The sequence below is a fragment of the Lepisma saccharinum genome, chromosome 28, assembly GCF_977018435.1.
Source record: "Lepisma saccharinum chromosome 28, izLepSacc3.1, whole genome shotgun sequence".
NCBI lineage: Eukaryota > Metazoa > Arthropoda > Insecta > Zygentoma > Lepismatidae > Lepisma > Lepisma saccharinum.
In genome coordinates this window covers 25,559,532-25,628,530 of record NC_139256.1, presented here as the reverse complement: position 1 = coordinate 25,628,530, position 68,999 = coordinate 25,559,532, and the positions used below count along the sequence as shown (strand labels likewise).

General features: G+C 39.2%; 4 protein-coding genes across 4 annotated transcripts; 3 read left to right on the top strand and 1 right to left on the bottom strand.

Moving 5' to 3' along the window:
• Window positions 1-28,275: 28,275 nt before the first annotated feature.
• LOC145980812 (uncharacterized) lies at window positions 28,276-44,346 on the top strand. Its single transcript, XM_083113904.1, has 3 exons — window positions 28,276-28,415; window positions 29,439-29,616; window positions 43,984-44,346. The coding sequence occupies exons 1-3, from the start codon at window positions 28,326-28,328 to the stop codon at window positions 44,190-44,192; spliced, it is 477 nt and encodes a 158-aa protein (XP_082970030.1). The 5' UTR covers window positions 28,276-28,325; the 3' UTR covers window positions 44,193-44,346.
• A 1,830-nt stretch (window positions 44,347-46,176) lies between these two features.
• Window positions 46,177-51,808, top strand: LOC145980967 (uncharacterized). Its single transcript, XM_083114058.1, has 3 exons — window positions 46,177-46,498; window positions 48,084-48,261; window positions 51,541-51,808. Exons 1-3 carry the CDS (start codon window positions 46,229-46,231, stop codon window positions 51,744-51,746), a joined length of 654 nt encoding a protein of 217 aa, XP_082970184.1. The 5' UTR covers window positions 46,177-46,228; the 3' UTR covers window positions 51,747-51,808.
• A 7,663-nt stretch (window positions 51,809-59,471) lies between these two features.
• On the bottom strand, window positions 59,472-60,329 carry LOC145980865 (uncharacterized protein C21orf140 homolog). Its single transcript, XM_083113948.1, has one exon. The coding sequence runs from the start codon at window positions 60,327-60,329 to the stop codon at window positions 59,472-59,474; it is 858 nt and encodes a 285-aa protein (XP_082970074.1).
• A 1,306-nt stretch (window positions 60,330-61,635) lies between these two features.
• Window positions 61,636-65,922, top strand: LOC145980722 (uncharacterized). Its single transcript, XM_083113785.1, has 3 exons — window positions 61,636-61,977; window positions 63,193-63,370; window positions 65,592-65,922. Exons 1-3 carry the CDS (start codon window positions 61,708-61,710, stop codon window positions 65,795-65,797), a joined length of 654 nt encoding a protein of 217 aa, XP_082969911.1. The 5' UTR covers window positions 61,636-61,707; the 3' UTR covers window positions 65,798-65,922.
• The last annotated feature ends 3,077 nt before the right edge of the window (window positions 65,923-68,999 follow it).

The following is a 68,999-nucleotide window of genomic DNA, read 5'->3' as shown; positions in this document are numbered from 1 at the left end:
TCTCTCTTCTCTATTGTCTTTCTCTTCTTCTCTCCTTTTCTTGCTTCCTCTCTCTCTCTCTCTCTTTCCTCTAATGTTCTTTATCTTTTTCTCTCTTCTTCTTGTTTTATTTTGCCCTTCCTTTCTTCTCTATTTTCTCTTTGTCATCCCCTCTCCTATTCTTGCTTCCTCTCTCTCTCTCTCTTATATTCTTTCTTTATCTTTATTCTCTTTCCTTGTTTTCCTTCTCTTTTCCTTTATCTGTTTCTTTCTCTCTTCTATTTTATGTATCTTCTACTCTTCTTTTCTTGCTTCCTTTCTCTCTCATCTATATTTCTTTATTTTCTCTCTCTCCTTCTTGTTTTCTTTCTCCCTTCCTCTCTGTTTCATTCTCTCTTCTCTATTTTATCTTTCTCATCTCCTCTCCTATTCTTGCTTCCTCTCTCTCTCTCTCTTCTATTTTTCTTTATCTTTATTCTCTCTATTTCTTTCTCTCCTCTCTATTTTATTTATCTTCTCCTCTCCTTTTCTTGCTTCCTCTCTCTCTCCTCTACTTTTCCTTATTTTTCTCTCTTTTTCTTGCTTTCTTTCTTTCTCTCTTCCTCTCTCTCTGTTTCATTCTCTCTTCTCTCCTTTTCTTGCTTCCTCTCTCTCTCTCTCTCTCTCTCTTTTTCCTCTAATGTTCTTTATCTTTTTCTCTCTTCTTCTTGTTTTATTTTGCCCTTCCTTTCTTCTCTATTTTCTCTTTGTCATCTCCTCTCCTATTCTTGCTTCCTCTCTCTCTCTCTCTCTCTCTCTTATATTCTTTCTTTATCTTTATTCTCTTTTCCTTGTTTTCCTTCTCTTTTCCTTTATCTGTTTCTTTCTCTCTTCTATTTTATTTATCTTCTACTCTCCTTTTCTTGCTTCCTCTCTCTCTCATCTATTTTTCTTTATTTTCTCTCTCTCCTTCTTGTTTTCTTTCTCCTTTCCTCTCTGTTTCATTTTCTCTTCTCTATTTTATCTTTCTCATCTCCTCTCCTATTCTTGCTTCCTCTCTCTCTCTTCTATTCTTTCTTTATCTTTATTCTCTCTATTTCTTTCTCTCCTCTCTATTTTATTTTTCCTCTCTTCTTCTTGTGTTTCTTTTTTCTCTCTTCCTCTCTCTCTCTTTGTTTCATTCTCTCTTCTCTCTATTTCTTGCTTCCTCTCTCTCCTCTATTTTCTCTTTTTTCTTTCTCTCTCTCTCTCTGTATCTTTCTCTCTTCTCTATGTTCCCTCTCTCTTCTTTTATCCTTTTCTTGCTTGCTTGCTCTTCTCTCTCTCTTTCCTTCTTGCTTTCTTTGTTTATCTTTTCCTCTCTCTTCTTATTGCTTTCTTTGTTTCTCTTTCTCTCTGTTTCTTTCTCTCTTCTCTATTTTATATCTTCTCCTCTCCTTTTCTTGCTTCCTCTCTCTCCTCTCTATTCTTTCTCTATCTTTCTCTCTTCTCTATTCTTTCTCTCTTCTTCTTGCTTTCTTTCTTTCTCTCTTCTTCATGCTAACTTTATTTATCTCTTCCTCTCTCTGTTTCTTTTCCTCTTCTCTATTTTCTTTCTCTTCTTCCCTCCTTTTCTTGTTTCCACTCTCTCTCTCTCTCTCCTATGTTTTCTTTATCTTTTCCTCTCTTCTTCTTGCTTTCTTTCTCTCTCCCTCTCTTTGTATGTAGAGTGCTCGAAATGGAAATTCACAGCCCGTGGGAAAGGTTCTTTGTCCAGTTTGCAGATGCCTGCATGTACAGTCACGGACACTTCTGCGTTGTAGCGCGATTCTATTGAAAGTAAATCACGCAGTTAGAACCCAGAAGTGTCTGTGACTGTATGAACATGGATAAAATGTAGTGGAATGCCATCCTAGTGAGGGGATGCTTCATGAGAATTTTCTTAACTGTGGGAGGATAGGGGATAGCATTTCTCCACTTTGAACACTTCTACCGCCCCCCCCCCTTCCCTTGCGGGTGGTCTTGTCTCTCCGGAATGTAAATTCCGTTCAAAATGGTAGTCGCAAATGTTAAGCAGTGACTACCAGTGGCGGCGATTGGGTTCCAAAAAGGGGGAAGGTGCCAAAACTGGGGGGGGGGGTCAAAGACAGTATATTTCTCTTAGTAGATAAGGTTTAGCATAGTATGGGGGCAATTGTCCCCCTCGCTCCCTTAATCGCCGGTACTGATGACTACTATTGCTATTTGGTAACAATTAGATTACAACATAAATACTAGCAGTGCAGATATCCCACAATGATACAGGGAACAGTTGAATGAAACTTCTTGTGCACGAAGTAGGTGAACATGCTTTCATTATCCCGTGTTGCCGAGTTTCAATTTCAATGGTCTATATTCTTGGGCTATGTTCAGCAAATTCTGATCTACCACCTAACCCGACAAAGAATGATGTAGCAGATTATCTAGGTACATTATTATACATGAAGATTATAAGGCACTACATAAATAAAATAACATAAAAGAAACTATAAAAAACTACTACGACATAAAGAAAACCACAAAAGGAAAACAGATGACGAAATACCTATATACAGTGCGTGTGTGCAAAAAAATGAAAAAAATAATAATATACATGTATTTTACTTAGTTTCTGTCCAGTGTTTCTTCAATAATTCTCAGGAAACAGTTTTTAACCATATGTGGTTTTACTTCGCTTCTGATCATCAATTAGTGAATCACATACTGCCCTACGAAAGTGTTTGTAGTTCAGAAGTTTTATTACATTCGGGATTGCATTCCAGTTACTGATTGATTTCCAGAGCTGCATTCAGTGATGTCGACAGAAAAATTTCTGCACGAGATTCCCCACAGCAGGTATCGAATCCTGATCATCCGTGATTAGGGTAACTGAAAAATATAGAAGTGTACATTTTCCAACAGTAATTTTTGATACAGTGAGTTCCAATAATACAATCAGGTAAAGCGATTTCTTTGCAAATATGTAGAAGTAGGAACACAAATACGCTTGATTTTATGTATTCTGAAAGTATACATCATCAGAAGGAAGCGAGAAAGCGTTTAATGACGATGTCTCAAAGGACAATATTCAGGTCATGTTTTAACATTCCCGGTTGTTTAAGGTCCAGGGACCCATAAATTCTAATGGTTTCTATTTGGTTCCGCTGCAGCACCGGAACTTTCTTTCTGGCGCAATTTAAATTCGGTCGAAGTTGCCTATTGGTTCATTGAAAAGAAGATTCCTGGACAGTATTTAAATTGATCCGGAAAAATAAGTTCCTGGACAGTATTTAAATTGATCCGGAAAAGAGGTTTCTGGACCTAACTGAAATTAATGAAAAGAAGGTGTTTTACGGTCCAGAACTCATTTACGCTTGAATTGAATTTATTAAAAAAATCCGGACCTTTAACAACATTAGAAATATCGCGCATTGGCATCGTCCTTGTAATCAAGGGGTCCCGGTGTAGGAACATACTTGTTTGGATCCCACTTTAAACTTTAAACCGATTTGCCTTACTGTGCATAAAGTGGACTTAAAACACCAACTCAATGAACAATAAACATTAGAAATGTCGCTTATATATATATCTCGGTAGCCAGAGAAATTATTTAGTTAGTTCGAATACCATGCTCCATGATGCTACTAGGATGCACCAATAAATAAGAAAGCAAGGCTTGTAACAACTGCAATGGTAAATGATAGCAACGTCAACGTTTGTGTTTTAAGTCCACTTTATGCACAGTAAGGCTAATTGGTACTGGACCTACAGTTTAAAGTGGGATTCGAAAGGCTATGTGTCTCCACCGGTGACAAGGTGACGATGTTACCACCATCGAGGAGGCATGAAAACCACGTTTATATTCTATGGTGATTCAGGTCTACTACTTCGAGAGGCCGATAGAGTCCAGCACCGTACATATTTTCTGTGGCTGACTGTTATTCTAGTATGTAAAAGTTAATAAATATTTTCTTCACATAACATTGCACCAATGGTTCATTTTAATTGAAAGTTTGGGAAAAATTCAGTCGTTCTTCGCCAAGATAAAAGGTTTAATGAATTTACAACAATTGTCGCATCCGTTATATGTAATTATTAGGGCTAGGATTTTGATGACCTAAAAATTCGTAAAAAATGCCCTTAAAAAGATGCATTTATGACCTAAAAATTGCCAAAAAATGACTTTAAAAATGACCTAAAAACCGTTAAAAATTCCAAAGTAAAATTTTATTTGCACTTCAAATTACAGCAACTCTAGTATGCAACTTTTGACAAATTATGAGAGGTTACTGTTCAGTTTTGAGTTGCAGTGTGTAACGAATATTTTCTGTAAATTTTCAAAAAGAAATGAATGACGATTGTCAGCTAGCACACTTTTATACATAGAAATGCTCCTTTCAACATCAACAGAGGTAATAGGGGCATATTTAAAACATACAATGCCACTTGGTTCTAATTCGGTTTCAGAGTCTGGCAATGAAAACGTTTTCCCACACAATACGTCACGAATAGAACATATTATTGTGTATCCTGCATTTTTCCCTAGCACTTTCTGCATCTTTTCTCTCACTTGTATTCCAACAGTACCTGGAACTGCTTCCAAATTATCCTGAACTTTGTTAAGGACATTAACTTGATCAACCAATGTAGATCCAGATGTCTCGAGTGAAGTTATGGCAGAAGGTAGGAAGCCGAAGTTGGACTTTATATAGCATAATTTTCCCTCCATTTCGGGATCAGCCAAGAGTTCCTATGCTTGTCTTATACACAATGCTTCACTGCTGTCGAACGAGGTTACAACTTCTTTCACAACTTTATAATTTTCACAATAGTAACCACAAGCCTCTAACCATGTACCCCATCTAGTAAGAATAGGAGCTGGTGGCAAAGGCACATCAGGTAGATGAGACCTAAAAGCTAACACTCGTGATGGGGACTTGAGGAAAATCTTCTTAATGTTTGCAATCAGTTGGTCTACATCAGGAAAGTGACTTCGCAGTTCTTCAGCAATACGGTGACACGCATGTGCAAGACATGTTACATGTACCATTTTCGAGTACAGACCTTTCAGAGAATTCCCTGCTTTAACCATGTACGGTGCGGCATCTGTTACGAAAAGCAACACCTTGTCATATTGAATGCCGTCGGGCCACAATAACTGCATCGCGTTATTGAAAACTTTGCTGATCGTTGAATAATTCACTTTTTCTAGACATTCACAATTTATTAGAAACACTTGAGTAGACTAGGATTCCTGCATCGTACCAATCACTACATTTGCAATGTACCGTCCGAGTGAGTCGGTACTTCCGTCAATTGACACCCATATTTTTTTTACCATGAATTTTCTGCCGAATTTGATCCATTGTTTGGTTGTAGCATTTCTTGACATAATTTTTCCTTAGCGTGGAAGAATCTGGTATCGATTTCCCAGTATGTTTTTCCAAAAATGCTCGAAGTTTAGGATTATTTAGTTTACTTAGAGGAATGTCAGCAGAAATAAAAGCGTCGCACAGTTCTTCAGAAATAACAGAGGATTTGGAGGAACACTCACCCATTAACAATTGCACCGTCCTCTTCTGATCTTGAATTTGCTTCAGAGCTGCCTTGTGTTTCTCGCGGTTGACATGTTGCTCCACCGTGAATTTCTTTTCCGCAGCAACTCTTACACCACAAAGCTGACAGAATAATACTGATCCGTCCGTACTGAACGTATTTTCACCATACTGGGACACAAACTGTTTTAATTTGTACTGTGTACTTTGCCGCGGTGGCTCAGTCGGTAACGCGTCTGACTACCATGCTAAAGGTCCGGGTTCGATCCCCGGCCGGTTCAAATCCGGGAACTTTTCTAACGATGGAAGCGGCCCCGGCGCCCACCCAGCGTCGAATAACATGGGTACCTGGGGGAAACCCTGGGGGGTAAAGGCGGTCAGGGGCGTGATGCTGATCACATCACCCCCACTCACGACCGGATCAAGAAAGTGTGGGGCGTTACCCCCACACCCCCTATACGCCTTCATGGCGTGGTGCTATGCACAGGGGAGCACTTTACCTTTTTTTTTTTTACCTGTGTACTTTGCTTGGTTTTTGGCATCTTGTCCAATGCTTCGAAAACCTGCTCTACTGAACACTGCACCAAATTAAATTCTCGCAATAAACAGGAACTTCGACAATGGCCAGATCACACGTTCCATCCATTCACTTTCAAGGAACACAACAATTGGTCTGAGCAGATTAGAAGATAAGATTAGGCAGGGCAACGACTTTCTTCTCCTGGGGCAAAATTGCGAGCTGTTTTGAACTTCTAACAATTGAATTTCATTGTAAGGAAATCGTTATATTCGTGTTGCTTATTTTCTTCTTCCAGACGTCACATCATGTAGCACTTATTGTCTATGCAATTCTCCAACTGTCTTCGATCCCATTTCAACACTATGTATTACATGTATGTACTACATGTTAATTGGTAATAGACTAACAATTTTTAAAGCTGAGATCACACTTGAAATCGTACCCCGAACCGCTTCAGGGTTAACAACTACACCACAGATTAATAAGATCGCTTACTTCCTATCTCTCCTTTGTAATCTGTGCGTATACCAAACCGGACATGTGGAGCCACCCTACGGCTGTTTCGAAACGTAAAGCGTTGTCATAGCAACCTCTCCGCCAATCATATCTTACTCTTGGCAGTGACAGTTGAATGCGTCTCAGCGCAATGATCCGCTCACCCCACCCTTCCATTCCTGCTTTTATTTCCTGCTAATAATTCGGGACATATCTCGTAAGGTCGAATTAAATATTTTATTTAAGTGCATAAAAATGTTCTACAAGGATAAATACCATTGTTCAGTAATGTATATTATGTATGAATGATTTCTACATCTAAGTTACGAGATATACAGAATTAGTAGCCCAGAAGCACAACATAGGAAAATAATTTCAAGTTCCTGAAATTCCAACACGTAAATCATTCCGTTGTGCATGAAAAATGGTCCGTGTATTATCTATGGTAATAAGTATTTTTATTTGGTATTCTCCCTATTTCGCGATTTTATCTACGGCATTACTTTATTCGTAGATCAATGCGTTTTACCCCTCCCTCGTCGTTGTTTATTTAGCGTCGCATTTTTTTCAATTTTAGGCTAATCGCGACGATGCTATGAAAAATTGATGACACAAAGAAAGCTCTAACAGGGATTCGAACCCAGGACCCCTGCATTAACTGAACAATGGTATTTATCCTCATGGACGTCCGCAAGATTTTTTCCAGGGAGGGGCAAGGAAGGTATTTTTTTCAAGGGGGGGCAACATGGCATATTTTCTCCAATAATAGTGTTCATACCTCAAAAAAACATTGCTTAAATGTGAATTTATCATGTTCATGCAATAATTAACACACACTATTGTGGCTGAAATTAAAATATATGTGTGAAATATGTAATTTTTGGTTGACTTTCATTTTCCAGGGGGGGGCCACGGCCCCCCCTTGCCCCTCCCCTTCCGGACGCCCATGTTTATCCTTGTAGAACATTTATATGCACTTAAATAAAATAAATGCTACGACCTTACGAGATATGTCCGAATTATTAGCAGAAAATAAAAGCAGGAATGGAAGGGTGGGGTGAGTGGATCATTGCGCTACCAAAAGTGTTCTAAAGGGCGCTCGAGCCATGTTGCAACATTTCCCAAATTGTCTCTTTCTCTTCATAACAATTGCTGCACAGTTTAACGTGGGTGACAATCTGCAGGATACAGCACACTTAATATCAGCAACTGTTTCTGGTGCCGTCACTGTAATTTTCTCTCTTGTGTAGGCCTACCATATTCAATCGCAAGATGTAGACACTTCTCATTTACCAACGTAGAAAATTCCATTCATCTGTCTATGGCCTCATAAAACGAAAGACGAATGCATCCACTTTCTCTGCAATTGATATCAGTGGAGTACCCTGAGAGGGGGGAGATTTGATACTGAAAATGCCAGGGATACAAAAGTCAGGATTCGAAGGTTTTGTCTCAGGAAATAAGAAAAAAATCATAAAACGTATATTAAAACTACTGATGGAACATTAGCGCTATTCATCTAACGAAACCATTACAAATCGGCTGGCGGCTTGTAGGTATGAAATACTGGAATAAAATATATATACATATAGTCAGTACTTGTTTTCCAAACTTAACCACCATCCTAAGAAAATTGGGGACCTACAAGTGAATAGCGTAACCCAGTCTGGGAAATCTCCTATAACAGCTGAGGGTTCGCTGTGCTGACCCCACGTCACCCCATTACTGGTTGACGATCTCCACACCTCTAGGTAGGGTTGTGGGAGGCAGACTGGCAGTCAGTTGATAGGCCAAGGCCCTTCCAGGGCTGTAGAGCAGTGGATCTCAACCTTTTTCAGTCGGGGACCCACCTTGAAGGATATTACACTTCATGGGACCATAAGATGGGAACCAGCGGAATTACTTTGTAGGGGTGTGCACCTAGTCTATAATCATATATTTGCTCTTTTACAACAACACGGGCTGAATTTAAATTGTTAAAACAATATATCTAAGTAATTTAAGGTAATAGGTTTTTAAGACCCAGTTAACAAAGTTTCGAGCCCAACTTCCCGACCCACCAAATGTCCCCTCAGGACCCAGGAGTGGGTCGCACCCTATATGTTGAGAAACTATTCCGTAGAACCATGGGTTATGTTATGCTGTAGATGAAAGTAAATATTTTACACTACAGTTAATTTCTATCACAACTTACATTCAGTGTTCTGTAGATGAAATAATATTTTGGAAAATACAACATAGAAACTAGTTCAGTGCCATCTACCATGAGAGAATAGAATAAAATAATAGCTATGAGTGACACAGCTCATTGGGGAAGTTACCAAACAGAATAATTTCTGGAATAAAATTGTAATTGTTTTAATTCTATCAGTCTATTTCTCTGTAAAAACTACTATGATGATGATAATGAATAGTTATGGGAATATAGAGTAAGAACAGGTCACACCTTACACAAGTTAACCTAGAATGCCTATATAGCAACCACCTCATCTCGAAGTTGTACCTATATCGAGACGCATAGTGGTTCGGATCCCACTTTAAACTGTAGGTCCAGTCCCAATTGGCCTTACTGTGAATAAAGTTGACATAAGAAACCAAATCAATCAATCAATCGAAATTGTATGAAATTTCACTTTTCTGGTTTGCATGAGAGTAATATCAACCCATTTCTAAAAACCTGTGGCTGTTTGTAAGATATATTATTAACTAATCACTGCATGCTTATTCATTTTAGTATTTGTCAAACATCCCTAATTTTTAATCTAGAATGGGAGTAGGAATATGTCATACAAGCGAGTTTTGTTCGAAGTTACTTACTGGAACCACTCTACATATTGACTACAATTTCATCATATGGCATTACATATTTCATAGTTACACAAAAAACTGGACTCGAAATATGAATGTCTTAGAATACAAAAGAAAGCAGTCATGGAGTATGTACGATCAAGCTAGATAAGCACACTCCCAGCCCCCCACTCCTAAACACACACACAATGGAATTATAAATACACCACTGAAAGATCTTATCCTGCACAGATATGTATTTTATATATTCATATACTTAATACAGTACTGAAGATAATACAATCCATGCATTCAGAATAAATATTCCACATGAATTTTAAAGTTAATTAAAAAACAAAGAAATGTGCAAATTTCCAGCTGATGACAAAGAAACCAACAGTATTTTTTGCAATTTAGAGAGATTTCACACCAAAGTCACATGTGACATATGTCACTTGGAAATGAACCAATGAACAGCAACGTTTCACCCATAGTGGATGCCATATTGACAAAATCCCTGCTACTCATTATCAGCTTCTAAATAATGTCACACATGTTTCTAGTCAGTCTAAATGAAAGTGAACTTAAAGAATTAATAAATAATCATTCTTTCAAGCTTCACACTATCAGGTCGATCATTGGTGCATTTCTCATACCATCCCTTCCATCAAGAAGTAAATTTAACTTGACTTCGTATCGAACATAGGTGTCTCACTCATGATGATTTGCTGCAAGGGCTAGACCATCCAATGCGTCATGTCTAAATGTTAAGTGATTGGCTTATTCCTACCTAATGTGTAGATTATTCTTTCCTCAAACTTTTGATCTTACCAATTATTGACCAGGTTGGGAGATAATGAAAGCAGTTTAAGAAATGTCATTACCTTTTAGAGAAGAGCTGGGCTCTTATACTGTCTCTGAGGAAGTTCGTAGTTTTGTGTATATCCTTTGCAAGTCTTTATAACATTTCACTTTCAACATTTCTCAAGGGGCTCTTCACACCCATTTTTTAACTCAGGTATGGGTTCGATACCTAGTGGAGACCCATAGTGTTTCGGATCCCCCTTTAAACTGTAGGCTCAACCCAATTAGCCTTTCTGGGCATAAAGTAGGCCTAAAAGAACAGTTCCAATTCAAGTAAGGATATTAGATAAGATGATTCTTCCTCACATACATTGAATGGCCCAGTATGGTCATTATGGCTACAAGTCCCGAAATCTATTTCAAGCATCTTACTTCCAAGTACATATATAAATTATATTGTTAGCATTAAACATATGGAATATAGAGTAAAAGACTATAAGAAATCCTTAAAACCCTACATCAATTAATTTCCACTGTATTGAATATTATCATAATATTGTTAATGAAATTCCATTAGACAAACCATTGATAGTCATACTGATAGGTTTCTTGGTCGGACAATCACTATGGTGACATGTTATACTTCACCAAGAATGAATTTACATGTTGAAATACTCCAGAAGAAGAGAACAGTTTCAGAGTAAGTACATTACTCTTAATGATTTACTACTCATATTGTGGAAATGTAAAACATTATATTCTATTGCTAATAACAAATGTAAGGGAAAATAAACACATTTTTATTCAGGTATATATATTTATTGAATCAATAGTAAGTAATATATTTTGCATAAGGTATGATAATCTCTTTGAGGTCCTACAGACTTTCACTGGAATAAAAGTTACTGAAATTATTAAAGCATCATTAACACACTTAACAAACATTTCCATAGTATAGGTTCACATATGTACAGTATGAGCTAATAATTCTTATGGCACCATACAGTATGTGGCAATGCAAATAAAAAAAATATTATAGATATTGCACTAAACTTCCTAACATATGAAGCAAAGTTTTACCACATTATCTTTTAGAAAGAGTCCCTGAAGCTTACTGCCTAACCTACAACTGGCTAACAACGCAATTTTTCTCATTGAATGTATCATGGAATCTACTCCTGGGAGTGCTTTCAAGAAAAATGTTATGACACAACATATTTCTGAAGAAGATACCAGGACAGGAAATATGTCAACAAATCAAAATCACCCATACCATCTACTAGATCAAAGCCCATGACCAGCAACAGGAGCTATTACAGCAATAATATTAACTACAGGGTATAATTAGATGATTCCATCAACATAATATATTATTATATTATTATTAATAATAGGAGTAACATCCATAATTCTGTAGGGTTGGATTAAAGCACATAGATTAAAATGTGATTTGAAACACAAAATCTTCCTCCCGTGGCACCAGTGAGAATGGATTGTTTTTACAGTAACACATGTGTAAATGTTTGTAAAATATTTTGCATATATTGCACATGTAGGTTAGGTACACTCATTTCGTTTCCAAAACTAGTGATTACTTATGATTTGGTTCAATGTACGCTTTCGTAGTTAGGTTAGGCAGGCCAGGTTTGGTTCTCTTAGCATTATAAATAAACTCCCTAAATTCATTTTACTAAGGTTCGAATTTACTTCTACATTAATTCCCACTAGTCTACGATACTTACAGTCCCTTGTCAATGGAAAATACATTGTCCTTGGGAAGCGTGCAAGCTTGCGTAAAGTAATTTTTAAGTTGTTTTTTCAACATAAATATTTTTTTAAAAAAAATCCCAAGAGTGCTAATTACTTTAAGAAAGGTTCAAATTTCGTGTGACAATGATTGCTAAAATTCTACGATAATTAGTCTTCCCGCTAAGAGAATTTTTTAAAAAATCATAGAACGATAGGAACCTTAGGTTTCATCGCTTTAATATTTACATGCTATTTTTCGTCTCCTGTACATGTTGACAAAGTTTTAAATGCTAGAAGAAATAAACTTCGTGCAGAATAGGAGCGCGATAACTTGCAACTTTCTGCATTATAACATGCACAAATTAGCTTTTCTGAACTTCAAACACACTTCAAGTCATTCCTACTAATCTCGTTGGCTTCCTATCCTCCTGTGTAACTTATAAATAGCATTAAGTTACAAAATCGAACCTTTACCCTTTCAGACATTTTTTTTAACACATGGCCTTTTACTTAAATGAAGGAAAATACAGAATACGAAGACATGCTAGGAATTATTCTCCGTGGAAACTAACTTTATAGAAATTATTTTTACATAAAGAGCGAACAGAATTCATAAATAACTAACCTTTCAGGATACGACGGAACACGAAAAAAGGACAGCTCTGGATTCTTCTTCTGACAGTTTTTACAATAAAAAATCTGCACAATAAGCCATTGTTTTTATTTTTTGTTCTTCTACATCCTTATTAAAATAGTTAGTGTTCGTCCATGACAGATCATATGGAACGATGTTACGTCATGTAGAAGTATTGACTTTAAAAATACGATTTTTCTTATACATGTTTAAGAAGGGAAAGGCATTTAATAAAATACAAAATCACGTACAAGTGATCATCATTGATTAATAGATACATAAACTAAATTTTTAATGAGAAAATTAGGATTTAACATCGATGGTGGTGCCGACTGGTAGCTGGTTAATTCATGCACGAACAAACGAATTCCGAAATTAACCTTGTTCGGATTTTTGCACCAGTGCGGGAGGCCTGACTACACTGTCATGTCGAGGAATAATTTACAACTTGTGTCTCACATTTAACACTGATTGTAAAAATGTAAAATTTCAATATTTATTGTCGATATCAAAGGTTCAGATTTAAATAATTTTAATTAACAACATTGGTGCCACTAGTTAAGCAATGTGGACGAGCGGCTGGGGACAGAATTAGCACCTTTGAAAATACATGTTAACAACACCAAACCTGGCCTGCCTAACATATCCACGTGGGCATATGATTGCATAAATAAGCATGTAAATAGGATTGGCAAGTTATGTTTTGTTTATTTAAGCTTTTATATGCATACGTGGAAATCCTAGGCAGGCCAGGTTCATTGCCAAACTTTTCCGCCAGAGGCGCCACCCCTGTTATGTCCCTAAAGAATTTCGTTCGTCATCTGGTTACCCGAAGCTTTACATTGGAGCGCGATAGGATGGCTATTCAAACGTAATTTTAAAAGAAGGTAAGAATTTCTCTTGTAAATCGATAACAAAAATGTGTTTAGCAAGCCTATAAGATTATGTAGCAAGTCAAAAGTTTCACAAAATTACTTTCTCCTGAACCTAAGAATTAATATATTAAAGCGCAACAACAGGGTAGATCAGACAGGCTAAATATAGTATGTTTATGCACAAAGAGCACTAAACTTGACGTCATGTAGATCGTTCATAGCTGCCATTGCTCGATAATAAAAAAAATAGATTTTGATACTACGATTTATGTTATTTCTGGTTGCGAGTAAGTGTAATTCAACGGTGGGAGTAGGAATCGAATAAACTACCCAAATTATAAAGGAAAAAATGTACTAAGTGCGTAAGCGCATGATATTTATTATTATACACTACAACACTATTCGATAACTTAATATTAACGTATGTTTTCTTTGTATTAAGCAGACATTTTCCCCTTGTATTGTTTTCCTTTTTTCTGCTTTACAGCTATTTAAAAATTACAATTCCTGTAAATAAGAAAGCCCTAGATGTTGCGATACATGAAACGGAAGATAAAATATTTCTTGTAATAACTATTCTTCTCGAAATGCGTGTATGTGAAACAGAGGACCATATTAGCCACGTGTAAAAGTATGATGTCGTGCAAAAATAAAGATTCGGTGATAATTTTATGGCTATTTTGCCGATATATTTTATGTTGTTAAGGATCATCTTAGTTTTACAGCACTGATTATTCATCTATCATGTTCAGACATAATTTCTGAGGTTAAGATTAAATTAAACTTGCAATTTAATTTAATAGCAGCACGTTCAGCATCAAATTCCCAATGTATTTAAATGGGAGAACAATTGCCCATCAAAAGCATGGGGACACAATAGGGGTGCTAGTTTGCTTTGGCCAGGCACATTGGCAGGACAACTTCGATAAACTACTCAAGCGATAATATAATTTCCATCTGCTGGCTATGATAAGTAAACATCACATTGTTTGATTGACATTATCATGCTCACTTCCGGTAACTCAAGAAGGGAAATGGAAGATAAAGCATCCACTGCAATCAATATGCTATCCAATTGGTGTGATCATGCTAAACTCAAAATAGCTTCGGAAAAGACTCATTATATTATCCTTAAGGGGAAGTTACAAAGAAACCCTCAAATCAAACTCAGAGAAAGAAATTTAAAAAGAGTAAGAGAAGCTAAATACCTTGGCGTTACTCTTCAAGAGAAGATGTTTTTTAACAGACACATAGCCCTGGCAACAACCCAGGCCGAAACAACTATAAACAGTCTAGCCACATTGAGTTCAGCAAACTACAACCTTCCACTATCACACATAAAAACATATCTCATTACCATATATAATTCTATTATTTCCTATGGCTCGCCCCTGTGGGCCATGGAAACCAGTAAACAGTACATTAAAAACAGATTGAGATCTTCACAACGCAAAGTGATACTTCGCCTAACGGGTGCATTCAGAACAACCTCAACGCTGGCTCTTCTCATGATTGCGGGCCTACAGCCTATTGAAATCGTTATTAAAACTAGAGCATCAAAGTATTACTTTAGAAATGGACAAGAGGACGAAATCTATAAACTAATTGGAATACGCCCTGCCACGGTACCAGAAATTTACAACCACTTGTTTAGCGTCTGGCAACAGGAATGGACACAAGCTACGCAAGGAAGGAGACTTCACAGCTTCCTTCCAAACATAAAAGAACGACTTTCGATGGACCATTTCCATCCCACGAGAGGTCTCATACATTTCCTAACGGGACACGGTCCCTACGGTCAACACCTAAATAAGCACAACCTCAGACAGACTGATAAATGCCTGAAATGTAAAACCGAGACGGACACACCGGAACATAAAGCCTTCTTTTGCCAGACATCAAACAAACAAATCGAAGATTTAAGACAAAAGCTACCAAACTTCAACACGTACCAGTTAATAAGAAATCCCGAGCACTTTACGTCACTAAACGACTTAACAAACCTGGTGTCGAAAGAGGAACATTCCCTCTTCAAATCCGGCATCACTCACCTCCCCATTCAACCCCTACCTCCGGAATGTAATATACCCCCCAGAAGATCACAAAGAATCCACCTTCGACAAACTCAACAACAGGACATCCCTCCTTAGGACTAAGATCACCAAGAGGATAATGAAGCAGAACCTCCCACAGGAACATCAAGAAGGAGACACTAATACAGAAGACAGTGATACGCCAAAACGAAAAAAGGTTACGTCTCCCCGGAGAAAGGCAAAGGATAACACTGCAAGGACTCGACCTAGGAACCAACCGAATTTAACCAAGATTCTTCTTTTTCGTTTCTTTCTTAAATTGTAATCTTACACCCCCTTCTTTATTCTCGTTACTAAACACACTGCAAACTTCTCTCACTGATTCTTGACAATTCTCTATATTTCCACAACCGAACGTACTAATGTACCCGATACTTCCCAGGAAATCCCTCCCTACTTCTTCCCTTCCTGATGATGTCCCGGGTACCAACCGTCGTACCGATGTTCATCCCAGTCCGACCAACTCTTGCTGGTCTCCCGCAAGTCTCCTTGCATCAGGTACCACTCGTTCTTTCATGTCTCTTCCTACTATTAATACGTACATCTCAAAGCCAATAATACTCTCACTATCTCATAAATAACATACTAGAACATAGACCCTGCTTAACATTCATAGAATCGTGTTAATGTCCATTCCTCATCTCATCCATCAACACTAATGCACACGACACACAATAAAACTTATCCTAAGAAAACATTACCCACCCAATTACACACTTATGTAATTTCGTATCTGTGATCATAAATAATATTAATGTTAAACACTAACACTTATTTACTTCCTACTATTTCTAACCTTTATCTTAATCTTCTTACCTTGTAGAATGATGTGAAACCAACTTTGTTCAGGAAAACCGAACAAATTTGGTTCTTCACACTGGGACATTCTTGCCAATGTCACAGTGAATTATTGTAATTAAAAAATAATGGAAATCAAGGATGAATCAAAGAAAAGCGGGGGAATCCGTAAAAAATTCACGGAACTGACGCCCTGGGTTAATTTTCAGGTACCAGGGCATAAGCACATACCTCCGAAAGTAGCTTGACTACTTTTATCCGTATACATAAAAAAAAAAAAATAATAATCGTTCTATGTAACCATATCTTGTATACTGTTTAGGAAATAAAATTCTTTGTAGTTTTCAAAAAAAAAAAAAATTGTTTGATTGATTCAACGCACGTGCTGGTGTGTTCATTCTTGCTAACACTAAGTATTAGAGACATTTTGATTGGTGTTCTTCATATATAAAGATCATGATTGGCTGTAAATCAATTGTAATATTATATGCAGCAGTCGCAAGTGTATTTGGAGAAAGAGGTGATGCAATGTCATCATTGCACGATATTTTTCAAGAAGAGCATGCGCCCCTTCGTGCTCGTAAAGAGAGATTATTATTATCCAGGAACGTGAGGGATATTGATGAAGAAGAAGTGGATGAAGGAAGAAGTGATTCAAACATTGACCAGTTTCAGTTCTGTCCAAACTTCACATCGCATTCTTTCAGTATGGAAGAGGTTTGTAGATTGAGTTCGTATATTTTATCCTTAGCTTTTCTGCCACTTTTGGCTTGAAGATGAGGATGAGTGATGATATGATGAAATTGATAAAGGGCCAGTCAGCCATGACCAGGCCGGGACTTGAACCCGGGACCCATGGCGTCGCAGTGTGGTGTGCTAATCACTCGGTCCCAAGGAGGTTGGTTACAAACTATTATAATTTAAATGGGAACTGATCACGTTAAATAATATACTCCCTGTGTTCATCTGAATTTTACTTAACTTTAATATAGCAAAAATATATAATATGTATACCTAATATATAAATATATAATTCAAGTTGTTGCATTTACACTGCTTTTACAATTAATGTTTGAATATATATCAAACATGTAGCTATTTGTTCTTATATTGATTCATTGAGTTAGTGTTTTAAGTCCACTTTATGCACAGTAAGGCTAATCGGGGCTGCGGCGGCGCTACAACTACGCCAGCGGGAAGGCCCTACTTGTTTCTATATGTTTATATGTGACTGTTATAAACATAACTCCAATAAGATTGTGCTGTAAGAGAAGGTTATTTCTAAAGAAAATTAAATTGATTGTACTAAATATTTTATCATAAAATGCAATTAAAAATTTGCACAATTTAATAAATAAACACCACATTACTTTTCATTGACAAAGCAAAACTTCATATTTTCATTAATTCTTGTGATTCTGTAAGAAATTTATCTAAATATGTTGTTCTTTTGCTGACAGGTAATTGGAGATTGGGAGTTCCATTCCACCATTTCCTTGTCTCAGCGTGACTATTGAAAATGTTACTTCTACAAGAATACTGGTCACGTTTTCGGAAGTTTTGGCGCAAGGGTTCACTTTAATATGTGACGAGCTCCAAGATGGCGAATATTCTTGTCTCAGTAAGTTTCATTATTTCTATTTTTATTTGAATTTCGAACCATGATAAGTGTACAAAATTGGAATCAGTTTTTGCTTTGAAAATATCAAAAAAGCATGAGGATTTGGATGGTAACGAAAGCGAACGCACACGTTAAAGGCGACTTCTATTAAAACACTGATATTACACGTTACAAATAATTATTGATGCTATTTTTATGACATGGCAATTTTCGAGCCTCTTCCCAACCACGAAGTTAATCCCCAGTTTTGATTCCACCCCCTCAAAATTAGGCTCCGTTTACTTCTGCCCCCTTAAAATTAGGCTCCAAGACTAATTCTGCCCCCTCAAAATTAGCCTCCAAGTCTAATTCTGCCCCTCAAAATTAGGATCCAAGTCTAATTATACCCCCTGAAAATTAGGCTGCAAGTCTAATTCTGTCCCCTCAAAATTAGGCTGCAAGTCTAATTCCGCCCCTCAAAATTAGGCTCTAAGTCAAATTCTGCCTCCTCAAAATTAGGCCACAAGTCTACTTCTGTCCCCTCAAAATTTGGCTGCAAGTCTAATTCCGCCCCTCAAAATTAGGCTCTAAGTCAAATTCTGCCTCCTCAAAATTAGGCCACAAGTCTAATTCTGTCCCCTCAAAATTAGGCAACAAGTCTAATTCTGTCACCTCAAAATTAGGCTCTAAGTCTAATTCTGCCTTCTCAAAATTATGATCCAAGTCAACTTATGCCTCCCCAAAATTAGGCTATAAGTCTAATTCTGCCCCTGAAAATTAAGCTCCAAGTCAAAATCTGCGTCCTCAAAATTAGGCAACAAGACTAATTCTGTCCCCTCAAAATTAGGCTCTAAGTCTAATTCCGCCTCCTCAAAATTAGGCTCCAGGTCTAATTCTGTCCCCTGAAAATTAGGCTCCAAGTCTAATTCTGCTTCCTCAAAATTAGGCAACAAATCTAATTCTGTCCCCTCAAAATTAGGCTCCAAGTCTAATTCTGTCTCCTCAAAATTAGGCTCCAAGTGTAATTCTGCCCCCTCAAAATTAGGCTCCGTCTAATTATGCCCCCTCAAAATTAAACTCCAAGTCAAATTCTGCCCCCTCAAAGTTAGCCTCCAAGTCTAATTCTGCCCCCTCAAAATTAGGCTCAAAGTCATATTCTGCTTCCTCGAAATTAGGCAACAAGTCTAATTCTGTCCCCTTAATATTAGGCTCCAAGTCTAATTCTGCCTCCTCAAAATTAGGCTCCAAGTCTAATTCTGCCCCCTGAAAATTAGGCTCCAAGTCAAATTCTGCTTCCTCAAAATTAGGCAACAAGTCTAATTCTGCCCCCTCAAAATTAGGCTCCAAGTGTAATTCTGCCTCCTCACAATTAGGCGCCAAGTCTAATTCTGCCCAATCAAAATTAGGCTCCAAGTCTAATTCTGCCACCTCAAAATTAGGCTCCAAGTCTAGTTCTGTATCCTCAAAATTAGGAAGCCTAATTATGCTTCGTCAAATTAGGCTCTAAGTCTAATTCTGTCCCCTCAAAATTAGGCTCCAAGTCTAATTCTGCTTCCTCAAAATTAGGCAACAAATCTAATTCTGTCCTCTCAAAATTAGGCTCCAAGTTAATTCTGCCTCCTCAAAATTAGGCTCCAAGTGTAATTCTGCCCCCTCAAAATTAGGCTCCAAGACTAATTCTGCCCCCTCAAAATTAGCCTCCAAGTCTAATTCTGCCCCCTCAAAATTAGGCTCCAAGTCAAATTCTGCTTCCTCAAAATTAGGCAACAAGTCTAATTCTGTCCCCTCAAAATTAGGTTCCAAGCCTAATTCCGCCTCCTCAAAATTAGGCTCCAAGTCTAATTCTGTCCCCTGAAAATTAGGCTCCAAGTCTTATTCTGCTTCCTCAAAATTAGGCAACAAATCTAATTCTGTCCCCTCAAAATTAGGCTCCAAGTCTAATTCTGTCTCCTCAAAATTAGGCTCCAAGTGTAATTCTGCCCCCTCAAAATTAGGCTCCGTCTAATTCTGCCCCCTTAAAATTAGGCTCCGTCTAATTCTGCCCCCTTAAAATTAGGCTCCAAGACTAATTCTGCCCCCTCAAAATTAGCCTCCAAGTCTAATTCTGCCCCCTCAAAATTAGCCTCCAAGTCAAATTCTGCTTCCTCAAAATTAGGCAACAAGTCTAATTCTGTCCCCTCAAAATTACGCTAAAAGTCTAATTCTGCCTCCTCAAAATTAGGCTCCAAGTCTAATTATACCCCCTGAAAATTAGGCTACAAGTCAAATTCTGCTTCCTCAAAATTAGGCAACAAGTCTAATTCTGCCCCCTCAAAATTAGGCTCCAAGTCTAATTCTGCCTTCTCACAATTAGGCTCCAACTCTAATTCTGCCCAATCAAAATTAGGCTCCAAGTCTAATTCTGCCACCTCAAAATTAGGCTCCAAATCTAATTCTGTATTCTCAAAATTAGGCTCCAAGCCTAATTCTGCTTCGTCAAATTAGGCTCCAAGTCTAATTCTCCCCCCTGAAAATTAGGCTTCAAGTCTAATTCTGCCCCCTGAAAATTAGGCTCCAAGTCTAATTCTGCCCCCTTAAAATTAGGCTCCAAATCTAATTCAGCCCTCTGAAAATTAGGCTCCGTCTAATTCTGACCACTCAAAATTAGGCTCCAAGTCTTATTCTGCTCCCTCATAATTAAGCTCCAAGTCTAATTCTGCCCCTTCAAAATTAGGCTCCGTCTTATTCTGCCCCCTCAAAATTAGGCTCCAAGTCTAATTCTGCTCCCTCATAATTAAGCTCCAAGTCTTATTCTGACCCCTCAAAATTAGGCTCCAAGTCTAATTCTGTCCCCTCAAAATTAGGCGACGTCTAATTCTGTCCCCTCAAAATTAGGCTGCATGTCTAATTCTGCTTCGTCAAATTAGGCTCCAAGTCTAATTCTGCCCCCTCAAAATTAGGCTCCAAGTCTTATTCTGCCCCCTCAAAATTAGGCTCCAAATCTAATTTTGCCCCATCAAAATTAGGATCCGTTTAATTCTGCACCCTCAAAATTAGGCTCCAAGTCTAATTCTGACCACTTAAAATTAGGCTCCAAATCTAATTCAGCCCTCTCAAAATTAGGCTCCAAGTCTTATTCTGCCCTCTCAAAATGAGGCTCCAAGTTTAATTCTGCCCCCTCAAAATTAGGCTCCAAATCTAATTCGGACCACTTAAAATTAGGCTCCAAGTCTAATTCTGACCACTTAAAATTAGGTTCCAAGTTACGCCCATCGAGGAAACATGTTGTGGGAGAGAGTCAACATCCAACTTCAATTTTATAAGTCGAATTGTGATCATGTGAACTATCAAAATTCACGAGAAACACGGTGTATTGTTTTGGGACAATCGTTCTCTAGTAATTCGCTATTTTGTGTGAGGAACCACCCCTATGAAATACAAAATGGCTGACAAACTCCAATCATATGTTGCGAAACATGATGTATAGGATGGAAAGTCCTTTTATGCCCTGCTACCAAGATGGCCTCAATTCAACATCAGTTTCTTAAATGTTTCACGTCACATTCACATGAATCTCTCTCTGTATGGTTTGCTCTCGTTGTTGTATCGATATTAGCAATAGCTTATTAGTAGAGACCGGATGTTTAGGCACTAAAAACATATAAAATAGGCAGGCTAATAAGCACTTATAATTTTCAAAATAGGCAGTAAAATAGGCATTAAAATACAAATAGGCAATGAAAGGCAATGAAATTAAACTCAAAATAATGAAGATAGACACACAAAAAGAAATAGGTGTTTAAATAATATAGAAACATACCTGTACATTCTTTATAGTTGCTTAAAAAAACCAGGAGCTCATCATTAGAGACAGGAGTCCAATATTGTACTTAATAAATCACTGCAAACAGGAGTCACGTCAGCCCAAAATTTTCCATTGTATAATGGCTACACACAATAGTCTGACAAAAGAAATTGTTGGCTACTTCCAACCAGCACGCAAATTATTCAAATATACACTTCATCACTGCACACAGGGTTATTTCAGTTAAAAAAATTACACTATATATTCGAGACAGCAGTTCGAACTAAGAAACTGTTTAAATGCATTTCAAGTTTGTACTGTACGGTTTGGCAGTCTCTGAATAAGAAGCACTAATTGCGGTTGCACATCACAACAAGGTATTTCTTCAGGTGAACAACCGACAAGTTATGTCTGCAATCGGAGAACACATTTTTTAAAATTGAAAAACATATCTCAACCTCCACAGATGTTACCGGAGCATACTTAAAGCACGCGAGAACATATGGATCTAACTCAGTTTGTATATTTTCACCTTTCAGAACTTGTTGAATTGAACTTAATTTGTCCAAGTCCTTATTAGCTGCAATAACTCGCTAATTGTTATTTTTAAATTTCTTGGAAGCATCGGAAACTAATCCTGGGAACAGGAAATTGTATGCACAGAGTTCAGTCATGTCCCAATTTTAAAGAAAATGCCTAAAATAGGCAATATCTGGCATTTATGAAATAATATAGGCAACATCGTATGAAATAGGCAAAATTAAATTGCCTTTAAATGAAGCTAATCCCTCCCCTCTGGCCTTCGCAACATTCGTTTTCATCATATATCTAACAGGAAAGAATAGGAATTTTGCCTAACATCCGGTCTCTACTTATTAGGCTTGCGTAAGCACTTTACTATTACTAATATCTACGTATACTGAACGCAACTCGAACTGGCGGTTGACCTTGATGGCTATTTCTGGCGCTTTCTTTCCCCCAATCATTTTCGAGAGCGTGTGGTTCGATGGGTGTCAACAAACTCAGTTGAGAAGTAAAAGCAAGGGGTCGCATCGCTCTCCCGAAGCAACGTTGCCAAGTGTAGTGTACTTCTGTTTTTGCCACTTGTCTTTATTTGCGTGTGTGTAGAGTGTTTGGGTGTGCAACATCCTCGTGTAGGACCACGTGTGCAGTTGTACCATCAACACCCCACTGATTTCTGGTGTTGATAATATCGTTGCCCAAGAAACTCTCTCGCGCTTTGCAGTACGTTTGGCAACATGCGGTGGACCCAACGCTCATTTGTTTCTTTACGCGAACGACGTTCGCTACCTTCTCCTTGTGAGTCGAGAATGCCCGATTTCAGTCGAAGAAAATTCAACTGATCGCTGATTCACTGATTCCCAGCCGCCAGTTGGAGTTGAGTTCAGTATAGACAACAGCGAGACTAAACTATGTGAAAAGTCTCGTGAATGCTCCAGAATTAATTCTAATAACCCGTTAGGGCCAGCACTGCCGGCCGCCTCACTCCAACATGCCTCAGCAAAGGTGGAAGATAATCCAACCAGTTACGGGGTGACGTCTGGTCAGCACGACGAACCCACAGTTGTTGTTGTAGGTTTCCATGACCGGGTTACGTCACGTATTCGTAGCTCCCCAATTTCCTCATAAGGTTGGGTGGTTACCGGTCCCATACACAGGACGAAATCTTATGATGCAAGACGGCACCACCAATGAACACGTGAGAGGGGACGGGATTGCCTGGAGGGGGAAAATCGACTCCAGTATAGATGACGCGTTTACTTGGTTAACGTCCAAGAGCTGCCGCCAGGAACGTGAGCGGGGATAAACAGCGGGCGAGTTGTTATCATCCAACACACTCAACCTTCAGCCAATGGGCGCAGCTGTCATTCTGCTCGTCTACTCCACGTGGAGTCTCAGTCACATGACTGTGGATATGCTGTTGCCGTACTTTGCAACTTCAATGTGAAAAGCGTGGGAAGGCGGACGGACAAGGTGGCGTAGAGTAGATATGTTGCAACACTGTGCGTTGAATGTGATTGTTGCAGCTGGTGGGCGCGCTCCGTGGACTTCAAAGCCAGCCGGTCGTTAACGTAGCTAGCGCGTCGACTATACCAGCCTTCGCAGCAGTATCTAGTGCTACGCTCTGCCCATCCCTTCCCGCTAAAGCCCGCTTCAGACGAAAGCATTTTCCTTAGCATTTTTCTTAACATTTGTGCCATGACCAAAAAGCTATCGTGTAAAGTGAGAAATCTTATGGCATTTCAGATGCCATGGCATATTTCATAGCATTTCTCAAGGATTGGCTCGGTCCGTAGCATTTTTCGTAGCGTAACCAATCAGAAGCGAGCTCTAGGTCACGAGCGTAGTTGTAATGGCGGCCGCGTGAGACGTGAACAATCTATCACTTCACACTTTCAAACGTCGATAACTATTCAACCGAGAGGAATAACGTTTCGTGTAAAACGTTATTAGGTACAAAAGCAATGGCACTGCTTAAATACATACTTTACAACGTTTACTGTACACGTATGGAAGAATATTTTAGTATTTTCAATTGTAAACATAAGCCATATATGGTGTAACTCGATGTACCTATCGTGCTGTATGTATCATACAATGTAATCTCAACAGCTAACCGAATTGTTCCATAAAATTCTTTCGTGTAAAGTGCTATCTGCTATAACATTTGTGGAAACATTTACATAGCATTTATGCTAGCAAAAGTGTTAAAGGAAATGCTTTGTAATATTGCGGTTTTTTGAAAGGTAAGGAAATTCAGAGAACAGTTTCGCTGGCGCCATAAAATTAATTCTTTTGCTGATATAACTACTGACATCCATCCTTTCTCACAGATGTCACTCTTAATCCTTTCAGGTACTGAAAAACTGGTATTCGCTGAAATAGAACCAGATGGCTGCATTCTGGGGGCTCTTTGCGTTGGACAACAAGATACCGACGGTATACTACACGAAGACGCCGTGATTTTCGTTCTGTCACGTGACGATTACATGGTAACTTCTGAAGACTTGATCACTGCTGGCAATATCCTTAGAGACTCAGGCACCAAAAGAGCTCAAACAATCAACAATTGCTTTAACAGAAATATATTTAATTAGATATTGATGGCATTGTTGGTAATATCATATGTGTGCATGGAAAGATCTTGATGTTACAGCAGGCAAAGTTTCAATAAACTCGCTCATATTAAATCACTGATATGCTGTCATTTATTTAAGGTTATGTAAACATTGAACCCAGTTTCGATCGAACTTTTACTCTGCCGTGTATTTCCGAGCTCGAGTAGAATAGAATAGAATGGTATTTATTTAAGCAGGCGTGTTTCGGCCTCGTGGGCCGTTCTTACAACCAACCCTTGTCAAAGATACAATAAATGAATAAAAACAAAAAGAAAGAAAAAAACACATAATGATCATGATAATACAATAAAGATAATATAAAGATTATACAATGATAAAATAATATATTGAATAGATTAGTATATATACTGTAGAGTAAAGATAAGTAATAAGTCTTCGGTAGATCAATGTGAATGCGGGGGGGGGGAGGGTAGGTTAGGTATGCATTATATGATGTATAAGTGCAGGTGCAATTGTTAACATATGAAGGTTAATGAAGTTGTTGGACAATAGTAAGTTCTTCAGATTTTTCTTAAAACTTTGATGGCAAATAATGTGAGTCAATGGTGCAGGCAGTTTGTTCCATTCCCTGATCCCTGTAACAATGAAGGACTTGTTATATGTGGCGGTTTTATGTTTGGGGATTTTTAGGTTGTGCTTCTTGCAGATATTATGTTCGGCTGATGTTCTACGAGAACAGATCTTATCGGATAAGTATTTTGGGGAGCCACTCTTAAGTATTTTGTGCATCAAGGTGAGTGTTAAGTATTTTCTTCTATTGTTAATGTTTAGCCAAGAAAGTTTCTTTAAATAGGGGGATACATGTTCCTTTCTGTTTAGGTTAAATATGAAACGTATACAACAATTCTCAATTTTTTGAAGTTTATAGTTTAGGCCCTGGGATATATTATTGTACACTGGAGCGCAATAGTCTAATGTGGATAGAACGAGTGCTTGCATAAGACGATCTTTAACATTAGCGTCCAGAGTATGTTTTAAATGATACAAAGATTTAAGTTTCCCCATACAGTTTTCACAATAAATTCGACTTGTGGCTCCCAATTTAAGTGTCTATCGAACACAATCCCCAAGTTTTTGCTTGTATCCACTTCGCATAGCGGTATACTGCCAAGAGTTGGAGGAGAAGGTGCGTTTTTGTGAAGTTTCTTAAGGGTACCATGAGTTCCTATGGTCATGAAGCAAGATTTTGATGGATTTAATTGAAGAGAGTTTCTCCGTGACCAATTTGTTATAGCATCAAGGTCGAATTGAAGTTTGGTCATCGCATTATCGTAGTTTTCTGTATTACACTGAATATAGATTTGCGAATCGTCAGCATACTGATGCTAGTGGCAAAATTGGACAGCGCGGTCGAAATCAGCTACGTAAATCATGTATAGTAGTGGACCCAATATACTTCCTTGAGGGACGCCTTGTTGAACAACTAACCATTTAGAGTATGTGACTTCCGGTTCCCGATATTTCACACGTTGCTTCCTGTTGCCGAGATATGATCGAAACCAATTTAACGCGTTTCCGGTAACGCCATAGTGATACAGTTTGGCCAATAACAATTCATGGTTGATCGAGTCGAACGCTCTTGAATAGTCCAACAAGACTAAAAGTGTAACTTCATTTTCATCTATTTCTGTACTTACATTGTCTACGATATCTATCAGCGCAGTGCAAGTACTATGCATTTTTCTGAAACCAGATTGAAAGTGTGGTAGGAAACCTTGAATATGTGAAAGTATTTGTTCATAAATTACTTTTTCAAGTATTTTGGACATTGTGGATAGAATGCTAATAGGTCGTAGATCTTTTATTTCTGTGGGGTTGGATTTTTTAGGTATAGGTGTTACAGGCGTTCTGCCAACATTGTGATCAATTTTCATGAGAAAATACGTCAGTGTGATGGTAGGGTTTGAATTGAATTTTAAAGTTTATTTTACGTACATGGGTTCGTGTTTTCAATGTGGCAAATGATAATACATAGATAGGGAGAGAGAGATATATACGAAGTGAATATGAAGAAAGAAATAGAATAAGAGAGACTTGTGAGAGAGAAAATAGGGGTGGGGAGAGGCAATAGTAGAACTAGCAGACAATTTGAGAAGAAAGGGAAAATGATAGAAAGGAAGGGAAACAGAAACAGTTCTAAAAAAGAAATGGGAGACTGGACGCGAAAGGAAAGAGAGAAGTAGGCAGTAAGTGTGAGAAAGCAGGAAGAGTATGATAGAATGAAAAAAGGGAAATAATGTGAAAAGAAAGAAAGAAAATTGGAGAATGAAGAACAAAGGAAAGAGAGATAGTGTGAAAATAAAGAAATTGATGGAAGAGAAACAAAGGGAAGACAGAAGTAGAATTGGAGAATGAAAAGAAGGGAAAGACAGAGTGAAAAGAAAGGCTGAATTGGGAGAATGTAAAAGAAGAAAAAGAGAAATAGTGTGACAGGAAATAAAATGTAAGGATAGAGTCAGTAAGGGAGTGTGAGACTAAAGAGAGAAAATGGGTGGAAAAGATAATAGTGGGGGATGGGGAATGGACTATGACAGAAAGAGAGGAAGAGTGTGTGAAGAAATAGAGAATATGAGAGGATCAATGTCATGGAAAGAGAGAGTGTGAAAGAAACATAGTGGAAAAATGAAAAAGAGGAAGAGAGATAGAGTGTGTGAGAAGTAGGAAAGAAAAAATTAAAGCATGACCGAGAAGAGAAAGAGATAATAAATGGAAGTGTGTGAAGATATAGAGAAAATAGACTTAGAAAGGGAAAGGGAGACTGAGAGAAGAAATGACGAAAATTGGAAAATGAGAAAGACAGGCAAGAATCAGTAAAATACGTTGTGAGAAAAAGAGAGGAAGACACTGTAAGAGACAGTGGGAAGAAAGTGAAGTAGTGGGAAAATGACGAAGGGAAAGAGACAGTTGACGTAAGAATGAGAAGAAATTGAGGAAATTAGAGAGTGACAGAGAATAGGATATCCTGGTCATCCCTCTCAAGTACTGAATTATCACAGCCGTCATTTTCGTTTATTCTCATATCTTCATGATTGCAAATCAAATGCATCCAACGTTTTTTGCAAACTAATTCGCCCGAAATTTTGCGAACACACACGAATCGACTCGCCCACATAAAACAATGCGTATCTAAGCCTAATTAGCACAAACACATGTTGGTCTACTTAACATATTAATTAATGTTTCCTTTTTCACAAATATGGCAGGAAGTGCAAACAAGATTAGAAAAATTGCTTCCTGGGATGTCCTTATAATACATTGCTTGAGGAAAATAAGACAAATTCAGTTATTGTTCCTGCAAGCTCACGCTTAAAAACTGGACCAACATGCAATTATTTGTTTTGTTCCTTTCCCTTGTCCTACTGTTGGTTTTTGTCAAAGAGACTATGTCATTACAATCCACAAATAAGGCAAACCAGCAGGCATCGAGTTTTGATAAACGTGCACAGAATTCTTGGGCTAGAGAAACACTATCTGATCGTTTGAGTAAGGAAGAAAGAAGTGCTAAATTATCCACGATGAGAGAATTGGCAGAACGTATAACTCAAGAAGAATTCAAGAAATGTCCATTAATAAGATCTCTTGCTCGGCAAATTGACCTGGATCAGGTTTGTACAATTCATAGTGTTCCTATTTGCATGCTAGAATTTATTGCTGAACACAGATTGGTTGTTCCCTAGTAGAATAAAACGAAAAACAAATTGACGAACTGTGGCATTTTGTTAAAAATTCCAATATTTCAGTTATTTTTACTAGATGGTGCCCTCTAATTTATAAAATATATTCATGAATTCTCATGATATGAATATATAATGAGTAACTATAGATGAGTCTTGAAGAAAAACTTAACGTCTTGTATATATTTCCTGCCATTGGGAAGTATTTAGTATAACTTGTCAAAGGAATAGCCATATCACTCAACATTATTGAATTAGAAAAAACTACTTAATTATGTTAATTCTGAAGTGCAAAACATTATGGTCAGTTGATCATTATCTTTCCCAATTCGTATATTAATGCACGTTTACCTAAGTTTTAATGTAATATTGAAAAAGAAATTTGTTGTTTTTTCGTCAGCACAAATCACGTTTAATTGTGATGTAGGGAGGCAAAATATGAAAAATATCAGAGATTTTCATAATACGTATTGATATACTGAAACGCATGTGGTGGGTCAAATTCTCTACGAAATATAATAATATTATATTGGTAGACAATACTGTCTCTCTAGTTTATTATTGCACATATGGTAGACATCAGAAGGCTTCTCAATATGTTATGCAATAGAATTAGGCGTCTTGCATACCGTATTCGGATATAACAGCAGTCACTTAAGGTGGTAAGCAAAACAAGTGGTGCATAATTGTTGCATTAATAAAATTTATCCACAATTTTGTCAAAGAAGAACACAAGGCATAATCAAATATGTTATTAAAAGTTTACTAGCACGTTCCCGAAGACAGGAACACAAAATCTTTCTTCTCAGCCAGTACCAATTTGTGTACTAGTTCCAGAAGTTTCCGCCAGACTGCAGCACTATTGAGACACTGATCCTTATTACAATACCGTACCATAATACCCGCATTTCCTCAAAAATTTTGATTGATTTGAGTTTACTATATTCTTAACAGCTTGAAGGTGAATGGAATGTATGGATAAGTACCGAGTTTTCCCTGTGTTTCGTCGTGGCTTTCACTAGAATAAATTCATCGGCTGTGACACTACGTGTTGCAGCAAATGGTAGAGAAGAGGAAACGACGTGTACTCAACTTGAAAGCAATGAATTACTGTGTGGATTGGATCTGAATGGTGAGAAAAATGAGTATTTTGATACTGCCTCCTTATGAACACCTATTCTTTCCCATTTGACCAAATGCGTTTCAGGAGAACATGAACTCAGATATTGTAAACACACATCTCACATAAGTGCTATTTAACCATGGTTGCGATTGGACACAGACCACTGTGATGAAATGAACCTGTATAAATACGGAGGCAAGGCAATTGATCATTTTAAAGACATAGACGTATACTTGCATAACTGAATTGTTGTTTTTGAGTCCACTTTATCCACATATAGGCTAATCTGGACTGCAACTACAGTTTGAAGTGGGATCATATTCTCCGTTCCGTCTGGCAGTTAGGCATTTCATCCACCACAAATTACAGAAAATACATGTATTTATGTTCTCAAAATATACAGGGCGATTCAAAAGTCTGTGAAACATTTTGAAAAATTACTACAGATAAACGACACAATTAACAGTGGTAATTCTGTTGCCAACACAACGAAAGACTCTCCAAGTTTTTTATACACACATCACAAATGCTCTATGTGTCCGCCTTTTCTGATGTGGAACAATGCTGTACTTCGTCAGTATATGGGGGGATGAGTAACGGTTGCGAAGTTTCTGGAGATTAGGCGGGATGTGAGGGCACAATGACAATCCTTCACGAATACAGATTATAGCAAAGAAAAGGGTTGCATCAATGAAACTCAAACAAAAATTATATTAGAAATAAAAAATAAGGTGTTTGTTTACTGGTTCGAACTAGGTTTAACATTATTAGCATAGATGTTCAGTTATGTAAAAGAAGTAAAAGTACCAAGTTTGCCTACGGGCGCGCTCGTAGGAAATATGTCCATCTCTTCGAGACTGTCATGTGTAGGACGATTGTTTCCATTCGGAACCTGACTAGCTGCAAACTCCCTTGAGAACAGAGGGTCCTTGTTCAGGACGAGGGTGAGAGTCTTCGTCGGGGGTTTTAAATTTTAAAATGCCTGAAGTTCGTGATTAGCTGCATCTCTAAATTTCAACCATCACTCTGAACTCTAATTGATTGTGACGTGAGCCGAATATGGACTGGATGGATATGAGAGTTTATTGCGGGACACACTGGCTTCTGTATATCGAAGTAGGAGCGGTGATATATGCAGGGCTTCATGGGAAAGAATGCTGGTTTCTTGAGACAGCTGTCCTTTTCTCAGAGAGCAGAAAAATGAAATCTTGGGGTGAAATGCGTAGAAAGACCGATGGTAGTGGCAATTGGTACATCGGTTATAAAATGTATAATTCCATTCTGATCATAGTGGAAACAGGCATTGAAACAATGAAATTTGAAGACAAATTTAGAATTATTTTCTTCTTATATTTCAAAATCAAACCCAAAAGATAACTTTACAGTTACAATTCTTTCAATAATAATAATATTTATGTAAGTGATGAACACGATTTGACAACCAGGTACATCACTATGTCAAAATTGGTCATACAAAATTACAGAAATGAATACATAAAAAAATAATACAGTGGATCCTACAATCTTATAGACTACATCATCATAAATAAAAATTGTAGGTTTCCACAAGTTCGGCTACTAAACCTCTGGTCTTATTTAGATATGTAAGAATTGAGATATACCTATGGTAATATCTGGGAATTTTATAAGCTATATCTATTTGGAAAGTTAAGATCTTCTGTACAAAATGTATACTTTTCATTTTTCTTCTTTCTTCTAAGGTCAACATATTCAACTGTGTTAACCATTCAGAGTAATGTTGCTCATAGTAATTTTTTTTTAAACTTTGTGCATAATAACCTGATAAAAAAAATGTTTTTGAACTGATTCAACTCTTTGAAGGTGACTGGTGGTCGTCAGATATAGAAACAATAATAATGCAGAAATATTACTAAAAGCAATATTTTAGAGTTCTATTTATCTTATATAACAACAATGTAACAGTGAAGCTGAAATACGACTTTAAAGTTCTATTCCTGCCACATAACGACAAGCACAGCAATATTATACTTTAAAAGCCAACTTTAGGTTTGAGGCATATCATGACAAAGTGGGCTTGAATCTCAATTTTTAATATTAAATGTTCAAGGGTACCCGCAGGGAGGGACCAGGGAGGCACTTGCCCCATTGAGATTTCTGGAAAGAGTTAATGTAATTCGAATGGTGAAATTGTAGCGATATTTTATAACAAAAATTATTGTTTTGTGTGTCTTACAGGCCGTAAATTACAGCAACCAGTATTATTATTATTATTTGAGGTAGGGTTACATTTAAGCTTACAGTCTATTTTACACTGATCTAACAATAAAAAACAGCTTTTGTCGATATACAGTTATGCAATTGCATATAGATATACAGAATATGGAAATTAATGTATGTTATTTTTTAAAAAAAACATTAGTAGTAGTATTAACATTAAAAGCAGTAATAATAATAATAATAATAATAATAATAATAAAAATAAAAGTCTCTATCACCCTGCCCTCACCTGAGAAAAAAATCATGCGGGTGCCGTTGGTAATGATGTATTTCCAATGACGGCGATTAGAGGGGGGAGCGGGGGCAGTTGCCCCTCAGTTTTCGCCACTTTTGGCCCCGCACTATGCTAAATCTTATCTACGAAGGGAAATGTACTGTCTTTGCCCCCCCCAAGTTTTGACACCTTGCCCCCCCCCCCCGGTTTTGGGACCAAATCGCCGCCACTGTGTAATTCTATTCTATCATGTGAGCCAACAATCTAAAAATATCATTTGGAAAAAAATTCAAGTATTATACGTAATTCAGTTAATATTTGTTAATAATAGTGGAAGATATTTTGTGTACTGTTTCTTGTGTTTTCTATTGTGTTCCAGCATGACACCAAAATAGCAATTAATTTCTCCTTTAAATGTTACATTTCCCCTTCAACTCCCACTAGAATATTCAAAAGTCAATTACCTTCTCTCTTTGTCTGAAATAATTTATTTTTCATCATTTGGCAATATTCAGAAATTGAAATAAAATTCTTATTGAGCAAAGAGAAAGTGTTGTATCTGTCCCACCCGTTGGAGAAGATTCTAAGAGTCGTTATATTTAGAACAATTTGCTCTGACGAAGAGAGCCTTGACTTGCAGGCAGACGTAAATAGATTACTACAATGGAGATAATATAAATAGACTTTCACTTAATCTTAATAAATGTCTATAACAAACGCTCAAACAATAAGAAACATCCAGTATCAGATGAGAGGAAAACGAATAACTAGGTCACTAAATTCGCCGATCTTGGTGTCACATATGACGCTAATCTATGTTTTAAAGAGCATATGCATCATATCGTTAACCAAGCGTATAAGAAATTAGGATTCATAAAACGTTGTGGGGAAGATCTGAAAAGTACATCAATATTAATAACTTTGCATGTCTCCCAAGTACGCTCACTCGTAGAATATTCATCTGTCACAAGGCAGCCTTTGGACAAAAAACATATGAGGGAAATAGAAATGATACAGTCCAAATTCTTGAGGTACATAAAGTACAAAGAAGGCAAAGTGTACCCTAAATTCACTCCGTACGTTGACCTTGTATCGCAGTTTAACATCGAAAAAATGAAGAAAGGTATAATGTAAATTTGATGAGCACGCTATATAAAATTGTAAATAACAAAATAGACTGTATGAGGTTAGTATCTGCATTACAATATCGTGTACCTCAAATGAGAACCAGACCGAAACCCGGGTTGTTTCATGTACCAAAATCTCGAACAAATTATTATCCGTACCAGCTAACTGTAGACCAGGCGAACGAGAACAAGTCTCTGCGCAAGTAGTGACGCGAGACGGCTCCACCAATGAACAGTGAGAGAAACGGGATTGTGTAATGGGCGACGGGAGTTACCCGATTTCCAATGCAGCATTGCAAACTTTTGAAAAGGATAGCTAATACCGAACGCACATTGCAAACGAATTGTATTTTTGTCTCCAGGTCCGTACGATTGGTTTAAGAATTTCTTAGGGAAATATTAGGGATAAAACTGCTTGAGCAAAATTTGACAAGCCGTGCATTTACCGTACGGTCAGGACCGTAGGGTTGGCAACGCTGCGCTTTCACCACTCGATTTTCCTCCTCCTCCTCTGCCGATATGCGCGGCCCTGCTCGACAGTTAGCTGGGACAGATTATATGTAAGGATATCTCCGATGTGGAAAATGGGTAAAACTTATATTGAATTGGTAGCCAATGATTCCGAGCGTTGATATAAACAGTCTGTCACTTCAATAATTCGAAAGAGCCTTACTGGGCCAGTGGAGAAAGGAGTGAGGGGGTTCGTCTGTTTAAATTAGTGAAACAGTTTATTGTAATGACTGCCTACCGGTAGAAATAGGGAGCCACCACATCATGGAGGCAACAGTGCCTCCGGGAACCAGTTGGGCAACAAAACAAGACAAATCAAAAATTAAATCCACGGCTAGCTACGCATACAACCTCAACTGGCTCCTTGTAACACACACATATGTAGGTGAAACTTAACATAAGCAGGTAAATCGAGATGCAAACACAACCATTATTATTTTGATAATTTTAATTTATATTATTTTAGCTAACTGAGGCATGAAAGAAAACTGATCCAAGAATCAAGACCTATAAACATATTTATGAAATTTACACACACTGTCACAAACTAAATTAGCAATAAAGAGTTGAAATTATTTGGCCAATTACATAATGCATGCAGTACGCGTACTACACTACAGTTTGCACATTACCTTGTCTGCCGATGCACATTAGAAAGAAAAATATATATATAAGCGCGCACTGAGTTCATCGTTGGGGCCCAGTCTTCTAATATGGTCCTAATGTCACGTTTGAAGAGATATGGAAGGGGGGGGGTAATAGATGAAATGATAGCGGTCCTTCTGTATACCAGCTACAACCACTGGTGGGTTCCTTGGTCGTCTCCGGTTCAGTCCATTTCAGAGCGCTTGATTACTGTATAAGCTGTTCTGCAGGCATCTTAACGTTTGAATCGCCGTACTTGACGATGCTTCAACACTTTCCCGTTCACGCATCCGAGCGTCAACAAATCAGCACTGCACACAGTTCGTACTTGGCGCTGTTTTTTTCACTTGCACGTTCACACGCCCGAGCGTCAGCAGATCCGCACTGCTCTCGTATGCGTACAAGGCAAAGAATCAAAGAACTTTTCGAGAGCGACCACTTCGCCTCCTTACTTCTTCACCGTTAAAACTTAGACTGTCTGTCCCAGGACTCTCCACACTCCTGGAAACACTATTTTGCACTATTGTGCTCCCCTGACCAATCAGGAGCTTGCACTTTCTTCTCCATTATGCACTACTGACAATGAACATGGAGGGTGTGTGACCTCGCAAGTTTACAGCGTTATATATAATTCACCCTTTTACTAAAGTGGACAGAAACATGCCTAGGTTCGAAATTTATGAAGGTAAATAGTTCTCCTTTGAGCTTAATTCTGAAATTTACACGCAAGGGATGCTTTCGAAATGGTGACAGGCTTGTAAATATTCGAGAGACAAATATATGGTCGCACAGATGGACGGAGAAAAGGCTTGACGTGAGAATGTCTGAAAATATGGTGCGACTCGAATCGGAAGAGACCCCCCCTAGAATGGAGGGTGTGGAGCCATCTAGCATGGAAGAAAATCACTAGATTTAGAAAGTTGAAAGAGGAAAAGACAAAGTGATACCTTTACATACTTATGCCGGTGAAATTTTGATATGCCTGGCAACACTGACGTCCAGACGCGCATTTTGTTGGGGAGACCTAGCTCTATTGTTACATTTTTTTTTCAGCTTTCTAGACTGGCTGCTGCATTCTGTCCCTCGGCCGTGAAAGTCGCATGGTGGTAAATTCACGTAACTGTGACAGCACCATGCTGTGCGAAGGAGGTGGTCAAAAATAGGGGTGACGTCCATGAGAGTTCCCACGACCCACGCTAACTTTCGAAAATAAGAAAAAAAAAATAAACCTTGGGGTGGACGCTGGGAAAAGTCCATCACAGAACCCCCCCCTTCGGATTAATCACGATGAAAATCTGAATAATCTGAATATTCTACACAATAAATTATTTGGGGCATATGGCTGTTCACCCCCTCACAGTACGCCGAAAAAAAATACAAAAACATTTACTGGGGAGAACTTACAAGATATAATATCCTTATGAATATATAATATACAGAAAAGAACTAAATTTATACATGTAACCATAAAAATAGAAGTACAAAAAGTTTAAATATTCACAAATACAAAGTACATAAAAAAATAAAGATTCCCTTCTGAATCCGGAAGAGGTCTTTCAACTTTCTTTCCTTTCAAACTGTCCCTGGAAGGGTCTCGAAGGACCTGTGGTCATTCATTCATTCGCAGGCGACCTTCAGGCAAGGTTTCCTTCCTACAGCTGGTCAACCGTTTTCTTTGCGCTTGAGGAGTGTTCGGGTAGCTTTACTACAAAAGGACCCCTCTTGTTCGCCGCACAGTCATAAATACTTGACACTTCTTCCTTTTTCCAATATTCCGAAAAAAATATATACATTTATAATCTTCTTATCCTCTTCCCTTTTCTTTTCAGCAATTGCTGGCGAATGCCATTTTTTCATTATTATTTCCAATTGACACTTTAAACATGATGCACATTACAATTATAAAAACACTAATGATGATGATGATGATGATGATGGATGATAATAATAATAATAATGACAATAATAATAATACTAATAATACTAATAATACAATAGAGAAACACTAAAATCACTAAATTACATTTAAATTCCATCATCAGCCTCACTGTGCTATTCCAGTGTTGCAGTGTACCGGCGTAGGTTGGTGGTGTTGTAAACACCAATCTCCTTGTTGCTTCGTGGGTTGGACAAGAGATATGCATTGGGCCCTACTTCCTTCACCACCACGAATGGGCCTTCAAAGAGATGCACGAATTTTCTGTAGATCCCTTTGTCTACATTTGAGGTTGCAAAGGACCTTTTTAGAACATAGTCTCCTTCTTTGAATGTTGTCAAGTGTCCTTTGTCGTGCTGTTTCTTTCTAGCAGCCGCAGCTTTTTCTAGATTTTCCCTGGCTCTCATTAGCTTTACCTCGCGACTGGAATCGTCGTTTAGTCGAGGGATATTGAATATTCTCCTTATTTCCTCCTCCGGGTTTCTGTTGAGAAATAGCTCGTAGGGAGCGTATCCCGTCGAACTGTGCACTGCCAGATTCATGCACTTTGTGATGTCCGGAATGTGTTGCGGCCACTCACGACGTTTGTCCTTTAAGCTAATGCGAAAAAGCCTCCCTATCTCCCTCATGGTTCTCTCCACAGGGTTAGCTCTAGGGTTCTTGGCACTAATGAATCGCACTTCGATTCCCCTCTCATTCAATTCCTGCTTCCATCTCTTCCCCGTAAACTGAGTCCCTTTGTCTGTGAGGAACGTCTTTGCATTCGGACAAAGTACTAAAAAGTCATTCACAATCTTATTTAGGACTGCGTTTGTTGTGGCTTTCTTCAACGGATAAACCATCACAAACTTGGAGAAGACGCACAGAAGTACCAGGCAGTACTGGAGACCGTATCTCGCCTTCGGTAGTGGACCGTATAGATCAGCTGATATAATTTCGCCAACGTTATTTGCCAGCACTGGGTGCATCGGTCCTTTCATCTCCTGGTTAGAATATTTCGTTCGCAGGCAGAGATCACATGCATTCACGTGCTTCTTGATGCTTGCTCTCATCTTCTTCCAAGTGAAGAATTCGGAGATTGCAACGTGAGTTTTCTGTTGTCCGTAGTGGCCTCTCTTGTGATAAAAATCCATTATGCCATCCGTTAGGCACTTCGGAATGCAAATCTTGAACACTCCGTTTTCCTTTTTGCACAAGATGTTGTCTTTTATCACATAACGAGAATTTTCTTCTCTCTCCTCTTCTTGGTGTCCCTCTAGGGATCGAACTATTGGCCCTAGCACTTCGTCTTCTCGTTGCAGCTTCGGAAGGTCCTGCATCCTCCTTTTCAGATCCTCTGGAGGCCTGAAATGTATGGCCGCTATGACCTCACACGGTTCCTTTGTGCCACCGCTTTCCTCTATCTTTCCATTACTAGGATACCGAGATAGATGATCTGCGAGATTAGTGTTGCCCTTTATGTATTCAATAGTAAAGTCAAATGACTGAAGTAGCAGTAACCACCTGGCTATCTTCGGATTCGTGAGGCGGCACGTAAAGAGAAATTTCAGTGCTTTGTGGTCTGTGCGAATCACAAACCGCGCTCCATTCAGGTACACCAAATTCTTTTGTATGCCGTATAAGATGGCGGTGAACTCCTTCTCCGTGATGCTGTACATCTTCTCACAGTCGCTTAACACTCTACTGTGGCACGTTATAACTCGTACGTCACCTTCTTTAAGCTGGTACAGTATCGCACAGATAGCTTTGTCACTCGCGTCTGTTTCCAGATAAAATGTACTTTCTGGATCAGGGTGGTGCAACATTACCTCTTCTCCAAACGTCTCTTTGATCTTCGTGAACGCTTCTTCGTGCCTTTGTAGCCATTTGAACGAGGTTCCCTTCTTCAACAATTCTAACAGCGGCGAGATAAGCTCGGCGTGCTTCACATGCAATATTCTGTAATAGTTAAGGTGACCCAGAAACGAGCGAAGCTGTTTGACGTTCTTCGGCCTGGGAAAATTGTGAATTGGTGCCAACTTTTCGGCGTCCATTTTTATCCCCTGCGGAGTGACTTTGCATCCGAGAATGGATACTTCTTGCCGTGCGAATTTACACTTCTTTAACTTTAGTGTTAGGCCAGCATGTCTAAGTTTAATAAAAACGGCGCGCAGGTGTTCCAGGTGCTGATCGAAGTCGTTGCTTGCAATTTGCAAGTCGTCGACATACCACGACAGAAAATCGTCCATTTCATGTCCCATCACGTATCTGAGTACTCTCACCGCACTCGACATGGCTGTCTTTAAGCCGAAGCTCACTCTGGTGAAAGTATATGAGATGCCGTCAAAAACGAATCCCACATACTTCTGATCACTTTCTCTTAATTTTATTTGAAGAAAGAAACTCGTGAGGTCAGCGCATGTAATATACTTCTTGCCCTCGAATTTCTGTAGTACTTCTAGCACTGGAGGTGGCTGATCGTGCTCTGATCTTATACGCAAATTTAAAAGTCGCGCGTCGAGACACGGACGTATACTTCGCTGTGAGTCTTTTTTCCTGACACACACAAGCGGGCTCACGTACGCAGTAGTTTGCTGTTTTATTATGCCCCAGTCCAGCCATTGCCTAATCTGTGTTCTTACCTCCTCTCTGTATGCATAGGCTCTGGCAACACTGCGATTATTTTCTTTGGCTTCTACAACTTGTGCCGCTGCGACCATCGTAGCCGGGGGGGGTTGGTTGACAGCTGTCCCCCGTCACAACAAACGGATTTGCTACCTGGATGCGAAAACTGCATTCCGGCTCGCGACATCCCTCTCCACATGGTTCCAATTGTTTCACTGGAAGGAGCGGTGCCATTGCGTCACCATCGCACCTACAGATGGGCCCTTCGCACTCGTAGCCAACAGTAATGTGGTTCGCTTCTTGTTCAATACTTTCGCACTCGGCGGAGACAAATTTTATTTCTGTGTACAGGCCGCTGCATCTCAATCTCATCGTCTTCTTGTGGAAGTCCAGGTGGGCGTGGTTGTCCTCTAAAAAGTCGTTCCCCAAAATTACAGGTTTAACCAGGTTCCTAACAACAAGAAAATTGACGTCGACCGTCACACCTCCAAACGATACAGGCAGATAAGTCTGCGTGACAATCTTTGAGGCCCTGGAACCGAACGCTGAAATGATTTTCAAGCACCCAACGCTTAATTGTGGCAGGTTGGCGTTTTCCTCCAATAGGGATAGCCATATCTCCTCGCTCAGGCAGCTGTGGCTGGCCCCGGAATCTAATAGCGCTTCACACATTTTTCTCTCTACGAGGACATTTACAAGGGGCAGAGGGCGGGGCTTGTTAAGAGCATGTTGATTATTTTCATCAAACACCTTATCAAATAACGTATTTACGTGTGCACTTTCTTCCACGAAACTCTTCACATGTGTTTCACACTCTCCTTCGTCACTGTAGTCACCTTGGTAATCAAAATTCCTGTTTTCGTTGCTTATGTCGTTTTCCCGGGGCCGGGGAGATGACGTCATACTTTCACTCCTTTCTCCCCTTTCCCGTTCTGGCTGTCAATCGCTGCTTCGCCTTCGATCCACGTCGTCTTGCCTTGCTTCCATTATAGAATTGACGTTCATTTGTTGCCTTTCTTCCGCATCATCCCTGGTCGGTCCATTATTGTAAGAGTCATTATAACCTTGTTGCCGTCTGTCGCCTCTGTCCCGACGGGGGGCGTTGCCTCGAGGTGGCTGTCGGCCATGTGGTTGAGGGTCGAACCTGAGTGACCGCGAAGGGTTGTCATCCGATCTGAATCCCCTGCTGCTTGCACCGGCGCGAGAGGACCGACCGCGAGTCTCAAAAGTATTTACTTGCCTGCGGTTGCGATTCTGCACAGAAGCCAAGTTTTGCGTCGGCGTGTAAGATGTTTCTTGCACCTCCCTAAGCACGTTAAGTAGCTCGTTACATGTTGTAATTTTGAGTCCTATAACTGCTCTCCTAACATATGCTGGGTACTGCTTCAGAGCCACTTGCACCAATGTTTGTTCAGAGAGAGGATCCGGCAACACCGCATTTCGCTGCATCAGGTCCATGAAATATTCTGCAAGGGTCTTCCCGTCTCCCGGCGCGTACCTGCTTGTGTAAAGTTCGGCCTTCATTTTTATGAGTTTCTCTTCACCCAAAAACTGTGCCATAAAACGGTCTTTATAAACCTGAAAATCCGTGAAATTGCGCTTATCGATGTTGAACCACGCAAGCGCACTTCCTCGAAGGGACAACCCGACGACCTTGATCTTCTGGTTCTCCGGAATCTGCGCGAGATCCATATAAGTTTCCATCTCTTGGATGTAGGTGCAAGCTTTTAATTCATCCTGATTTTTGGCGTCGAACTTGGGTAGCAACAGGTCCCTCTGCAGATACACATTTGCCGCTGCTATCCCAGCACCACACACTGAAGCGGGGGAAGGGTTGTCGCGTCGGTCGCCGTTGCTTTCCAGCGTATCGACTCTGCGTGTCTCTGACGAGGCTGTGCTTGAGATCTGCGCTCTGAGAGCTTGAATCTCCTCATTGATGGTCTCCCGCACTCTGCTATCTCTTCGTTCGATTTTGGCTTCAAGATGTTGAGACAGGGTGTCTCGCAAGTTCTCGGATATTTCTTGCATCCGGGTCTCCTGGACCTGATCCATGGATTCCGCAAATTCAGCCCTGATATTATGCAGGCTCTCTTCAACAGTTTCCGTCCGCTGCTCTAATGATTCGGTTCTGTCTGACACTTCATCGATCGCCTTCCCTAGCACGGTATTCACCCTTTTGAGGTCCCTCTGCATCTCTCGTTTTAGATCCTCGTTCGACCTCTGCATCTTGCGTTCAAGTTCTTCGAATCTCCGGTCCATTTTTTCATCCTGTCTTCTTTCCAGGTCTCGAATATCCGTCTGAAGGACATCCAGCTTCCCCATGATGGATTGTAGCATCGCAAACATCTGAGCGTTGCCGACCGTTGTCAACTCACCCGCGATGGTTGTCACATTAGCTTCGCTTCTTCCCTGCATCTCTGGAGTCTCAGTGACGTCCCCTCGATCGGCGAGCTCTCGCCTTTCACCTTCTCGATCGCCCGACTCTTCAACAGAACCAATGAAGCTAGCCAGCCTAGTATGCTCGCGAAAATTATACCTCGAATTCATGGTCGGTTATGACAAAAACGCTCAATTGCAACAACAAAACAAACACTACTACTACTAAATATGGGAGGCCAATATGTGAAAGAGAACAAGAGAAAAAAAAAGTGAACGGCACAAGTATATCAAGATATAACACTTTGAGAGGGGGAGGGGGGAGAGTGGCGTATCAAAAAAGATGTAGAAAAATTACTGCATGAAATGCAAAGGATGATGCAAAAGAAAACAATCGACGCTAACAGATAACATAGCTTAATGGGCAGAAAGAGAAAAGAAATAACAGAGAAACGAGAAAAACGCTGCTAGCGGTTAGCCCTGTCACCATCTCAAAACCAATCTCACGTGCGCAATAATTTCCGTTTTCATAAAGATATTCTACGGGCATGTTTCAAGCCTTTGCATCTCGATTTCCTTTTATTGCTGATATTACTTCCATGATAATTTAAATAATTAGTTGAAAAAAAAAATCAATGATTACAATTACTAATATATGACAGATATCCAAATTCAATAAACAGGGTTTCTTAGCTGATTTAACAGATATTGCCCATTAGTTGGGCGCCACGCTGTAATGACTGCCTACCGGTAGAAATAGGGAGCCACCACATCATGGAGGCAACAGTGCCTCCGGGAACCAGTTGGGCAACAAAACAAGACAAATCAAAAATTAAATCCACGGCTAGCTACGCATACAACCTCAACTGGCTCCTTGTAACACACACATATGTAGGTGAAACTTAACATAAGCAGGTAAATCGAGATGCAAACACAACCATTATTATTTTGATAATTTTAATTTATATTATTTTAGCTAACTGAGGCATGAAAGAAAACTGATCCAAGAATCAAGACCTATAAACATATTTATGAAATTTACACACACTGTCACAAACTAAATTAGCAATAAAGAGTTGAAATTATTTGGCCAATTACATAATGCATGCAGTACGCGTACTACACTACAGTTTGCACATTACCTTGTCTGCCGATGCACATTAGAAAGAAAAATATATATATAAGCGCGCACTGAGTTCATCGTTGGGGCCCAGTCTTCTAATATGGTCCTGATGTCACGTTTGAAGAGATATGGAAGGGGGGGGGGGGTAATAGATGAAATGATAGCGGTCCTTCTGTATACCAGCTACAACCACTGGTGGGTTCCTTGGTCGTCTCCGGTTCAGTCCATTTCAGAGCGCTTGATTACTGTATAAGCTGTTCTGAAGGCATCTTAACGTTTGAATCGCCGTACTTGACGATGCTTCAACACTTTCCCGTTCACGCATCCGAGCGTCAACAAATCAGCACTGCACACAGTTCGTACTTGGCGCTGTTTTTTTCACTTGCACGTTCACACGCCCGAGCGTCAGCAGATCCGCACTGCTCTCGTATGCGTACAAGGCAAAGAATCAAAGAACTTTTCGAGAGCGACCACTTCGCCTCCTTACTTCTTCACCGTTAAAACTTAGACTGTCTGTCCCAGGACTCTCCACACTCCTGGAAACACTATTTTGCACTATTGTGCTCCCCTGACCAATCAGGAGCTTGCACTTTCTTCTCCATTATGCACTACTGACAATGAACATGGAGGGTGTGTGACCTCGCAAGTTTACAGCGTTATATATAATTCACCCTTTTACTAAAGTGGACAGAAACATGCCTAGGTTCGAAATTTATGAAGGTAAATAGTTCTCCTTTGAGCTTAATTCTGAAATTTACACGCAAGGGATGCTTTCGAAATGGTGACAGGCTTGTAAATATTCGAGAGACAAATATATGGTCGCACAGATGGACGGAGAAAAGGCTTGACGTGAGAATGTCTGAAAATATGGTGCGACTCGAATCGGAAGAGACCCCCCCTAGAATGGAGGGTGTGGAGCCATCTAGCATGGAAGAAAATCACTAGATTTAGAAAGTTGAAAGAGGAAAAGACAAAGTGATACCTTTACATACTTATGCCGGTGAAATTTTGATATGCCTGGCAACACTGACGTCCAGACGCGCATTTTGTTGGGGAGACCTAGCTCTATTGTTACATTTTTTTTTCAGCTTTCTAGACTGGCTGCTGCATTCTGTCCCTCGGCCGTGAAAGTCGCATGGTGGTAAATTCACGTAACTGTGACAGCACCATGCTGTGCGAAGGAGGTGGTCAAAAATAGGGGTGACGTCCATGAGAGTTCCCACGACCCACGCTAACTTTCGAAAATAAGAAAAAAAAAATAAACCTTGGGGTGGACGCTGGGAAAAGTCCATCACATTATATTATGCACAAATATATGTAATTCACAAAATGTATGTATGCCTCAATGGAAGAATGTTCTGTGGCATCATTTGTTTAATAAATATGTAAATACATAAATGTTTAATCAAGAGTGTAGTTTCATAATCAATGCACAGAAACTGTATTGGAAATGTTGCTTAACTTTTATTAGAATAGTTATTTAAGTGTTAAAAATGTGTCCCATACGTGACAATGGAATATCCCAGTTGTATTTTTAACAAATAATAAATATTAGAGTTTCAATTTCTCCCTTTTCTCATAGGAGCTTTCAATGCTGGAATAGCGGAGTTTGTTCCTGGGCACTATTTGATCCTCATGCTATGTGCGCCTGAAGGCGGAGGCCATGTTCACACATATGTAGCCGGCAAAGAAGAGACGCCAGAAGAAGACTTTGATGCGACTGACGTGATAAATTTCCTTAATGAGATTGGAGCTTCATTAATTAGGAATTGCACTGAGAACAACGTGTAAAAATTAACTGAGATACTTGTTAGCGGGTTACGTTATAGTGTGTGTGTTTGAATAATTTATTATTCAATGCCGTACTTTTTACTATGTGTTAAAACTCGTCAGCTAAACTAAATATGGACTACTTAGAATTAGGAAAACTATTATTCAAAATTATGTGCAGTATACTTATGATTTTGGAACACATTTACATGTAAATACGTATCTTCATATTATATTAAAATTCCTTATCTTTGTGTGTAAGCTCCAAAAATTATATTTTTATTTTCCCCAAATTTTTTATATATTAGCTCTTGGCACATATTTTTCATATATTAATTATTTTTAAACATAATTTCCACAATTTGAAACATTTTTTAGACATATATTCCATATTCATGCTATGTTAAATACCAAAGTTTTTCCGTTCATATTCTTTTTTTTTTTGTGTATTTCAAATCTTGACAGTATACAATGCACCTGCTAAATAAAATCTTTCGTCATTGAGGAAAGTGTAAGGAATGACCTAATTTATAATACATTCAACATACTTTTTCATGCATCACGACAGCAGTCAAAAATCTTCAGAGCATACATTTTTCTCCTTCTGAACGTTTTAAATTGTGAATAAGAGCGTCGAAGAATTAATCATAGTGAAAGGAAAGTTACAAATGTGGTTAAAATGAATGTCTTGTCTGTGTTTTCCAGAAACCTGGGTATGAAGAAATGCAGAACGTTAGTGCAGTTTTAAACCATGATTCAAATGTGAATATATACTTAGCCTTGACTTCTCAAGGGATTGCATATTTTAAATATGATCCCATTGCTTCACGTGATATCGAACACAGTTTCAGTCAATATAAATATGTCTTTTGAGACGAAAGGAGGAAGTTCACGTTTCAGCTACCGACCTTTATGGCAAAGTGGTTAGCACAGAGCGCTACAACACCAGGGATCCCGGGTTCGAGTACGCCATGGGTGTTCCTTGTGAGTGTCTTCATCAATTTATCATATTCTTCACTCATCCTCATCTTCGCGATTAGCCCAAAATGGAAGAAAAGTAAAATAAACCAAATCAATCAATCAATCACGTTTCAGCTCTTAAAGAAAAGTTTGGTAATTCCGTTAGAAAATAGCATACATTTTGAATTTGAATTTTGCATTGCAATTAATCTCATGAAAGCCTAATGCAATTTATTTAGCTAGGTGAGCCGCTTGCATAATGAAAATTGTCATTTTTCTAAATTGTAAGAGCATATTTAATTCCATATTTATTATTACAATCACTAAATGGTATTTATTCACACTTTTTAGTACATATAAATACGTTTCCTGCCTACAATAACTTAAAAGACGAGTTGGCAATACAATCTCTCTTATTCGGGTAAGATCAATTTTAGGCAATGTAAAAAGTCTCTACCACAAAGAATACAACACTTGGATTTATGATTATTATTATATATATCGAATATTCAGAGTATTTTGGAGTAATATTTAGAACATATTTAATGTTTTAATGTGTAATTGGAAATATACATGATTTTAAAAGTTAGTTTTGTCATTTTTTGTTGAAATTTTACTAGACAATTGTGTCATCTGTGAAGAAAATATAAATTTATTTATGCCTTAATGTTATACATTAATACATAGAATTAACATTTGTTTATGCAGTCATTGTAAATATTATTTCAATCTATTTCCAAATGGATCAGATTAGTCAGTCACCTCTCTCGATTTCATCATATTATCACACATCCTCATCGGCGGGGTTAGCAAAAAGTGGCAGAAAAGCGAAGTTAAATAACAGAACTCAAATCAAAGTAACTGATTCGGATTTGGTGATGACTGTATAATAAAATCTACTGCATGCAGGCATAAATTTAAGTCTATCAGAATCGAAAGTTCCAGGTTATGATAAAAACTAGATCTTCCAAAATTGTTTCCTGCGTTACCAGATATAACAACTGATTATGTTCTGACTTCTGACTTTGACTCAGTTTCTTCTCTCCGTCCATTATACACACGTTCACACAATTAGTTCGCAAACACTTGTCTGAACAATGAAATGTGGAGAATTCTTATGGATCGCTGCACTTCTATTAATCAACGAAGCTGTTGCGTTTAGCTTCCACCAGATGGCTTCCAATAGCAAGTTCTTTGAGTTTTCTAAACGTGGAGCTATGCCCAGGTCATCTCTTGAAGAAGAATCAGTTTTTCGTCGTTTTATCGAGGAAAGGAAACTGGAGAAGATATATAAGAGGGACGAGAAGCTTGAAAACTCTACTTGTTCGCTTTTGACACAATATGCGCAAGAATTTGACATAGATCAGGTATGTTATTTATATTCATTTACTTGTTCGTTACATATTGTTGGACCAATATATATTTTAACAATGACAACATTTGTCCAAATATATCCGGCGCCCGTGGCGAAGTGGTTAGCACATCGCGCTACGACGCCAGGGCTTCCAGGTTCGAATCCCGGCTTGGGCATGGATGTTGTAAGTGTCCATTCATCAATTTCATCATATCACCACTCATCCCCATCGCAAATAAGCCAAAAGTGGCACAAAAAGCCAAAGCAAATCAATCAATCAATTTATCCAATATAAAATCTGTGTCTTTCTTTTGCAGGGAACTTGAACATTAAATATTGTCTTATCTAAAAATAAAGTAAGATTTAGCACATTCCTGGTGTCGGCATTGGTGCGACGAATCAGTAATGTGCACTTATGTACTCAAGAATTAGCTTATGGTACTACAGCTCCACAAGGTAATTTGAGAAATTACACTTTTCAAATTAAAGCAGAAATGAACTCGGGGGATACCAAATTGGAAATGCAACTCCCATAAATGATCTTATATTATCGTTTCCATCCTTGAACAAATTTTAAAATGAAGGTTATAAATGATAATTTTGAAATATTTTATTTGGTATCTTCCTCCCCTAAATCACAGATATGAAATATCTACCTTTACAATTACAGCACCTCTAGTCGTTCTGTGATTTGAGTTCCTTTTTATGCTCGTATAATAATTAATTTGTACAGTTCACACATAGTTTTCAGTCCGATTGAATAAGTTAGCAAATTTTACAAAATTTTGCTCATAAGAACATTGTTTGTATTAAATGGATAATAATATATCCAAATCATGTCATAACGGTAATGATATTAAAATAGTCTAATACTCTTACAACTTTGAGTGAGCGTTTCCTGGTGTTACAAGAAATTTTCTTACGATTCGGATCTTATTATTTTGAGTTTCTCTTACGATTCTGGACACAGCCAAACTTATCGGTGATGACCCAACTCAGGAAGTCCCAATTCAGGAACTATGACGAAAGTTCACAAATCAGGAACCACTGGCTCTTAGAGATTTGAGTGGTTCTTATGGTTCCTGCACGTTACTCTGAAATACTACATACATACATGTCCATGCAGAAAAAGTATTGTGCTTTACGAAGAGTTTCAGATCTTTTGCTTGTATGTTAGGTTACGTTAGCAGTTACCCTTGTGTGACTAATAAAACTATTGCAAACACCAATACATCCTCCCCCGAGGCAAATAGAAGGGCTTCCTGAGTTAGGAAGACATTTCACTGAAATATCCAACTGCTGAAGACCAGTTTCTGAGATCATACTATTTTCATTGGAATTCCCATAGTTCCCGAGTTGGGAACTCCTGAATCGGGAATAAATTGTCGTATCTTAAGGTAAGGTGTAAGAAAGCAATTCATAAAATTTTGTTTTGATGATATAGACCAGATAAGACGCCACATGATGGCGGGGGTGCGTCTAGTCCCCCCTTGAGTTTGCATGCTGAAATAACTTTACAGTATACTCTTTCTTATAAACGAGTCCGAGCATACAATCCATATAACTTTGTACATGAAGTTAGTGTTTTGTTTTGTCAGATCACTGGTGACTGGTACCCCCTGATGGCCACAGAATATTCCGAATGCTTCACGTTGAGCCTTAATAAAACAAACTCCAGTTCCATTAACCTACAATTTGGCCTTGATAATGACGACGTTGATATACCTTGTGACCTGCTAACCAATGGCGAACTGAGTTGCGTTGGATATCAAGGCGGTAAGTTATTTAACCGAAATAACTATGTTAAGAAAATGAGTATTTTTGAGAAGCACCTTTTGGTGTCCGATGACAATGTGTGTGTGTGTTGTATCATTATAAATCAAAGTTTTTTTTGTGTGTGTGTGTGTGTGTGTGTGCTCCATCGTCTATGGTATAGCGATTAGTATAGCTCGTGAATCCTATAAACTTCAGGCGTAACTCAAAATCACCATTTAGAAAGCAGGCATGCATTTAATTGAATATCGTTGGAATTGGCACTGCTACTAAAGAAAATCCACGCATAATTTGAGAGTATGAATTTCTCCCCATGTTTCAAGTGGAAGGGTTTTTTAAAGTTGATTATTAAGCTAGATACCTTGTTTGAAAAATGTGATGAATACGTACTTACAGAATCCCATGTATTCCTTATGGAGAGACAACTTCAAATTGAAGTCACGGCTAAACAAATGGGAGTTTCGACTATTTCTAGCGCAAATATCATCTTCAATAGATGCTTTACCCAATCATATATTTTTTTTCTGCCATCGGAAGTTTGATATCTCCAAGAAAACGAGTAAAATAATTCTCCTATAAGTTTAATGTATTTCTCCTTGCCTCCTACAGCCATCCTGGCAGTGCTATCAAACCTGATGTGCATAAAAGAGCTACATTTCACCAAGAGCTAAAGATGACTTTCAAGGATCTAGATTAACGAAGGCTGCATAAAGTGTCTCCTAGGGTAATTTAGGTGTCAGAGGGGTGGGGGCGCTGTTATTATCTTAAAAGTGATGGAAATGTATTCTTAGTTTTCACCGCCTAGATTTGACGGCGTTACCCATCTTAATAATTTTATGATGTTCATATGAAATCGAAAATAAAGGATTCCCGGATAATAATATTGACATCTTCACCTTAAGCCACAGCTCTATATATAAAAATACCTGGGGAGGAAAGAGGGGAGTGGGTGACGCAGCCTACATATGAATATCACGTCACGTACAAAATGTACACTCATGGCAAAGGTTGGTCCTTATGGGCCGGAGCCAGTGGTGGCATCATGGCGGGGTAGAGGGCGGAGCCACAGTTCACAGTAACGAGTACACGAAAGAGCCAGATCTGGCTCCAAAAGAGCGAAGTTGGCAACAGTGATCGACAGCTGTTCCAGCGAAAAAGACCTAAGGGAAATTATCCCTCCTCGCCTTAAGTACACTTTGGACTACATTTGGCAGACTAGCGAGGGTCTGGCGTCTGTCGTGTATGCACAGAGGCCAATATGCACGCGTTTTACAAATACCTTTACTTGGAACATACATATACCACTAATCTAATTAACATGTAATAACAAATTTACTGTCACACAGCTTAACTTACAGCTTCCACAATGAACACCTCTGTATTTCAACAGACTTACAAAGAAAAGCATAACGATATTTCACACTTAACAACGTTTGGACTTAAATTCTCTGCGAAGCTGGTGCTTTATGTATGTCGGTTCGATTCCAGATTGGGTGCTTTCAGGTAAGAATTTTTCCAGTTATGTCCCTGAATGAAGTTGCTCTAGGGTTAACCCTGCTTCTAATAAATGGTTACCTGGGAGCAATTCTGAGCGCTAAAAGAATCTGCTGCTGATCATACAATATGGATTGTGTTTTGCTTTTTTGTTGTTCCAACTTGAAGCATCGAGGAGTGAAACTTAATTCCTATGACAGTGTTTATTGTTATATCTGACCAAACATTCATTCACCGGCATTCCTAAACCAGAAGGTTCATACCCAAGCAACATAAGATTTTCACCTCACCAACATAAAACGGAATCAAATCCAACAGTTTCTACTACATATACGGCATGAGGAACAAAAGAAATAACATTCCAAATACAACAGTACATGCATGAAAATGGCAGTCAAAAGGAACTTAATGTTAGAAGATTTGCTTCACAAAAACAACTCACAATGTAATACATCAGTTATTTTCTTATGATTATAGTACGGCACATACTTATGTGAAACATATATGTACATGCAAAGCACATAAACTGCTCTACATAAGCTATACAACTACTTCTGTATGTTGTTCATGCAACAAACGTTGCAACAAATGGGGAATATTTTCTCACAGATGGCAGTACAGTGGTACTGATTGTGGAAGGATGCATACAATGCTTGTGAAGGAATTCAATGACTAAGTGCTGGTTGTTACTCCTGACTATTCGATTTAATCAAAAGTAATTTATTTCTTATTCAGTTTCTGACGAAATCGTCGTGCATGTATGCAGCGTATCGCAATTGGAAGCAATGACTTGATATCCTACGTGAAAAAAATAGTGCCGCAAAAAAACATTATTTTTCCCCTGCAACACGACCATGCGAGCAAAAAATAACAGAAAAATTATTATAAATTTTAATCTTCATAGACAATGAGAAGGTTTCCAAAATTACCAACACTAATTGAATTTGTCACACGAACAACGTTATATCCGTCAAAAACCAAAAGCCACAAAACCAGGACAACAATCAGCCATGTTGCTTCTTCTTATGTTATTTTACAAATATAAAGTTCATGGTAAACAAAACTCTTCCATCTGTTCACAAAAGGTGTCACTACTACAATCTCGAAGCCAAAACAATTTTAATCCAACTTTAGTCTCTTGCGGCAAAACTGTTTGTTTCATTGTTGTTTGTGTGTATATCCATTGTAGATCATTATACTTGTTTTATACCGGACATTTTAATCCAAATGGTGGTAAAGCTAAGAAGCCAATGGTCCCTGGATGTCCTTACCACATTTGATCAATATTTAACATCAGTCTTATTAAAATACTACATAATAATGGTTGTGATGAACATTATTTTATTTTAATACCACTGAGATTGAACCTTGACTAGAGTGAACGAGTTGTATCTTTGCGGGTGAACCTTGACCACGACTAGCTGCGCAGTAGCAAAGGGAGGAGCTACTGGCTGCCTTAGCCAATGGGTGTCATTCTCCTCTAACTTTGTAAGAGGTGTCGACCACTCAACGGCGAGTAGGTAGCATCTACGGACATGTGTCTGCGCGAATTAGTCAAGGTCACCCGCAGAGATACAGCTCGTCAACTCTAATATGGTGTGAACCCCCTGGGACTACTGTCTGTGTAGCTTTAACACCTGTGTTTTTAGTGCATGAGGGATTTACGAAACACATTAATTCACATTTTATTTTGTAATCAATTAAATACTAACATGAATTTTGTGCTATTGTATCAAGTATCTTAGATACTTACAAATATAGAAAATGATTATCCACATTCCTTTGCAGTTCCTTTCAACGTAGCAGTTCCGCGTGTAGTGCCAGAGGGCTACATGATTATGATGTTTTGCTGGTCAGAGGATGAAGTCCCTGTGATCACAGTTGCATTCAGTAAACAAACCTCATTTGACGAAGAAAGAGAAAATTCAATTCTCATGTTTTTCCATGAAGTAGGAGCGAAGAAAATCATGACTTTTGTTAATGCTTGCCAGTGAAATAGAAGGAAAGAATGTAAATGCATTATGAAATGAATGCAGCACGTATAATTAATGGCTACATGGACATATATCAAATTCTAATAGCAGTATTTGTAAACTGAATAAAGAATATTAAAAAACTGATTGGGAATTGTTCTTTGAATGTATTATTTATTGATTGCTGTTTTAAGTCCACTTTATGCACATCAAGGCTAATCGGGACTGGACCTACAGTTTAAAGTGGGATCCGAACCACTATGTACCTCCACCGGGTATCGAACCCGGGATCCCTTCACTACAAGGTAACGATGCTACCACTTCGCCATCGGTGAGGCCCAATATTTATTATTTATTACAACTATGTATGTATACCTAGATAGGTTATATTGATTTGATTATTATTATTTTGCGTTACTTTTCTGCCACTTTTGGCTAATACCGACGATGAGGATGAGCGATGATATGATAAAATTGATGAAGGTGAAACTCACAAAGAACCACTAGCGAGCTAGCGTCATAGCGCGGTATGCTAACCACTCGGCCTCTGAGGTCAGCAGCATAAATGGACTACACACGCAAACGTACACAACACACACACACACGTATATATATATATATATATATATATATATATATATAATGTGTATATATAATGTATATATTGTGGAATGAAACAAGGGAGCCATCATAAAATCTCAGTTTTCCAAAACCATTCACCGACACTCGGTCAGCAAGTCAGCTGTCACATTCCATCGCTAAGTAAGCAATGACGTCAGGGTATGCAACATTTCTATAATCGCTACCGGGTTTTGTGGTGTAACAGACTCATCAAAACACACAAAACCCGGAACGATTCATCAGCAAAAACCAAGCAGAGCAACGACGCTGAAAAGCCCGGTAAATTTGGAAAAGGGGCCAGTTGATCGAAAACGCTATCTGCGAGTAACAGCTCCAGAAAAGTCTGCTAGCTGAGGACACTCAAGTCTTGCCACCCGCGGATTCGAACGCGCCATTGTCCAGGCACGGAGCGAGAGTCTGCAGTGCCCAGGCAGCCTGCATCGCCACAGAAACGGAAGACTGTGGTCTTCACGGACAACGGAGTACAACACAGAGCCAAATATCTGATGTCTACGCTGGACAACGTGACCGAGAGGTGAGTTGGTCGACGCATAATATCCCTTGTTTATTTCCACGCCACGGCCAAGGGGCTGATAAGGGAAATTGTAGGGTGACCATAAAGCGAAACCTCTAGCTCTATCATCTGAGTCCAACAGCATTCACAATAAGATCCAACGTAACCACTGAAGAATCAGTGAACGCATCAATATATATGTATGTAGGTTTCTATATATATATATATATTGAAGAGTAACGCAGAGGCGAATCTGTAAAAGTTCTACTTTTTCATATTTCCCCTTCTAACAAACGATCCGACCACTCATTGACAATGCCGCATTCCACAGAGAATAGCTTCATTGTTTTAGCTGCATACCGCTGTGCAGTGGCGGCGATTAGGGGGGGGGCAAGGGGTCAGTTGCTCCCACTCTTTTGTTACTTCCCCACCAACTATGCTAAACTTTATCTACAAAGGGAAATATACTGTTTCCCCCCCCCCGTTTTGCAACCCAATCACCGCCACTGCCGCTGTGTATGTAATTCTGGCCTCGCATCCTCTGCGGATTTTCCGTGGAGGATAGAGGCTCTGACCTCTCATTGAGAGGTGAGAGCAAAGAATGTCAAGAACAGTATAAAACATCCCGCAAGGTAAAACTCTCTCTCAGTTGTCAATAAGAAACCGTCGAATACAGTGAGCGCTGGATCGTGAAAGTTCGAGGGGACGCATAACTTAAGGTGCGAGACGCCTCAGTAAGTTGCACCTCGAACCAAGGCCTTTCCATGGATTAACAACACGGTCGGATCTAGGTAAGTGTGGAGAGAAATTCGCTCTGTCATTACTCTTCTTTCTTCTCCTTGACAGAATAGGCAAATCAACATTGTAAAATGGAAACCTCTCCCATTGCATAATTTGCTACATCCTTTGTGACTCTAAGATCTCCAAGTCATAAATCGAGTCACACTACAATATATATATATACATACACACAGAGCATATCCTGACATTCGCTACGAGACTCGGCGGCAAGCGGCCCGGCTTCAGTGCTTGTCTTTCCCTGTGAACTTGGTCCGCGACAGTCGCACGCTACAGTCTGATTTTTTCGCTCTCCCTGCCTTCGCTCTCTTTCCCTTTCTGTTGACGTTGCAGAGTGACGCCAGTATAATCCTCCCTCGGAAGTTGTGTTGTGGCTTGTCCGTGTGTTGAAGATTGTGGCTTAATATGGCACCACAAAAGTTTACATTACAACAAAGGATTTATCTTGTCGAGTGTTACTTCGGAAAGAGGAATTGTGGAGAAATGCGACGACGTTTTGCAACGAAGTTTTCTGGTGTTCCCGTTCCACATAGGACCACTATATTAAACCTCGTAAAAAAGTTTAGAGTAACAGGGTCAGTTCTGAATAAAAGTGGAAAGAAAAATGGGGAAATCTAAAAAATAAAGTATACAAAGACAATCCGCGCACCATTCCTGAGTTAAGAGTATTGTACGAGAAATCGGGAGAATTACAGTAGACGAACTTGCACGTATAAATGCCAATTTCCTTTGCAACATCCGCGCGCCGGAGCACTGCACACTACACCACGGAGCGGTGCAAAAGTGTACCCATATATGCTAGCTTGTAGCCAGCCGAAGACATGGACTCAAAGTATCTCATGGCTTGCGGGGTTTATTATGGAAAGGTCAACTTGTAAAAGTTTATTTATATTTATACACGCATGTAAATAACCAGTTTAGCACATACGCTCTTAAATCCTCCTCAGTGAGGTACCTGGGCAGTATTAGTATTCTTATCTAATTTAGGGGGAACCAACTAGTACAGGTAACCAATAGGAACCTTGGTAGCCGTCACGTGCCACGCCGTCTGGGGACAACATGCGAAAGCGTCAATAGCGAGGGACGGGCCAAGGGGCCCGCGGTTACACAAAGGTGTTGGTGTGAAAGGACGCCGCAAAGTCAATCCAGCTACGACAAGGGAACGGTTCGGTCCCTTGGTATGTCCAGTCAGTAGCAAGAGACGGCAAGGTACAAAGGGTAGGTCTGGAAGCACCCAGGAGACTTGGGCTTGGGCCGCCACGACCCAAGGGTAGCACATCAAGCTCTTATGGGGCAGACGAGGTAGGTAAGAAAACTGCTTTTTTATTTTCCTCCTTCCTTCTCAAGGAAGCTATTGGATCCTGGTATGGGAAACTTCCAGACTAGATCTGTGAACCAGGTCTTTCGCAGTAGGCATCTGGCAGTCGACTGAGCTCCGGGCCTCGATGCTTTGTTTATATACTGTTTGGTGGCAGCACTGAGGCGGGTGGAGAAGATCGGAACTAAGCCGGCTGCAGTGTTGCAAACTCCCTTCAATTCACGAGATGCAACTCGTGCGGTATAAAATATCAAGTTTAGCATTGTAAAAACCACTAGCATGTGGCTATATAAACTTAACACTTGTGTGCTAAACTGAATACGTTACATTAAAGAAATTACAAGATAAAGAGATTCGACAATGCAAGTTACAAATTAAACAAGAATTACTGCACGAAAGATAACTGAATGCGTTAACCACGCAGGGTATTTAGCATGCTTCCTTTAACCAAAACGTGTGTGTTACAACAATATATATGTTTTATGCTTAACAACAATGCACTCAAAATTAGATAAAAGATAAATCAAAAGCGTAAGCCTCGCAGGGCATTTCTCCAGCATTAATAATTATATATTAAAGAATATGGCTATCACGCAGGATAGCTACATGTGATAACCACGCAGGGTCGTTACATATGCCCCTCTCTCGGGCAAAAATTTTGAGGAAAATTAAAAAGTTTAAATTTTCAGAATTTTTTTTGGTAAACCAGAGTCTATATCTCTTTTACTCTTCAATCACTAAGTCTTTTCTTCATTCACTATTTGTCTTCTCCGTTCGGGGGAACACCTGAAGAGACGAAGGTTGTCAAAATTCACTCGGTCGACTGGGTTCTTGGTCGTCGGGTTCAACAGCAGGGCAGTGTTGCTTCGAACATCCGAGGCGACATAGGGGCCAATGTATACCTCAAACAATTTGGCGATAGTCCTATTCTTTCGGGAACTTAACTTGTGATTCCTGACAAGAACCAAGTCACCTTATTCTAATTGAAGAACGTTGCAGCAGAGGGACATCATTTTCAACACCTTCTGTAGTCAAGGTTAGTACACAATATGAAAACTGTAATTTTAAAGCAGACTCTACCGACTGTCGCGGACCCCGTTCACCGGGAAAGACAAGCTCTGACGTCGGGCCGCTTGCCGCCGAGTCTCGTAGCGAATGTCAGGGAATGCTCTGCAGGCCTATATAGAATATATGGGTATATATGTATGTATGTAGAGAGAGAGACACACACACACAGATAGCTATATTGTATGACATGTAATGCACCTCCCCAAGCAGTCCTTTAGAATTAGAAGCCATTCATTCATATTTTTCCGATGAATGGATCTTCTTCAGTACATCCTTCTTTTCAAATAACATTTTGTAAAAGTTTACATACGTCTGATTGAAGTTCACCTTCTTAATCAACATAGCTTTCAAAGACTATACTGAAAGAGCGTTGTTCTCACTTAAAAAAGTGTTCCCCTGTGCTTAGCACCACGCCATGAAGGCGTATAGGGGGTGTGGGGGTAACGCCCCACACTTTCTTGATCCGGTCGTGAGTAGGGGTGATGTGATCAGCATCACGCCCCTGACCGCCTTTACCCCCCAGGGTTTCCCCCAGGTACCCATGTTATTCGACGCTGGGTGGGCGCCGGGACCGCTTCCAACGTTAGAAAAGTTCCCGTATTTGAACCGGCCGGGGATCGAACCCGGACCTTGAGCATGGTAGTCAGACGCGTTACCGACTGAGCCACCGCGGCCAGTGTCACTTATCAGTGTCACAGTGTTCTCACTTATCCGCAAACCATTCATGCAGGAGAAACAACGTTCAGTAGGGGCATTAGTTGCAAGTAAACAGAGCGGAAACTCGAATATTTTAAGAAAATTGAATTATGGCACATTATTGACATAGAAATGTAAAATATTTTCTACCCGACAATGACATACCTAACAGTCATAGTAGAGAACGTGTACTGTTGCAGATGCCAATGAGTCATTTTCACAAAAAAGGTACACTTTGACTTCCCGTCTTACGTTAAAAAAAATCGGGGCAGAGTCTCAAAAAAGGGACTGTCTAGGCAGACACGGGACCTTATTAGACGGTAGGGTGCAAGCAACGCGCGTACCTTGCCTACCACTCACTTAAGCTCTATACTCTACCCCTGGATTCTTTGAGCAAAAGTGAGCGAGAACAAGTCTTTCTGCAAGTAGTGACAAGAGATGGCTCCACCAATGAACATGCGAGAGGAAACGGGATTGCGTGGAGGGGGAAAGCGACTGCAGTTACCAGCCTTTGAGCAGTGTGTAATGCATCGCTCTTGCCACTCGATTTCCCCCCATCTCTGACGCTATGCGCGACCTAGCTCCATATATACCGGGGATAGAGTATACGTCGAACGTCCAACTCGACAGGGAGGTGGTGTGCACAGTCATGCAAAGATAGAAGGGAAGGAACACTTCCCCTATAAGACTACTAATATTAAGGCTCTATGGGCTAAGTACATCACCCATGACTCTACCTTCCTGGTATATAAGCGCGTGGAGCAATTAGAGTGGGCCTCCTATTTACTCTCTTATATGCTCCGACGGGCTAATTCCGGTGGGTGTATTTACAAACCCTATAGTACTGCAAAACCTCCAGCGATATTTGGCTACTGATTGGCTGCCATTCCGGAAGTTGATGCAGCATTCCTTCAAGTTAACGCTAGATGGCAGGGTTGAAACTGACAGTGTAGATTTCAGATATCCATCCCAACAAGATAAGAAACCCATTTACAATAAGGTTCATTTTTTAGCAAATTTTTTTTAAATTAATGTTTTAGAAGACAGAAATCAGAACTCTTCTTGAAGTGAATGATTTTTCTATTTAAAGTCACATCAGCGCAAACATTGTAACTACAAATGACTATTCGCGATTAAAATTAACCGATATGCCATCTGCCGGGATTTTCAGGAAGTACTCTAAGTAGGATACGTTGTGTTGAAGTCGTTTAAAGCATGGTGAATATGCGAGAAAGTAAGGTCTACTGTTCAGGTTTTTTTTGTTTGTTTTTTTGCTCTAAATAGTTTTATGGGTCAGAACAAATTAAAAGTTTTCATGTGTTTCCACCCCGTGGAATCAACAAAATGAAATTTGTTAATAAATCAGGGAAAACGTAATTGACAGAAGATTGGTATGGGGGATATAACACTGTAATTCGGCAAGGAAATTACGAAGAATGCACGAGTCTGCTTACTTTATTTATCGAGAGATAAATATATATTTCCATGAAAGTAAAGTTTTAAATTGTACTTTATAAATAAAGCTTTTTTTTTCTTCGAAAAATCATGAAGCGTCTTAACCAATGCGTCCATGTATTACCGGTGTTACGTATGTGTGAAATTTGGAACAGGTGCAAGTCGATTAAGAGAGAAGATGAAAATAGTTTGAGAATGAATTAATGTCAAATGTAACCAGAAAAGAAGTGGATATGCTAATGTTACTGTTTCATTCAGTACGATGTCCTTTTTCAGTGAGTATAGCCTGGTCATGAAATCGTGAATATTATTATTAAACCAGCCTTTCTCTTTCGAGAAAGAACTGCAACGATATGTTCGTAATTTTCTCCTGTCCCAGCTTTTCAAGTACAGGTCAATTTCAATTCCTTTATTTTCAAATAATTTCCGAGAACCCCAGTTACATGACGTGCAGATGATACAGCACTGCTTTGGACAACCAGTGCGTATACATAGTTTCGTCTGCATTTTCCGTGTTATTTTTGCCTATCATAATTAAATGCTTCGTTCTCAGTACAGCTTCACGTTTGTTAGAGTACCTGGAATTCACATCGCATAAGCAATATTTAAAAATAATGCGTAATTTAAACGTTTTCTACCATACCAGTCATGACAACACGCTGCTCTTTTGTACTACTGCTGAATGTAAACAAAGATCTATCCTACTTAGAGCGGCCATATTGGAAGCGACACCAGCGCTCAGGTGGTAATTTTAATCGCGAATTGAGAAAATTATGTATATCCAACGTATAGCATTTTAAACATTATATTTTATTATATAAACGTATATTTCTTAACATAATTTCGACAATCTGTTTACAAACTTTATTACTACATAATCACAAGTCTAATTTTTCCATACTTTTTCTGTAAATGAAGAAACAAGGAACAATGGACACGGAACATAAACACTTCCGGTTCACACAGCCACGCGCGTTCATTATATCCCCAGCGGTTAACAAAGGGAGCGGTGCTCTTTGTTAAAAGAAACACCCAAGCGGGCGGTTTTCTCTTGTAGAAACTGGAGTAGGAAAGCGATGTTGCCAAATTGAAGGAAAGGGTAAAGAAAAAGAAAGAGAAACAAACAAATTAAAGAAGATGTAAAGAGAAAAGAAATACAGATAAAGATTAAAAAGGACAATATTAATAAAGATAGGAAAGAGGCATATTATAAATCCTCATATTTACTACTCGAATAATATATTATTCAGAATATACATATATAGTTAACTTACCTTCACTCATCGTCATCGCTGTCTCCCACGTGAATCACGAATCTCTCCTGGTTACTATCCGTATCGTGGTTAATATATTTTCTCTCAATTTTGATAGTGTGTTGAATACAGGACAACCAAAGCTGGGCATCAATTGTCTCTGTTCCATCACGCAACAGCTGGCATACACTGGCACTTAGAGTAGGAGATACATAGTTTTTCCTCACATATGATTTTAACTTGGCCCACACCAGTTCTATGGGATTAAACATGCAATGGTAGGGAGGGAGTCTCAACACTTCATGTCCACGTGAGGCTGCAAGCTCATCCACTACGTACTTTTTAGTAATGTTTGCCGATTTAATTATTTCTAATAAAAGGGCTTTTATAGGAACAGGTTTCGGTACTGGAATGTCGTGCCTCTCCATGAAGGAAATAATATCCTGCAGTTTTGTGTTCATAGTTGGGATTTTCACTAGCAACCTCGAGTGATAACTTGCATTATCGCAAATTATGATACACTTCTTATCACTTGGCAAATTTGGCAGCAGATTATTGGTAAACCAATTTTCAAACACTCGTCCGGTCATTTCGTCGTGACTATCAGCTTTACAATCTCCAATGTTCTTAGCTGAAAGATACAAACAATTTGGGACCCACCCCTCATTGCTCCCAGCATGGAGCACCATGATGCGTTTTCCTCGTGCTGACGGCGACTTCAAAATACAGTTGCAAGTACCATCGTCCCACCCTTTTTTGACGAAGTCGTGAGTGTCGAACCAAGTTTCATCTAAATAAACAATCTGGCAGCCTTCTGATCTCAACTTGTTGAGTTTGTGAAGGTAACGATACCGCCAAGCAACAATTCTTGTCGACTCCATTATTGCATTTCTTTTCTTCAGCCGACGAAAAGAAAAACCAAGTTTCTTCAGAAGCTCTCGAAGCGTCGTTTGTTTGTAAGGGAAGTCTGATATTAGTTTCAGTTGCGTTAATAATTCACAGACACTTGGTGCTCGTCCTTTAGAAAAAAAATTGTAAATCTCTCTCCTAACAAAATCGCAAACAAACTCGTCCACTTTATGATTTTTTTTTCTTTTTATTACCAGGCTTCTTTGGTGTAACTGGGCCTCTTTCTGTGATCTTTCGCACTGTTTTCCTGTCTAATTTAAAAATATTTGCTGTCTCCGATATTGGCATGCTAATAACAAAACCAAACTCTAATATAAAAACTAAAAGCACAACACTATAACAAAGCAACAACGCAGCACCATAACACAACAAAGAAATAACACAACACAACACAACTAGTTAAGAAAATCAACCCCGCACGTGGTTATGGCGCCAAAATAACGAGAGGCTCACGCACCCGCCTGCTCCGCCTTGCAACTACAAGAAATGTAAAGAAAATGTGGCAACAACGTCTGAGTGCACGCGCTTATCGGGAGCGGTCTGGCTATTGTTGGCTATTGTTTCCAGTGTTAAGTTTTATCAAAGGGTTGCCGATGGGGATATAATGAACGCGCGGACCCTCTGGTTCTGCAGCACTATAGGGTTTGTAAATACGCTTCCGGTGGAGGCACATTGTAGTTCGGGACCCACTACCATAGGTCCAGTTTCGATTAGCCTTAAAGTGGACTTAAAACACCAAATCAATCAAAATCAAAGGACTAAAAAAATAAACTATAAAGTAATTTACTTTCGTTACTGGTTAAACGAAAAAATAATGAGTTACTGCTACTCATTTCAAAAAGTAATTAGTTATAGTTACTCGAAAGAGACTAATGTTTTCTCGGCCTACAATCGTGGCAGACTGGTTATCACAGCGCGCTGTGACCCCAGGGATCCGGTTCGAATCCCCGCCTGTTCATGGTTATTTTATGTGCGTGTCCCTTCAGCAATTTCATAATGTAACCACTCCTCGTCATCGTTAGCCAAAATTGGAAAAAGCAACGTTAATAAGAAAATGAAATCAAAGTAACCGATTTGGATTTCGTGACGATAAAAAAAATCTACTACATGCAGGCATGAAAATAAAGCTAAAATCAGAATCAGAATTGTAAGTTCAGGGTTACGATAAAAATAGTTCCTCCACAACTGTTTCCTGTGTTAGTAGATATTGCAACTAATTATGCCCTGATTTCTGCCCTCCATATTTAATTGCAATTACGTTCACTTGCAGTTTGTTTCAATTTCTTCTCTCGCTTCAGTACGTACACGTTCACACAATTAGCAACAAGCAGATATACACTTGTCTGAACAATGATGTGTGGAGAATTCTTATGGATTGCTGCACTTCTATTAGTCAACGAAGCTATTGCGTTTAGCTTCCACCAGATGGCTTCCAATAGCAAGTTCTTTGAGTTTTCAAAACGTGGAGCTATGCCCAGGTCATCTCTTGAAGAAGAATCAGCTTTTCGACGCTCTATCGAGAAGAGGAAACTGGAGAAGATTTATAAGAGGGACAAGGAGCTTGAAGACTCTACTTGTTCGCTTTTGACACAATATGCGCAAGAATTTGACATAGATCAGGTTTGTTGTAGGGTTTCATATTTATAGGCTTATTCATTGATTTGTTAATTATACATTTTTGGATACAGATTTTAACGATGACAACATTTTTTGAAATGTAAAATGCTTTTATCTCAAAAGTAACATTTAGCAAATTCGTTGTTTTGGCATTGGCTCGACAACATCAGGGGGAAGCTGATGGGAATACAGCCCCCAAAAATTTTGAGAAATTAAACTTTTTAAATAAATTCAGTAAAGGACTCTGGAAAAATCGAAGCGGTAATTGCACCCCACTCCCATTAAAATGAGCCCGATATTACCGTTTATGCTCTTGAACAACTCTTAAAATGTATGTTATAAATTAAGGGCTTCGGTGTAAAACATGGTAAGTGACATTTCGAGTGAAATTGCCATGTCATACAATTTGCATTGGTCTCAGTGAAGCCTTCTGAAATTGGTAAACACAACACGAAAACAATTTATCTACAGTATAGCTTCTAATATCCTTTTTCTTAATGAACTCAGGAATGATCCAAATGTCACTTACCATGTTTTACATCCGTGCCCTTCAAATATTAATTACAAAATACATATTTTATTGTATTTTCCTCTCCCTAGAACGCAGCTATGTAATGCCCACCTTTACAATTCCTGGCCCAGAAAGAAATTCCTGCGTACGCTGGTGGGCCTGTGAGTTCCATTTATGTTGAACATGTATGTAATATTTCATCTGCACAAGAATGTATAAAGATTTGTATTAGAGTTACAACATATTATAAACACAGCTCACACACAGTATGCAGTCTGATTCAATAAGACGGCAAATTTTGCAAAATGTTGCACCCAAGATGCATGTATCAATAATATATCGAAATCATATAATAATGATAGCCCATTAAAATATTCTTGCATTTTTACAATCGGAGAGTTTCGTCAACCAGGAGAATTGTGTGTATATCGGTGTTCTATTTTTTGATTAGGAACATAGCATTGTCTTCATTTAAGCTGCAACAAATTAATACAACCGAAATATAGAAATTTTGTTTTCGTGATATCTACCAGGTAAGTTGCCACAGAACTGTGAGAAAGGTGCGTTCTGCCCCATCGTGAACTCAAATAACTTTATACTATTTGTAAGTGTTCGCAATCAATCCAATAAGCTTGCATATTCTTTCTCGAGCTTAGGATCCAATTAACTTTGTACTCGGGGTTTTAATTAGTCTTTTGTTTTGTCAGATCACTGGTGACTGGTACCCCCTGATGGCCACAGAATGTTCGGAATGCTTCACGTTCAGCGTTAATAAAACAAATTCCAGTTCCATCAACATACACTTTGGTGCTGATGGTCACAATTTTGTTATACCTTGTAACCTGCTGACCAATGGTGAACTGAGATGCGTTGGATATCGAGGCAGTAAGTTATTCATCTTTGGAATATTTAAAAGGCGTATGGAAAAAACGCTTTTCTTAAGTATATCTTTTGGGTATTAAACAAAAATTAGCGTGTTTGTGTCATTATACAGGGTGTCATTTTAATGGCGCCCACGGACCACAGAAACGTATAGAGGACATCAAAACAAACAACTTTTTTCAGTAACATTTTTCTCGTTGGAGCGTCGTTTCGGCGCTACAGTCGTTCAAAAAAGCCCGGTTTGCCGCCTGAATGCTGGCAACCACACACAACATTTGATTGCATTTGTGACGTCATATCCCGTTGTGAAGCGATGCGTTACAGGGTTGCCAGGAACACACACATTCTGTGAAAAATGACATAGCTACAATCAGCCACATTATGTACCGTAAAACAAAACGAGAAAACACGTTCTGTAACCTAACAGGAAGTAAGCAAACGATACGAGAAATGCTAGAAAGAAAATTGAATTCAAGTGGAAGTGGTCATATCGAATTTTGTATCAGCTTGCATGTCAAGTATTTGCAAATCTAGTTACCAAGTTGGCATCTACAATTTAGTCTATCCACTTCGTCCTTCTGATACTAGTTGTCTGTGACACACTGAACAGATGACAAAATAGAAATGAGAGAACTCAAAATTCCAAAGGTAAGCAACACATAATATAATGTATATTCAGAGCATTATGAGGCAAGTGACAAAAATGGTTGAAAATAAAGGGATATAAATAGTAGTAAAACAAACTCTCCGACGACTGTGTCTACGCACCGGATACACATGTAATAGTTTGCAACTGTGAACAGGGCAGTATATTCGCTACTGATTCATCATTAGATTGTTACTGTGGTTGTACGTGTTTTAGCCGTAATGTAACAACGTGGACCTCGGATACTTCCGTTATCAGCACAAAGTACCACAAGGCATCTGGACACAAACCTGTAGATATCAACCTTGCAACGAGATTTGCAAATATAATTGACATGTAGTTGGGCGTAAACAGCCATATGTAAGCTGTAAGTCCAATAAAAGTTATTGTTGTTGATATTTGACATGTAGGCTGAGACAAAATCCGATATTGACACTTCATTTTAAATTGTTTTTTACCATTTCTCGTAACGTTGGTTCACTTCCCCCTTCCCCTGAGATGACTGCTGATCTTCTGGCTGGTAGGCTATGATGTTCGGTCTACTGGACGCGTTTCTCGCTTCGTTTTACAGCTAATAATGTGGTTGGTAGTTTGTCATTTTTCACAAAATTTGTGTGTTCCTTGCAACCCTACCGTGCGCTGTTTCGCCGCAGGAAAAGACGTCACAGATACGATCAAATGTTGTGTTGGGTTGCCAGCATCCAGGCGGCAAAACGGTCTTTTTTGAACGGCTGTAGCGTCGAATTGACGCACCAACGTGAAGAATGTTACTGAGAAAAGTTGTTTGTTTTGATGTCCTCTAGACGAATCTGTGGTCCGTGGGCGCTATTTCATCTCTCTTTTCTCTATCTCCCATAAAACACATCTTTCTTATGATATGTAAACATGATGTCAACATATCCAACTTAAGGACGGAAACTAAAAAAAAACTTTTTCGCGGACGCTCATGTAAGGAATACTCAAAATATTGTAATATGTTCATAAATGAATGTGCATTCATGTAGTTACACACATTTATCTTGTTAAGGTAAGAGCACAGGTAACGGTTGGAAGAAGTCTGGTGACGTCAGTTATTGACCTCGACAGAATTGAGATACAGCAGCGCCACCTCTTATTCTATCTGGCAGAATAAGTGCAAGCAAGATTGCGAGTGGTGCCTCTCAGCGCCTCTAAGCGGATTATTACGAAACTTCTTGCGAATGGGGATACTCAGCAGGAGGTCAGTGCACCGGTTTCCTGCCTTCGTTCCATATCTGCTTATATGCCCTTATCTGTGGTAATAGTAATAGGTATTAAAGCAATACAGACAGTGGAGATCCACACAACATTTTCGTCAACATTTAACATCAGTGGAGGTAAAATAATACGGATAAAGGGTTGTAATCAAAACAATTTTAACATCACCCAGGTTAAACTTCGACTGAAATCTGGTGTGTACCTTCTGCTACCACTGTCTGTGTTTTTCAACACTAGTGTTTTTTATTGGGATTCACAGATTATTTTGTAGAGATCAATGAATACTAACACGAATTCTATATTTGTACATTGAAGAATAATTTCCTTCACAATTCTTTGCAGTTCCTTTCAACATAGCAGTTCCGCGTATAGTACCAGAGGGCTACATGCTCATGATGATTTGTAGGACAGGAGCTTCAGTCCCTGTGTTGACAATTGCTTTCAGTCAACAAACTTCACTTGACGAAGACAACGAAAACTCAATTCTCAATTTTTTCGATGAAGTAGGAGTCAAGAAAATCTTGACATTTGTTAATGGTTGCCAGTGAAATACAAGAAATAATACAATAGCATTATAAAATGCACGAAGAATGTACATTTAATTCCAGTCAATTACTTCATGAACATGTAACAAATTTTTTGTGAACTGAATAATAAAGAATTAAAAACTGAATGAGAATTCTTTATTTGTTATTTGGATGTATCATTTATTACAGCTACACATACACGTATATATATATATGGTGGCTCAGTCGGTAACGCGTCTGACTACCATGCTCAAGGTCCCGGGTTCGATCCCCGGCCGGTTCAAATCCGGGAACTTTTCTAACGGTGGAAGCGGCCCCGGCGCCCACCCAGCGTCGAATAACATGGGTACCTGGGGGAAACCCTGGGGGGTAAAGGCGGTCAGGGGCGTGATGCTGATCACATCACCCCCACTCACGACCGGATCAAGAAAGTGTGGGGCGTTACCCCCACACCCCCTATACGCCTTCATGGCGTTGTGCTATGCACAGGGGAACACTTTTTTTTTTTTTATATATATATTGATCAGATTTGTGTTTTTATTTGATTTACTTATTTGATATTTGTTATTTAACGTTGATTTTCTGTCTCTTTTGGCTAATCGCTATGATGAGGATGAGTGATGATATGATGAAAGTGATGAAGGGAAATTCAGAAAGAACACCCATCACCCATGCCCAGGCCGGGATTCCTCATCTATTTTACCGCCGCCTCTTGAAATTCCGCATTTGTTGCCAGACAATTTAGAAAGGAGACTTACCCTTCGCGGTGGTGTTGACACGGACATCCTTTTGCTAGTTAGTGAGGATCCCTCGCTTTATGTATCTATTTGATTGTCCTCCAGAACCAGAAGATGCCCACGGCATATGTTGTGCTGTCCTGTGCTGCGTGTGGGTGTCGCAAAGTAAGAACAAATTGAAAAAACCCACGAACTCGTGGAAAATGCACCATTCTCTCGCCTTCTATATGAGGATAGACTTGAAATAAATTTTGCTGTAGTAATAGGTGTGTAAAAATACTCATCTGAAGAAACATTTTTTCAAAAAAGTAACTCAGAAATTCATACACAAGGAGAGAAGAATGGAGTTTACGTTCAAGTAATTGATTTAAGGTAAGAAGTTATTTGAAGTGCTCGGGTGCAAAACATAGTAAACACAACACGAATTCAATTTATCTACAGTATAGCTCTAACTAACTAACTAACTAACTCCCTAGCCTTCTTAAACCCGAAGGTTCATGGCTGCAGCAACACAGGCCTTCCATCTGTCCCTATCTTGATCAAGTTCTATATACTCTATTCCATCCCTACCGATTTCCTTTAGGTCCATCTCAACGTTGTCCCTCCATCTTCGTCTTGGTCTTCCTACAGGTCTCTTACCATCAGGTTTCCCAACAAGAATCCTGTAAACTCCTCTATCCTCTCCCATTCGTGCCACATGGCCTGCCCACCTAAGTCTTCTTGATTTATTCATTCTAATAATATCTGGACATGAATACAAATTATGTAGTTCTAAATTATGTAACCTTCTCCACTTACCTGTCTCCTCATCTCTTTTAGGTCCAAAGATTTTCCTATGGATCTTATTTTCAAATACTCTCAATTTATGTTTCTCTTTCAATGTAAGGGACCAAGTTTCACATCCATATAATACTACAGGCAAAATTCCTGTTTTGTATATTTTAACTTTTAGTTTCTTAGATATTAAACGAGAAGACAAAAGTTTATTAAGAGAGAAGTAACATGCATTTCCTGAATTAAGCCTACTTTTTATTTATTTATATTGGAAACAATAGGCCTTTATACAGGGTGGCTCAATAAGTCATTTAACACCCCCAGTACAAGGCCACTGCGGCATGGAACGTGAAAATGGCGATGACCAATCGTTGCCTGGCCAGGAGGGAACCACATTGACGTCACCCGCATGGTCGGCAGCCATCTTGATGTCCGCCATCTTGAATTCAACTTCAGAAATTTAAATGGGAAGGGGGTCGTGCGACATATCAAAATGGGCTAGAATTTCACCAGGAAAACATCTGTGACATTTGTTTTTACCTAACTTTAAATTTCCGCATGGGAGAGTGACATGTCATTTCCTTTTTGCTTAAATGTTTATTGTTCAAATAATCGTTAATATGTGATAATGTGGTAGTTATTGTTAGACCAATCACTGAAAATGTCCGGATATTGACTTACCGGTATGTACATATCTTGTAGTATTGGTTGGCATGGGAATTACGATTGTGTTTTGTCTTTACGTAAAAGTTTAAAAGAGTGATGATGTGAATTGATCGTGTCAAGAGTAGCATATTTCCTTTTTCACTGATCTGAACGAAAATGCCACTAACACGTGAGGAACGGATTGCCATCATATTGATGTCAGGGGAGGGAAGTACGCGTGACATTGCCGCAGACTTCAATAACCGCAATCCTGCAAGACAACCGGTGTCACATGTGGCCGTCAGCCAGTTGCTGGCTAAGTTTCAAGATACTGGATCTGTGGACGACAAGCCGCGACATGGACGTCCGAAAACAGCCACGGATGAGGGTACTGCTGTAGCGGTGTTGGCATCATTTGCAAAGTCCCCAACCCGTTTCACACGGAGACTGGCGCTGGAAAGCGGTGTCAGCAGGGGTTCAATTCAAAGGATTGTACGTGACCACCACTGGCATCCGTATAAGATACAGCTGCAGCAGCACCTTAGTGAGGACGATCCAGACAGGCGTTTGCAGTTTTGTGAGTGGGCTATAGCACAACTGCAACGTGACCCTGCCGTCGGTAGCAAGATTCTGTTCAGTGATGAGGCTAATTTTTACGTGTCGGGAGAGGTGAATAAGCAAAATCTGCGGTACTGGTTACCCGAAAATCCACATTGGACAGATCCCAGCAAGGTGACGGGAGGCGGGAAGCTAATGGTGTGGTGTGGTACTTGGGGTTCCCGACTTGTTGGTCCATTTTTCGTTAAGGGCAACTTAAATGCAGAGGGCTACTTGCTTCTGCTACGGGAGCAGATCTTACCATCCTTACTGTCCGAGGATGGGAGCTATCCTGAATGGTTCCAGCAAGATGGTGCTCCACCGCACTATGGGATGATAGTCCGTCAGTAGCTGGATCAACAATTCCCTCACTACTGGATTGATCGCCGAGGGACTGTGGAATGGCCTGCACGCTCACCTGACCTGACACCATTGGACTTTTACCTCTGGGGACACCTGAAAGCCATGGT

Bases quoted from the DNA above. Each gene is read 5' to 3' on its own strand.
- LOC145980865 (XM_083113948.1), bottom strand. From the start codon at position 60,329: ATGGAGTCGACAAGAATTGTTGCTTGGCGGTATCGTTACCTTCACAAA.
- LOC145980722 (XM_083113785.1), top strand. From the start codon at position 61,708: ATGATGTGTGGAGAATTCTTATGGATTGCTGCACTTCTATTAGTCAAC. The intron at 61,978-63,192 runs GTTTGTTGTAGG...TTGTTTTGTCAG, and splicing joins AAGAATTTGACATAGATCAG to ATCACTGGTGACTGGTACCC. The intron at 63,371-65,591 runs GTAAGTTATTCA...AATTCTTTGCAG, and splicing joins ATGCGTTGGATATCGAGGCA to TTCCTTTCAACATAGCAGTT.
- LOC145980967 (XM_083114058.1), top strand. From the start codon at position 46,229: ATGAAATGTGGAGAATTCTTATGGATCGCTGCACTTCTATTAATCAAC. The intron at 46,499-48,083 runs GTATGTTATTTA...TTGTTTTGTCAG, and splicing joins AAGAATTTGACATAGATCAG to ATCACTGGTGACTGGTACCC. The intron at 48,262-51,540 runs GTAAGTTATTTA...ATTCCTTTGCAG, and splicing joins TTGCGTTGGATATCAAGGCG to TTCCTTTCAACGTAGCAGTT.
- LOC145980812 (XM_083113904.1), top strand. From the start codon at position 28,326: ATGAGAGAATTGGCAGAACGTATAACTCAAGAAGAATTCAAGAAATGT. The intron at 28,416-29,438 runs GTTTGTACAATT...TATTCTTAACAG, and splicing joins GGCAAATTGACCTGGATCAG to CTTGAAGGTGAATGGAATGT. The intron at 29,617-43,983 runs GTGAGAAAAATG...CTTTTCTCATAG, and splicing joins GTGTGGATTGGATCTGAATG to GAGCTTTCAATGCTGGAATA.